The following is a 72,089-nucleotide window of genomic DNA, read 5'->3' on the forward strand; positions in this document are numbered from 1 at the left end:
TACGGTGGCGAGCTCGAGCATAGCTTGGCAATGGCGGTGAGAGGAGGAAGGAGAACGGAGGAAGAGAAGGGGAAATTGAGAGACGAGGAGATAAGGAAGAGAGGGGGGCTCGTGCTGATGCGGTGGAGGGAGGAGGAGGCTCCACGGCGAAGCACGAGGTGGCGAGGGGTTGTCGTTGTGCCTTCCTTCTCCTTTGCCTACTCGCGGGAGGAGGAAGACGACAGGGGAGCCTCTGGTGGGCTGGGCTGCAGGAGCGTCAGGTAAGCAGGTGAACTCCTTTCCTCTTTTCTGTTTTTCTTTTATTTCTTTTTCTGACATTTGTTTCTAGGTTTTAAATAAAATATTTAACCATTTTATAAAACCCTAAAATAATACTATGTGACAAAGATAAAAAATATCCAATGCCACATAATAGTTTCAGAATTTTTGAAACTTTAATTTTATATTAAGCAAAGATAATTCCATTCCAATTAATTGTTTGATCAATTCAAAAATCCATTTCAAAATGTTTCAGTGACCTAAAATAGTGGTTGACAAATTTATATCATGTCACTATTTTCTCAAAATATTTTGGAACATTTTCCTGATTCATTTTAAAGTAATATTTATATTGCCTTTTTATCAAATTTTAAATCCTTGGGGCTTGATCACCTCCCATTTCAAAAACATAAAAATTTAATATGCATGCATGAGTGCTTGGCAAGCAAGTAGAAACTAGGGTTGTGACAGTACTCAAACCGTCTAGCTGAGCTGGGGATTGAACTCCCACAAGAGGTTATCACTAACAGAATTCTTCAATCACTGCCACCAAGCTACAAGAGCTTTGTGTTGAACTATAACATGCAAGGGATGAACAAGTCACCCGACGAGTTATTCGCGATGCTGAAAGTCGCAGAGTCAGAACTCCGTAAAGAGCATCAACTGTTGATGGTGAATAAGACCACTAGTTTCAAGAGAAACGGCAAAGGCAAGAAGGGTAATTCCAAGAAGAGCGGCAAGCCTGTTGCCAATCCAACGAACAAACCCAAGGCTGGACCTAAGCGTGAAACAAAGTGTTATTATTGCAAGGGACTCGGTCATTGGAAGCGCAACTGCCCCAAGTAACCAACTCTTGTAGTAGTGCATGGGTATTCGATACCGGTTCTGTTGCTCATATTTGCAACTCGAAACAGGAACTACGGAATAAATGAAGGCTGGCGAAATATGAAGTGACGATGCGCGTGGGAAATGGTTCCAAGGTTGATGCAATCGCCGTCGGGACAGTTTCACTTCGGTTACCATCAGGATTAGTTATGAACTTAAATAATTGTTATTTAGTGACTGCGTTAAGCATGGACATTATATTTGGATCTTGTTTATTGCGAGACGGTTACTCATTTAAGTCAGAGAATAATGGTTGTTCTATTTCTATGAGTACTATCTTTTATGGTCATGCACTCAATGTGAGAGGATTGTTCATATTGAATCTTGATAGTGATGATACACATATACATAACGTTGAGACCAAAAGAGTTAGAGTTAACAATGATAGCGCCATGTTTTTATGGCACTGCCGCTTAGGTCATATTGGTATAAAGCGCATGAAGAAACTCCATTTCGATGAACTTTTGGAGTCACTTGACTTTGATTCACTTGACACGTGCGAACCATGCCTCATGGGCAAGATGACTAAGACTCCATTCTCCGGAACAATGGAGCGTGCAAGTGACTTGTTGGAGATCATACATACCGATGTGTGCGGTCCGGTGAGTGTGGAGGCGCGCGGCGGATATCGTTATTTTCTCACCTTCACTGACGATTTGAGTAGATATGGTTATGTCTACTTGATGAAGCACAAGTCTGAAACATTTGAGAAGTTCAAGCAATTTCAGAGTGAAGTTGAAAATCATCGTAACAAGAAGATCAAGTTCCTACGGTATGATCGTGGGGGTAAATATCTGAGTTTCGAGTTTGGTGCTCACTTAAGACAATGTGGAATTGTTTCACAGTTGACACCGTGTGGAACACCACAACGCAATGGCGTGTCCGAACGTCGTAATCGTATTTTGTTAGAAATGGTGCGATCTATGATGTCTCTTACCGATTTGCTGTTATCGTTTTGGGGTTATGCATTAGAGACAGATGCATTCACTTTAAATAGGGCACCATCAAAACCCGTTGACACGACACCATACGAATTGGGGTATGGCAAAAGACCAAAGTTGTCGTTTCATAAAGTTTGGGGATGTGATGCTTGTGTCAAAAAGCTTCAGCCTGAAAAGCTGGAACCCAAAGCGGGAAAGTGCGTCTTCATAGGTTACCCAAAGGAGACAGTTGGGTACACCTTCTATCTCAAATCCGAGGGCAAAGTGTTTGTTGCTAAAAACGGAGCTTTTCTTGAGAAGGAGTTTCTCTCGAAAGAATTGAGTGGGAGGAAGATAGAACTCGATGAGGTTATCGAACCTCTAATCCCTCTGGATGGTGGCGCAGGGCAGGGGGAAACCCCTGTCATTGCGACGCTAGTTGAGGAGGAAGTTGATGATGATGATCATGTAACTTCGGATCAAGTTCCTATCGGACCTCGCAGGTCGACAAGATCACGTACTGCTCCTGAGTGGTACGGTAATCCTGTCTTATCAATTATGTTGTTAGACAACAATGAACCTGCGAATTATGAAGAAGCAATGGTGGGCCCGGATTCCAACAAATGGCTGGAGGCCATGAAGTCTGAGATAGGATCCATGTACGAGAACAAAGTGTGGACTTTGGAAGTACTACCTGAAGGCCGCAAGGCTATTCAGAACAAATGGATCTTTAAGAAGAAGACGGACGGAGACGGTAATGTGACCGTTTATAAAGCTCGACTTGTGGCAAAGGGTTTTTCACAAGTTCAAGGAGTTGACTACGATGAGACGTTCTCACTGGTAGCGATGTTTAAGTCTGTCTGAATCATGTTAGCAATAGCTGCATTTTTCGATTATGAAATCTGGCATATGGATGTCAAAACGGCGTTCTTTAACGGTTTTCTTAAGGAATAATTGTATATGATGCAACCCGAAGATTTTGTCGATCCTAAGAATGCTAACAAAGTGTGCAAGCTCGAACGATCCATTTATGGACTGGTGCAAGTATCTCAGAGTTGGAATAAACGCTTTGATGAGGTGATCAAAGCATTTGGGTTCATACAAGTGGTTGGACAATCTTGTATTTACAAGAAAGTGAGTGGGAGCTCTGTGGCATTTCTAATATTATATGTGGATGACATATTGCTGATTGGAAACAACGTGGAGTTTTTGGAGAGCGTAAAGGATTACTTGAATAAAAGTTTCTCTATGAAGGATCTAAGAGAAGCTGCTTACATTCTAGGCATTAAGATCTATAGGGATAGGTCGAGACGCCTGATAGGACTTTCACAAAGCACATACCTTGATAAAGTTTTGAAGAAGTTCAAAATGGATTAGTCCAAGAAAGGGTTCTTGCCAGTGTTACAAGGTATAAAATTGAGTAAGACTCAGTGCCCAGCAACTACGGAAGATAGAGAACAAATGAGTTCCGTCCCCTATGCTTCAGCCATAGGTTCTATCATGTATGCAATGATGTGCACTAGACCAGACGTCAGCTTGCCCATAAGTATGGCAGGCAGGTTTCAGAGTAATCCAGGAGTGGATCACTGGACGGCGGTCAAGAATATTCTGAAGTACCTAAAAAGGACTAAGGAAATGTTTCTCGTTTATGGAGGTGACGAAGAGCTTGTCGTAAAAGGTTACGTCAACGCAAGCTTTGACACCGATCCGGATGACTTTACGTCACAAACCGGATACGTATTTATTCTTCATGGGGGTGCAATAAGCTGGTGCAGTTCCAAGCAAAGCGTCGTAGCAGATTCTACATGTGAAGCGGAGTACATGGCTGCCTCAGAGACTGCAAAGGAGGGTGTCTGGATGAAGCAGTTCATGACGGATCTTGGAGTTGTGCTGATCGCACTAAATCCAATAACTCCGTTCTATGACAACACTGGTGCCATTGCCTTAGCAAAGGAACCAAGGTTTCACAAGAAGACCAGACACATCAAATGACGCATCAACCTCATCCGCGACTACATCGAAGGAGAGGACGTGAATATTTGCAAAGTGCACACAGATCTGAATGTAGGAGACCCGTTGACTAAACCTCTTCCACGGGCAAAACATGATCAACACCAGAACTGTATGGGTGTTAGATTTATTACAATGTAAATCGCATGGCGATGTGAGGGCTAGATTATTGACTCTAGTGCAAGTGGAAGATTATTGGAAATATGTCCTAGAGGCAATGATAAATAGTTATTATTATTTTTCATGTTTAAAGATAATCGTTTATTATCCATGCTATAATTGTATTGAATGAAAACATAGATACATGTGTGGATACATAGACAAAACGATGTCCCTAGCAAGCCTCTAGTTGGCTAGCCAGTTGATCAATGATAGTCAAGGTTTTCTGACTATATGCAAGTGTTCTCACTTGATAACTAGATCACATCATTAGGAGAATCATGTGATGAACTAGACCCAAACTATGAACGTAGCATATTGATCGTGTCGTTTTATTGCTATTGTTTTCTGCATGTCAAGTATTTGTTCCTATGACCATGAGATCATATAACTCACTGGCACCGGAGGAATACCTTGTGTGCATCAAACGTCGCAACGTAACTGGGTGACTATAAAGGTGCTCTACAAGTATGTCCGAAGGTGTCCGTTGAGTTAGTATGGATCAAGACTGGGATTTGTCACTCCGTGTGACGGAGAGGTATCTCGGGGCCCACTCGGTAATACAACATCACACACAAGACTTGCAAGCAATGTGACTAAGTGTAAGTCACGGGATCTTGTATTACGGAACGAGTAGAGAGACTTGCCGGTAACGAGATTGAAATAGGTATGCGGATACCGACGATCAAATCCCGGGCAAGTAACATACCGAAGGACAAAGGGAATGACATACAGGATTATATGAATCCTTGACACTAAGGTTCAACCGATAAGATCTTCGGATAATATGTAGGATTCAATATGGGCATCCAGGTCCCGCTATTGGATATTGACCGAGGAGTGCCTCGGGTCATGTCTACATAGTTCTCGAACCCGTAGGGTGTGCACACTTAAGGTTCAATGATGTTTTAGTATAGTTGAGTTATATGTGTGGTTACCGAATGTTGTTCGGAGTCCCGAATGAGATCACGGATGTCGCGAGGGTTTCCGGAATGGTCCGGAAACGAAGATTGATATATAGGATGTTTTCATTTGGTCACTAGAAAGTTTCGGGCAATTCCGACAGTGTACCGGGAGTGACGAATGGGTTCCGGGAGTTCACCCGGAGGGGCCCACCCACCCGGGAGTGAGCCCAAGGCCCTAGGGTGGCACCACAAGTCCTTAGTGGGCTGGTGGAGTCAGCCCAAGGAGTCCATGGCGCCACATAAGAAAATACCAAAAAGAAAAGAAAAAGAAAAGGGAAAGAGGGAGGTGGGAAGGAAGAGGAGGACTCCTTCCCAACCCGAATTGGAGGAGTCCTCCTCCTCCCTGGTGGCCGGCGCACCCTTGTGGCCTTGTGCCTCAAGGCTAGCCCCTCCCCCTCCCTCCTATATATAGTGGTGGTTTAGGGATTTTTGAGAAACAACTTTGCCACATACAACTATAGCCTATACCATGCAGTTTCACCTCTAGATCGGATTTATGCGGAGCTCGGGCGGAGCCCTGCAGGAGTAGATCATCACCACTACCGGAGCGCCGTCACGCTACCGGAGAACTCATCTACTTCTCCGTCTTGCTTGCTAGGTCAAGAAGGCCGAGATCATCGTCGAGCTGTACGTGTGCTGAACGCGGAGGTGTCGTCCGGTCGGCACTAGATCGGAACGGATCATGGGACAGATCGCGGGACGGTTCGAGGGACGTGAAGACGTTCCACTACATCAATCGTGTTTCTTAACGCTTCCTGCTGTGTGATCTACAAGGGTACGTAGAACCAAATCTCCACTCGTAGATGGACATCACCATGATAGGTCTTCGTGTGCGTAGGAATTTTTTTGTTTCCATGCAATGTTCCCCAACATACAGTACATGTGTATTTTTGTGAATATTTCTCCACACTAAACCTTACACCACACAGACATTTTGTCAAGCAACCAACCAATCAATGAAAGGAAAAAACTAAAATGGTAGCAGGGCAAAAAACCATCCCTATTGCAGCCACAAAAGGGGGGTGGGAGCAGGCATGCCTAAGTGCAGAGAGAAGGCCATGCTCGGTGAATGGCTCCTAGCGCGAGGTAGGAGAAAGCCGAGGGGAAACCATGATCGATCCCGCCGTCGAAGGGATTGTTGCCGCATCTCTACGGTTGGCCCTTATCTGTTCTCCGTGTAAGAGAAAGAGGGGAGGCACGAGGAGCGGAAGCGGAGGAGGGGCAAGAGGAGGAGAGATGGCGAAGGGGGAGGGGAACTCGGCAGCGGCATGGGCCGCCGGCAACAGAGCAGCACAACTTCTTTTTCCCCATGTCCCTCTCTCATGCTCTCTCTCTATTTCTGGAAGGAAGAAGAAGGAAGCGCTGGAATCAGCAGGAGCTGTAAAAAAATAAGAGGCCAGCCACATAATTGTCAACACGACATTGGTAAAGGAAGTCAAAAAACAGGAAAAACCAAACGCTTGCCGCTTTAGTATAGTTACTTATATTCCCCAAACTAGGCACATCCATCTTCCTCCGTGTTTAAACTAGGGCTATGGATACCAAAGCTGTGATACCAATTGTTGGATCGATAGAAAGGGTGTCTAGAGGGGGCTGAATAGACTACTTGCATAAATTAAAATCCTAGCCTTTTCCCAATTTTAATGGTTGGCGGATTTTAGCAATTCTAACAAGTCTAGTGCATCCTACACATGCTAGTCAACAAATATGACAGCGGAAAGTAAAGACATTGCAGATGTAAGTAAGGAGTAGAGTTTAGGAAGATCAAACGCAAAGATGAATACAACAATTTTTGGCGTGGTTCCGATAGGTGGTGCTATCGTACGTCCACTTTAGTGGAGACTTCAACCCACGGAGGGTAATGGTGCGAGAGTCCACGGAGGGCTCCACCCATAAGGGGTCCACGAAGAAGCAGCCTTGTCTATTCCACCATGGCTTATGTCCACACAGGACTAGCCTCACTCACGGTAGATATTCACGAAGTAGGCGGTCTCCTTGCCCGTACAAACTTCTTGGTTCAACTCCACAACACGAAGTAGGAGGCTCCCAAGCGACACCTAACCAATCTAGAAGGCACCACTCTCCAAAAGGTAATAGATGCGGTAGAACGATGAACTCCTTGCTCTTGTGCTTCAAAATATAGTCTCCTCAACACTCAATCACTCTCTCACAGATTTGGCATGGACATGAGAGATTTATTTTGTGGAAAGCAACTTGGGGAGGCTAGGGATCAAGTTTCAAATGGTTGGATAGGAATCGATTCATCTCAACACATGAGTAGGTAGCTCTCTCTCGGAAAAATGGATCTGGCAAGTGGGTGTGTGTTCTGAGTGCTTCCTCTACAAATGGGAGGAGGTGGAGGGGTATATATAGGCATCCCCCAATATCCAACCGTTACAACATTATTTCCCAACTCGGTGACACCGAAATGAATCTCGGTTGTACCGAGTTGCAGTAAATGTGACAACTTTTGAATTCTCGGTGGTACCGATACGATGACCTAGAGCAGTTTCCAAATCTCAGTGAGACCGATTCCAATCTCGGAAATTCCGATTCTTGGAATTTGCTCAACAGAAAGTTGGTCACATGTTTTCCGTGGCACCGATGTGAAACTTGGTGGTACCGAGAGATTAAGGTTTGGCAAAGGATCTGTCACTTGGAAAATCGGTAGGGGCGAGTGGGAAAAGTTGGTGGCACCGATTTTGCTGGTTTGGCTCGGGACACAAATATTTCTCGGAGAATGAGTGAATATTTTTGGTGGCTATCTCTAAGCACTTGAGCAACCAATTCATCATAATACCTCCCCCTTTTAATAGTATTGGCTTTCCTATGGGCTCAAAAGTGATTTCTCACAAATGTAAAATATAGAGTCCTCTTGCCTGAAGCTTGAGCCAATCCTATTCTTTTCCTTGCATCAAGGGGCTTCTCCACACAATCCTTTAGCCAATGCTCTATGTGGACTATACCTGAAATATACTAGGTAAAAGAGTTAGTCCAAAAGACAATGTATGTTGTCATGAATTATCAAAACCACCAAGGGAGCATATGTGCTTTCACCTCTCCCCTCCTTCCCACATGCCCCGACCGTGGGCGCGACACCTTCCACCCAAATCACCGCCCCATCCTCCAAATAACTGCCACCAAAAGCCACGTTGCATGCAATATAGCTAGGATCTTGAGGAGCATTTGGTAGTGGAGAAGCAAATCATGGTTGGACGTGCGAATGAGGCCTCAATGGCTGCCATGCGTGCCGACCCCTATATCTTGGAGGAGCACCTCGTCGTCGAGGCCACCGTCGACGCCTTGCGCGCGAACGCCGCCACGCGGTTGGCTGCTTTAAACGACAGCTCATGGTCTTTTCTCAAAGGTACCGTCGGTGCCTTCGACGAAGACTATGAGGTGTTTTCTCAACGTGTCTGTGCTTACCTCAGCTCCAGAGTCGGCGGACTGGTGCCCGAACAGGCTCAGGACACTCACAACTACGAGGTGGGACCCCAGAGTGTGGAGGCCTCGCCCTCTTCCAAGTTTAAGGATCCCATCGTCATCGATATCTCCGGCGATGAGGAATAGCTTGTTTTTTGTAGCTTTATTACTAAGGACCTATATTCAACTAGCTACGTTGGTTAAGCATGTTTGCTTTACCTATTGCGTGCGCTGCTCCTGACATTCATTTAGAAATTTCAGTGAAATGTCCAGTGTAATGCTACTATGCAATCTAACCTTCTAATATGTTCTATTGTGCAATGTGATGCTCAGTTTACTGTTTGGTTCATTTGTTGTGGTGATCATTTAACTGTTTGGTTCAATTCTACAATGTGATGTTCAATTGTTGTGGGTAAATTTTTGTATTTTAATGCATGTGAGAAAAAAATCAATTTTGGATATAATAAATATATGTGAAACCTATACAATTGCTATATTTCCTAGTTCTTGGCACACTTGATTTAGATAACTAGCTTTTCCATGTGGCTCAAACTAATATGTTGGATCTCCAATGCGTTTATTTTTTACTAACATATTTTACTGATAGTGCGCCAAATCTCACTTATAACCTGATCAATATCTATCTTATATATGTTGGGGGGGGGGGCAACAGGAGAGGCTCAAGTTTATCATCGAGGTTTGCACATGCATGATCCTCTGGCTAATGGCATATTATTGTGCAATTGCAAGAACCATTCTAATATTTAGGTTTCTAATAATTTGACCTTGCACTTGTAGGTCCTGCTGTAAGAGGTTTAGACCCACTGTTCGATCCATTTTACATGTGGGGAAACACTACACCACGACACAACAATAAAGACAGGCATCTGTTGGTATAAGTGTACAACACCGACACTTTTTTGTCTCAATCTATACCGACACACGAATTATCACGGTTATGCAGTTTTATGACACATCATCTGTCGTCAAAGCTTCAACAGAGCACAAACGTAATTTCTGTCGGCACTTAGAACCTTTGTGGATAGAATGTGTGTCGGTGATTCATAGGGACAAAAAAAAGTGTCCGCAATGTTTTGGTTGGGCCCATGCAAAAATTATGACGCCGAAAGAGAGCGGTGGGTGCGCCATGTGAAAACTGAAAAGCCCAAATTCCTTACTAAAGGCCTATCATCTCACATCTCCCTCTCTCTCTCTCTCACGCGCTGCCCACACACAACGCACATGTAAAGCCCTGTTTGTTTCAGAAGTTCGAGGACTTTTTCTTAGTCCCAATTAAAAAGTCTCTAGTCCCTATCCGTTTGTTTTCATGGACTAAACAGGGACTAGAGGTCCTAAATGACATGCAAAAAGACCATGTTACCCCTAGTAATGTATTAGAAGTTATTAAATGACATGTTAAAAGTAGGGGCACTGTTGGAAAAAGTGCCAAAAAAATCTCCCATAAGGACTTTTTTCTTTAATCTCAAATACCCTCTTTTAGTCCCTAAAAGTCCCTCCTGTTTATTTCACGGTCCCTACACAAGTCTCTCGGAACAAACACCTCTAAACCTAACCCTGCTCTATGTTGCCTCTCGACCTGCGCGCCGCCACCCCCAACCTGCGTGCCGCCGGCACAACCCACCCGTCGGTACCCTCGCACCATCGCCGATCCCCGGTGTCCCTTCACTTAGCCCACAGTAGCAAAAGTGGCGTCTGCGATGGAGGAGCATCGTCCGCCATCGAGGAGCAGCAGCACCGTCCATCCCCCGCGACGGAAAGCAGCAGGGCTGTCCGTCCGAGGATCCGCCGCCCCAACTTATGTTGAGGAGCCGCCTGCCATTCTTCTTCCTCCATAGGTGACCCGTGTCTCGGTTGACTTCACTTACCTAGCCCCTCCTCCAGATCTTAACTGCTAAGATGCAAAAATTTCCATGTGTTGGCTACATATCCAGTTATATTTGTTCATGCCTGTGATTTTTCTTCACGAGCTTTTTATATTTAGAACTTCATATACCAGAGATGCAAATTTGTGAAAACTGTAATGTAGATGCGGTAGTCCAGAACATTGAGTCTATGAGAGTCGTGCACTTCGGTTTTATACTAGAGATGCAAATTTGGGAAAACTGTAATGTTTTTATCAAAGGTGAAACCGAAGCGTGTGGTACTCCTATAATTATTGGCAAAAAATACTTAAGGTTCTGTGAAATCCATTTTGGATTGAGAAACCAGAGTATGTGCACAAGAGAAGAGGAGGTGAAGAAAAATGTTGTTGTTCAGGAAGCTGTCTATGAGAGTCGTGCACTTCGGTTTTACTTCTAATACATTAAACTTTCCCATTTGTTAGTTTTTATTGCTAATGAGTGGTCTATTCTACTTTTCTCAGACCAAATTAACCATTTGCGATGGAGAAGATGGTACTGATTATTCTCTTGGAGACATGTTGATCTTTACTGATATGATCCGATAATGGTAGCAGGAAGCTGCAGAGAAATAAAGATGCAGTCTTTACCTTTCTACTACTCCCTCAGATCCATAATAAGTGATGTGGTTTTAGTTAAATATTTATTAGGTAATGGAGTACATCAGTCGAGTGATATTTTTCTTCAATATGTGGTGTTAGTTTGTAGAGGATTGAGCTACTTTTTTGTTGACAACTTTGTTGAGGAAGTACTCGTGAAAGATAGTGAATGGTTTCCTGGATCTCCCGAGGCTATATAACATTACTATATTTTTTGTCTGCTGCCATGGAAGCAGGGATAAAGGTGTGGTATTTGTGGTCTTGCCTTGATTACAAGGTGTTCAAGATTGAGGGAGAAGGTCTTGATGCATGGTCGTGTGACTTAGTGCCTGCTCACACGTGGGAGGTCATAAGGATGTGGGAAATGTCATTATATTTAGTTCAGATGCCAAGGGAGAAGTCACTGGTCATTGGTAAGTACCAGTAACTATCATAAAATCTACATTCTTGTACCCTAGGAATGTGAATACCTTCTTGTAATGCTCTTTATTTTAATTTTACTTTGTAAAAGGCCAATCATTGCTTATTGTATTTGTAATTCTTGGTATGGTTATCTAGCCCATGATGATGTGCATGAGTTACCGCACAAACATATTGGACAAGGAGGGATTGTGGACCGTCTATGGAGGTGTGCTTCCTATTTTAATTAAGTATCACAAATCATTTTGACTGAAGAGGGTATTTAGTTAGTGATTCACAAATCATGTGTATCCGTATTATAGTGCCATTAAGTACAATCAACATTTTCAGATCTGCGTCCTTTTCTCTTGTTGTTCTATCTGGACTCCGCTGTGCTTATACATCATAGATTCTGAGCCTAAATCAATAATCTGGTAATATTATATAAACTGTATGTTGTGTGTTCTAGTACATGTATGCCTATAAGACTGGTTAATCTATTTTCAGATGATATGATTACTTCAAGTAGCTTACTCTTGAGTTACGGAAGATACTGGGATCGAAGTTTGTCACTTATACATAATTGTGACTATAAGCATCTAGACACCACATTGTAGGTTGTTTGTACTGCGTACGTAGTTTTCATCAATTATGTATAAGAAATCGTTTGTATGAATTATTCTGCTCATGTCATGCCATGCAAGGATATTGTGTTTTATTTTCAATTAACTGAAGAAATTTTAAAATAACCTTTCTGTGGTCAATCTCATTGCAGCCAAACCAATAACCAAAAATGCAATCTTGTTTTGCGAATGTAGTATAAAGCCCTGATATTGCCTTGTTTGGGTTTAGTTGATCTTTTGTCCTATGTTTGCTCCATAGGAGGATAACCCTCTGTGAAGTGTGGTTCTTAGTTGGTAACTAGTCTATGCATATCTGTTTGTAGTACATCTTCTAATTTTTAGATCAACTCACATATCTGTTTGCGCTACAACGTATAAGTAGTTTTCCTTGTGTCGAAATTTGCCAAACCTTTTCTTGAAATTTGCCAAGCATGCATGATATTTTATTAGTTTTCTATGCAGGAGCGATATATGTAATTTTCTTTCCAATGTCGCCATGATTTTTTGATACACAAGTATCTTCTTTTAGAGATGGGCTCTCACTAATGCTAACATCAATATGCATGCCCTGCAAGAAAAGTGGATCGTCGTAACTGTTTAAGCGGAGTACTCCGATACATAGCCTCGCTCCCACGACCCAGGTAACGATCTCCGCACAAGAAATTATTTAACACAATATTTCTAGAAGATATTCTCATGTAATTTGCTATTGGCACTTACAGTGCATTTGGTTTTATAGTGGGTGATAATTGAACTTAAACAACAATATCTGGTTTCATAATGCATATATATCTGGTCTTTCCTACTAACTATATGCTAACAAAACTGTAGCTCTCCATTTTCTTTTTGCCAAAGCTTGAATGATTCTTTTTCAGTATTTGTTGCAACCATATCGTTCCTGCAGTTAGTTAACTGATTTCGGCTAGAAAACAAAATGCCCTTGTGCTACTAACTATATGCCTTTGCAATTGCTTTGTTTTCATCAAGTGCACTTCCTGCTACTAACTGGTACATGTATATTTGCCAGTGCATATCTGATTGTTTCCTGATTGAGGAATTTGAAATGCAAATCTCTCAAGTTACAATAAAAACCTGACTTTGGTTGATGTTCTTATAAGGATTGATATCTTTTGTAACCAAACTGTCTGCATTACGTTTTCAATTTTTAGATCTTTGGAATCAAGGGCAACTCAGAAGTTTGAACAAATTTCCATTTCTAAGACTACTCAAACATATGAGTTCTTTTGCAGGGACATATGGCAGAAAGTAGGAAGCCCACAAGTTGATCTAAGATGTTTCGGTGATCGCTTTTGTTCATAACATGGTCGACAATTTTGTTCATATGGAAGTTGATGCTCACTTGGTGATCCAAGACTGGTCGATTCCTTATTATTTTGTAGTAGTCAAGTGATCGAACAATTGTTCTCTTAGGTGCTTGACCATCATATTTTGCAACAAGACATGTCATGTAGTTTGACCTTTGTATTTTCTCAGTGCTTGTAGCTAACTTGAGTTATGACAACTAATGAATCTTCTATATGTGTTGAATAAATGTATCGATCAATGGCATTGTTGTGATGAATACACTACTGCAATTGTTTGTATATGTATTGTGTATTGAACATGAGTTGAATATTATGAATGTAATTTCATTCAAACTATGATGCATCTACAATTGTGCTGAAATGTAGTGCCCTATCAGCAAATGTGTTGGCAGAAGTGTTGACCATCGCACTATCTGTCGGCATAGTGCACTGACAGACAAATTGTCGGCGTAGCAATGGACGCTGCACTATCTGTCGCCATATCGCACTGTCAGATGATTTGTTGGCGTAGCATAGTCTGTCAGTGTAGAAATGTCTGTCGCCATAGATCTCACCAACGATGTCATATTGTTTGTCGCTATAGATTAATCTGTCGGTAAAGACCTTTCTCGGCAGGACTATAGGCGACAACTCCTTTCTGTCGTTAATGGTCTTTGTTGACACTAGATGTGTTGCCTTAGGTGACCTATGCCGACAGATTGTTCGACACTGTCGTGGTGTAGTGAAATGAGGTGTTCATGAATATCAGACAAATCAAAAAACTCAGAAAGATTGTTAAGATAGAGAAACTAGCAACGGAAAATAACAAGATGTTTGTCTCCAAAATGAAGACTTGTGTCAACTATAGGATGGTAATATCTCTTTTACCTTGTATTTTTTCCTTTGCGTCATTTCATTTTTTAGAAACAAAATTTATGCATATCTTTGTTTCCAGCCATTTCCAAAGCAGTTCATTGATGTCTCAAACCACATATATGATCAAGGGACGAGGAAGGTATTCATAAAGCACCCATGATATAATCTTGAAGTCTTCCTCAAGAGGATGAAGGATGGGCGGGCAACCATCCACATGCATTGGCCTAAAGTTGCAATGACCTTCAACGTCAATGAAGGTTCAATATTTGCTTCCGCTTCAACATTTTTCTAGACGAGATTCATCTGTCTATTTACACCGTTTATGATGCTAATTTCCAAAGGTTTTAGATGTTGCATGTGAAACTTGGTCCTGCCGTGTAATTGAGTAGCTAAGCTATATGATATTATAGTCCGATATATTTCAATTATGAAATCATGGTTTCCTTTATATGAATATGAAATATATTATGTGTTTGATATGAAATGTCAATTTGATTACTAAATGGATTATAAATAATAGGCCAATTAGTGGTGGAAGCTCAAGGGGGAGGCATCCCAGGCTTTCAGGGAGAGGGTCATTAAGGAGGGCCCTTGGGAGGAAGGAGGCGATGCAAACTTGATGTGTACGAGTATGGCGACCTTCTTGCGGAAGGTCGCTGTAGAGGAGTTTGGGGTGACCAAGGGCGGTAGAAGGGAAGCTAAGGACACCTGGTGGTGGAACGATGAGGTCCAGAAGGTTATTAGGGAGAAGACGGACTGTTTCAGATGCCTATATCTCGACAGGAGTGCAACTAACATGGAGAAGTATAAGGTGGCGAAGAAGGCTGCAAAGCGGGCGATGAGTGAAGCGAGAGGTCGGGCGTATGAGGACCTCTACCAACGTTTAAACACTAAGGAAGGCAAAAGGGACATCTATAAGATGGCCAAGATTAGGGAGAGGAAGACGAGGGATGTCGGTGAAGTCAAATGCATCTAGGACGGAGATGATCAACTTCTTGTGAAGGATGAGGCGATCAAACATAGATGGCAGGAGTACTTTGACAACCTTTACAATGGAGAGGTTGACAGCTCTACCATTGAGCTAGACGACTCCTTTGATGATACCAGCATGTGCTTTGTGCGACGTGTCCAGGAGTGTGAGGTTAAGGAGGCGTTAAAAAGGATGAAAATAGGCAAGGCGATGGGTCCTGATGGTATCCCCATCGAGGTGTGGAGAGGCCTTGTAGACACAGCGATGGTATGGCTAACTAAGCTTTTCAACCTCATTTTTCGGTCAAACAAGATGCCCGAAGAATGGAGACGGAGTATTTTAGTACCAATCTTTAAGAACAAGGGGGATGTTCAAAGTTGTACTGATTACCGCGGAATCAAGCTGATGAGCCATTCTATGAAGCTATGGGAGAGAGTCATTGAACACCGCTTAAGAAGGTTGACAAGCGTGACCAAAAACCAATTTGGTTTCATGCCTGGGAGGCCTACCATGGAAGCCATCTTCTTGGTACGACAGCTGATGGAGAAATACAGGGAGCAAAAGAAGGACCTTCATATGGTGTTCATTGATTTGGAGAAGGCCTATGATAAGATACCTCGGAATGTCATGTGGTGGGCGTTGGAGAAACACAAAGTCCCAATAAAGTACATTACCCTCATCAAGGATATGTATGATAATGTTGTGACAAGTGTTCGAACAAGTGATGGCGACACCGATGACTTTCCGATTAGAATAGGGCTACACCAAGGGTCAGCTTTGAGCCCTTATCTTTTTGATTTGGTGATGGATGAGGTCACAAGGGATATACAAGGGGATATCCCATGGTGTATGCTCTTTGCGGATGATGTGGTGCTAGTCGATGATAGCCGAACGGGGGTTAATAGAAAGTTAGAGTTATGGAGGCGGACTCTAGAATCGAAAGGTTTTAGGCTTAGTAGAACTAAAACTGAATACATGAGGTGCAGTTTTAGTGCTACTAGGCACGAGGATGGAGAAGTTAGCCTTGGTGGGCAGGTGGTACCGGAGAGTGACACGTTTCGATATTTGGGGTCCATGTTGCAGAAGGATGGCGATATCGATGAAGACGTGGGCCACCGAATCAAGGCTGGGTGGATGAAGTGGCGCCAAGCTTCTTGCGTACTCTGTGACAAGAGAGTGCCACAAAAGCTAAAAGGCAGGTTTTATAGGACAGCTATCCGACCTGCGATGTTGTATGGCGCGGAGTGTTGGCCAACCAAGAGACGACATATCCAACAGTTAGGTGTAGCAGAGATGCGCATGTTGAGATGGATATGTGGCCACACAAGGAAGGATCGGGTACGGAATGACGATATACGAGAGAGACTTGGGGTAGCACCGATTGAAGAGAAGCTGGTCCAACATCGTCTCAGATGGTTTGGACATATTCAACGGAGGCCACCGGAAGTGTGACGCCCCGGTAAATTAAGCTACAGTAAACCCCTGCTAATGATGCCACGTCACCGGGATTACTGTTGGTAGTCTCGTGTAGTTTCGAACCGATCCGAATTTAAATTAGAAATAAAATCAAAACAATAAAAGTTTTCGGATCTTAAGATAAACAAATGTCAGGAGAGATATAAAGATTCCCTAATGATTTATAAAGTGAACATGGCATTTATAAAATTATTGCAGTCTCTATATAATTAAAACAGCAAAGCTATTTAGAAAAGAAAAAAAAGAATAAACAAAAACAAAAGAAAAAACCCTGGCCCAACTGGGCCTAGTGGCCCAGCCGGCCACGCCACCAACCCCCACAGGCAACCCTAGTCCCCCCCCCCCCCCGTCGCCTCCCAGTTCCTCGGCCGCCGCCACCCTCCCCATCGAGCCCCACCCTCACCCATGAGAGCCCCCCCTTCGGCTCTCCTTCCCACCTACCGCAACCCACACCCCACCAACCACCACGCACCGACAGCCCCCACCTTCCCCACGAGAGCCCCCCTCTCTCTCGGCTCTCTCCCTCCCCACGATCTCCCTCTCCCCCCCCCCCATGGGCCTCCCCTGCGCCAGGCCCCCTCGCCGCCCGTACCCTTCCTCCCGCACGCTCCCCTCGCGGGGGCCTCCTACCCCTAGCGCCCCGCGCCACCGGCCCTCCCCATCTCCCGGCGCCCTCGCCCCGTACCCCCACATGCCTTCCTCCCCTGATAGCTACTCCGGCCGAAGCCCCCTGCGCCGGCGAGCCTCCTCCTTCGCCGCGCCTCTTCGCCTCTGCCCGGTTGCCTCGCGCGCCGCTGCACCACCGGCCGCGCCACTCTCCCTCAACCGAAGCCCCCTGCACCGAGCCCCTCCTCGCCCCAACCGCGGGCACCGGCCGCCGCTGGCCTCCGATGCCCTCCGGCGGGCCCCCCACTGCCCGGTCTCGTTCCTCACCACCGGCTTCGCCCCCGAGCCCGCTGCCACTCCCCTCCAAACGGGGGTGAGCTACTCCCCCTTTCCTTCCTTTTTTCTTTTCGGTCCCCTGCGCCGCCACCATCGGGCTGCATCGAGGACGCGTGCACCCGTGCCTACACTGTCGTTGCTCGGCTGAAGCCACTACTGCAGTACCCTCGAGTGGTACTGTAGCGGTAGCTATCTTATAATGCTACTGCTACTTGGACCATCTATTTTACAGGAGCAAAACACGGCCTAATATAGATGAAAACTATATGAACATAGAATAGACATAACAAACTTCATTTTATTCAATTGGACAAGCCTCAGATAATGCATGAATTAATTTCTATAAACATGACAAAAGTCTATGGTCTGTTAAGAGCGATAACAAAAAAGAAGAAGGATTTACTGTCTTAACTATTTCAGTGCTATAAATGGACCTGTTACACGAGTTGTCCATGCCATCTAATGGCATGGCCTTGTAGTACTGTTGAAGTAGAGTAAAACACTTATATGAAGTGTCTCCATTAGAACTACATAATAATAGTTATAGCCTTCGGAAATCAGCCAAGTGAAGTTTTAAATAAATAATTATTTAAATAGATAAATCAGTAATCTGTTGATATAAATAAATAATTAGAATAATTAGAGTATGACACGTGAGTCCCCCACTAAATTAATCTGATTAATTAATAATTAATCTTAATTAAAACTTGTGCCTATGACGTTCGGGACCCACTGGTCAGTTGACCAGTCAACTATTGATGTCAGCATGAGATCATGCTGATGTCATAATTGTTTTTATTTAAATTAATTAAATCTGTTTTAATTCCTAAATAATTAATAAAACTTTAAAAATTAATATAAAATAATCCGTAAGTCAGATCAAAATATTTTCAACATGAAAGTTGATCAGCAGAACGAGACGAACCCGTATACACGGTCTATTCGTCTGTCACGCGTCCCTAACATAGCAAACATGGAACATTTCCATCGTTTCCAGTCTGTCCGGTAGTAGCCCGAGACCCGGAAAATATCGTCAGATATTCTTTCGACCCGTCTATGACGGATGTTGCTGCGTTAGCTCATGTCTAGCCTGCATCTTGTCATGTCATGCTTTGTGTTGCACCGTTGCTATTATTTATTGTTTCTTCCCCCTCTTCTTACCGGTAGACCCCGAGACTGACGCTGCTGCCGGGTACATCTACGGCCCTGTCGATCAGTCCTATGCCGCAGAGCAGCAAGGCAAGCAAACCCCCCTTGATCATTCCTATATCGCCTATGTCTTTCTTCCTACTGCTTGCATTAGTATTTTGCTACTGTTGTAGTTAGCTCCTATATCTGATGCATAGCCTGTTTTTGATGAACTGCTACTTTCAGTCATGTACCTTTAATATGCTTAGTATAGGTGGAACAATCATCCCCTCTGACCCCGTAGTTCAGTTGCCCCGCTTGATTTCAAATCTCGATCTCTGATCGACGAGCCAGACCCGACACATCACATACACCCCCTTAGTTGTACGAGCTACAGGAATACTATCGGGTACCGAGGGTGACACCTCGCCAAGTACTCCTGATGATATCTCTATAGTATAGCTAGTCGGTCGTGGTTATCGAGGGTGATTCCTCTTTCACCATTCCCGACGATGCCTCTGTCGTACAATCCCTCAAGTGTGGGACCCCCGAGGGTGATTCCTCTAAGCCCACCTTGACGGATACATCGTTCGAAATCCAACGAGGGCGATACCTCGGATTTCCCCCGATATTACAACCACACAGTTACTCGACCATGTTACTGGGATCATTGGTGATTAGTTGTAAGACGGGTGGATTCCCGTGAGACTCTGTTGATGGCCTAATTAAAATGTTAATGGATTTGGGTATTTGATCTGGGTTGGTCGGAGACCTTTTCGCACTAACCGACTACGCGGGAAGAATTATGGGTACTCGGCGTCGCGGTATCAGCCGAAGCTTTTCAGATGTCAGCAATCGTAGTGGCGCACGCCCGAGTGGTCCCGAGATGCGTTGCGCTTGTGATTAAGGGATGCTAGGACTGACATCGGCCGCCCTCGCATCGTGCAGGAGCACGGAGGGGAACTGGGCCCATAAACCCTTTGCACTTAGGATTTAGACCGGCGGGCTGACCTCTCTGATTAGTCTTAGGTGGGGCTGTGACGTGTCGATATTCCGAGGCCGGGAAGGACCCAGAAAAGTATGTCCGGCCAGAGTGTTATCGAGCGTGACGGGACATGTGGTGCACCCCTGCACGGATGAAATTTAACTATTCGGATAGCCGTGTCCACGGTTACAGGACGACTTGGAGTTGTGCCCCGATCTTATACAACTACAATTGTTACTTAATTGGATCATTAGTTTGCCTCGGGATTGCTTCCTCGCAGGGAGTCGAGGGAGGATCTTTAGGCGTGACCTCACTTTAATATTGCTGCAACAATATGACTATTATTGTTTTACCCCATGTTCTACTCTCGTCTATTGCTGCAAGACCCTGAAGATGCTAGTCTTCGATAGGACTAGGCCTTCTCTCTCTATTCTCGCATTGCTGCAGTCAGTCCACATATAACACCCCCCCCCTTCTTTGATAATGATGCATAATTAGAATAGTTCTGATGTAAGACTTGCGAGTACTTTGGATGAGTACTCACCGCTGCTTTGCTTCACCCTTTGTCCCCTTGATCCGTTTGCTGCGACCAGATGATGGAGCCCAGGAGATGGAGTTTTCCTGCCGACGCCTGCTACCCCGACGGTGCCTACTACTACGTGGAGGCCGCTGATGATCAGGAGTAGTTAGGAGGTTCCCAGGCAGGAGGCCTCGCCTCGTTCGATCGTTGTATCTTTTGTGCTAGCCTTCTCTAAGGCACCCCATGGTTTATGTCTGTACTCAGATATTTTTGCTTCCGCTGACTCGTGTGTTTATCGAGCTTCCGTATTCTAGCCCTCGAGGCCCCTGGCTTGTAATATGAAGCTGATGTTATTTTATTTGTGTCTAGAGTTGTGTTGTGATATCTTTCCTTGAGTCCTTGGGTTTGATCGTACGTATTTACGTGTATGATTAGCGTACGATTAAACCGATGGCGTTACAGGAAGTGCCGGTGCATAGCGGACGGATTAAGCGTGCTGAGAATGTTAAGAGGGATCGTGGTAGACCAAACTTGACATGGGAGGAGTCCGTTAAGAGAGACCTGAAGATTTGGAATATCGACAAAGACTTAGCCATGGACAGGGGTGCGTGGAAGTTAGCTATCCACGTTCTAGAGCCATGACTTGGCTTCGAGATCTTATGGGTTTCAACTCTAGCCTACCCCAACTTGTTTGGGACTGAAAGGCTTGGTTGTTGTTGTTGTTGTTGTTATTGTTGGGTTTCCCTATTCCAGACGGTTTCTCACACAACACCATGGATGATGACCTCAACAAACCCTGCGGTTTCTATAAAGTTGGCGTGATGGATGAGTGAACAATCACACACGACTTGCGGCCGACAATTGTGTGTGTTAGGCCACCTATCACAAATGTTTCCACATAAAAGTGTGTGTAATGGACAACCATATGTCAAACAGTTCCTTCTAGATAATGTGTGTGATGTATATTTTTTTAGGAACTAGCAAGAGCTCTGCCTTTTCATACAACATGTGTGTGATATATTGAATAACGCAATCGATGGAATTATAGCTATCGTGTGTAATGGCCACCCCTATCGCAGGCGATGATATACGAAAAATTATTTGTGATATACAATACAAGTGAAACATATCTTTGGGATTTACCGTATGGGATGCTAACAATATCTCACACAACTTCTACAATATTCCTGTCTGTGATGGCCCTTCCAATCACACACGATCGTTTTTTGTCTGACGTGCGTAACAGACGAGGCATCACCGATGAATTATGTATATCGTGTAGGATAGGCTCCTTATCGGCCGCACAAGCAAGGTGACGATTTTTAAATACGTCAGGAAAGGGGGTAAAAATTGTTTCTATAGGAGCCACCTGCTATGATGGATAGAAAATGGAGGGCCCTATTATGGCGTACCAATAATTTGGAGGAACGCTCCTTTTTTCACTTTCAAGGGTGACAAGATGAGTAATTTACTTCAATTGCGATGACAAACTAAAAATTCAAAGAAACAATTAACAAAGGGGAGAGTTCTTTTTCACTTACAGATGACGAAATGAGTAATTTACTTCAACTTTAGAAGCAATTTCGATGACAAACGAAAAAAAAACATAGAAACGATTAACAAAGTTTTGTTTCACTTACTGATGTTAGGGTGGGCAATTTACTTAAATTTTATGGGCAGTTCTAATGACAGACGAAAAAAATCATAGAAACAATGAATGAAGAGTTTTTTTTCACTCACCAGTGACAGAATGGGCAATTTACTGGGCAGCTTTGGATAGATGATAGACCAAAAATATCAGAGAAAAAACACACCATCCTATATTATTGTTAGGTATAGATATGGGGACATAAATTTAACATATATTATTGAAATATGTCAAATATATATTGTCTTCATTTAGATGAATTTATTTGACATGTTTTTACTATGAATCTTAATGTTGGCTAGATCATTTTTATTTTTATTAGCAAAAAAAACATCGTTATTTCATTCTTTTTACATTACAAATGTGTTAATGTAGAGGGCGGTGTGTGTTGATTGTTTATTAATTATATAATTCAAAGTAGCAGCCAAACGACATATGAGATTCATTTCATTTCACAAATCCATGTGCAAGAAAACTAGAAAACTTCCCACCAAATGAAATATCTTTTGATGAATGTGTTTTCGTTTTTCAAATCGAATGAAAACCCAGGTGCCAAACGAGATATAACAGTTTGCCACAAGAACTACTCCCTCCATTCACTTTTATAAGTCATGCTGCTGTCTGAAATGTCTACAGGACCTTATAGAAGTGAACAGAGGGAGTACATCATTTAACTTTTTTATAGAAATACTACATCATTTAACTAAAACGAGGTGAGAATGGCAGGGGTCAATAGCCAGGCACAATTACATTCCGAAGACAGCAGGCTGCATAAGACTGTTTCATCAAAGAGGAATACCAGTAGCCAGGCTGCCATACCTGCGGGATTATCAGTTAGCAACGACAGGAGAGATGCTCCTGCGTATCATGCTACATAGGCTGCGGCAACCATGGCGGGAAGAGGTTTATCACGAGTTATAATATAACGGCAGTACAACACAAGAGACGTCCATCACAGATCAACATGATGTACCTCGCGGCCTTCTAGAACTGAAATTCGCGATGAATATATCTTTACACATCTGTAGAAGCAGAATGAATCGCCTCATGCTCGGCATCCAGGCCACTTAACCTCCTGCTATTGTGTGAATCAATAAAAGAACGGAGTTTTGGATTAAACAGAAGAGAACTTTAGAGAAGATGTATCAAACCACCTTGGTTTATCAGACTTGGAGAAGTGCTTAGACATGATGGACGCCTGTAAATTCAGTTCCCAAATGTAGGTTACTGAGCAGTTAGCAAGGATGAAAAGACATAGACACGACAAACTGAATCCATTTAATACAGTGTCCACAGTTACCATGTCATAAACGACTTTGATACCACCATATGTTTGGAGATATATTTGCTATTCCAATGCTATAGATAAGTGTCATTTATGAGTGGTTAAACACTACATACCTGCTCTTGGATGATGCTTCTGGCTTCAACTAACTGAGCTTCAAGCTCAAGTTCACGCTCGGTAACTTCCGAGGTCACTTCAGCAACTTTTTGAGCATCTTGAAGTTGTGTCATACGTGCCTGTGCAGTAATTTGTATTACAAAGTTAGAGAGGACAGTGAGAGGGAGAACAGTTGCATACTGAAACATCAAAAATAAGGAACCTGTAGCAATTCAGTGATTACTACCTTTACTGAAGCCATTTTAGTGCGCAAACTCTCCTCTATCTGGTCTCTGGCCATGTGAAAGGGCAAGTCAAAGACATCCTGTCAGGAGGAAGCGCAACAAAATCAAGGATGGATCTTGTGACTCCAACTGAGCAAATCATGTGAAAGGAAAGAAGGAAACACATGACGACCAAATAATCATTTCCCCCAATTTTACATTCTTTATGCTTCTGTTGTGGTATCATACATGGCAGAAACAACGTGGATTTTTACGAGAAAAAAATGAACCAACAAAAACCTCTGCAGAGAAGACTAGGCATGCATACCGTCTTGCCACCAAGTGGGGGCTGGGGAGACCCTGCCTCCTGTCTTCCATTACCAGCAACAACAGCCTGTGATGATCCAGTTGGAGCATTAAGGAACTTGCGCATATCCATCTGATATAGAACATTATTACTCGGATTAGCACACGGTGTATATACATCTATCATGAAAGGAATAATACAATGTGAATCCTATTAGCAACTTAGAATATTACACATCCATACATTAACAAACAACCAAGGAATGAAATGTGTAACATCACAGTATTTACCTCCATTGAACGTAACAGTGCCCGCAAATCAGCATTCTCCTGGACTAGTTCTTGCTTCTTCACTTCATATGCATCAACCTGAATGCATTCAACCTTCCTTAGAATATATTCAACCAGCTAAGTATCAATTTTACAGAAGTGGCTTAATACTTACAATCATTTTGTAGTAGTCATTGTCATTCTTTTTTCCAGTCCATGTTCCACGCTGCCGTCCCTCTTTCTGTTAAACAAAATAACAATGTCATCAAGCAAAGCAAAGCTTACACAACATCGTCAAGCAAAGCTTCGCTTACACAGTACCTGCAACAAGTTCATTATTTCCATTCCTGAACGTGATGATTCCTTTTTCTTCTCCATCAGTACTTGGTTTAGCTTCTCCTGCAATAGAAATAATTCCATCCAATAGCAACAATTCAGATTATATCTCCATGCTATGTATGCTACATATCTTACGAAAAAAATGCAACAGCTCACCTGCAATTTGATGTATTCCTTTTCTTTCTTCTTCGTTTCATGAATTTGTTGGGTGCGTACTTGCTGACAAAAGGAAGATAGAAAATCAGGACAGGGTCTCATCCATAAACAAACAAAACGAAAAGAATTTTTTTTAAGGAAAGGAATAGGATAAGACCATTTAACCTGATTTCCAATAACCATTTTTTGAAATTCGTCGCGTTCCTGCTGCAGCTTCTCAATATGAGCTTTCAGAGCTGCGGTGTTTTTGGCCTCCTGGTGATTGCGGTTGGATTAGGGCTTAGAGTTTCAGTTTCAAAAGTGATAAGAATCCAAACGAGGACAAACCGTTCGGGTCAAAGTGGCCAACTCTCGATCTTTTGCTGCCAATTGGGCATCCATTCTTTCGATCTTGGCTTCCAGTCTTGAAATATCAGACTGCATACTGCATATTGTATAACACAAGCCGCCGTTAGCCATCTATTACACAGTGATTTAACAATATTCTATAAAACCTTCGAAAGGCTGCAAACAATTGTGTTGATGTTGTTAGGAAATATGCAATTTGTATTTCCTGGGTGCCAATGGCCAGTATGTATGCACATGTACAGGTGGTAAATATGCAGGAAACCCCTCACACTACAGGGAAAATATAAAGGCTATACATGAAACATAATACAACTCTAATACCCCCCCCCCCCCTTGTCAGGACCCAAGGACTACCAACGATGATCAGCTCTGTTTCAAACATGAAGATTGGCGGGAAGCAACGGAAGCCGTCCATCCAGGATCCGACGCATGACAGGCCATCGTACCGATTCGCTTTAAGTGAAGCCTCGCCAGCCGTTGATCTCAGATCGTGCGGTGATAGTAACCTCGAGCGTCACTGTCGCGCTTCCGGCACGATCGCCCTCCTCTTCTTTCTTCTTTCTGCTTTACTCCCCCTCTCCTCTCTGTAGGCTATATAAAGCCATGATCGAGCTCGTGTAGGGCATCTTTATCTTTTCTAGGGTTTCCCCCTTGTGCGCCGCCAGTGTTCCTGGCTGGTTCTGTAATATAACTCGGCCTTCGGCCTTAAATCAGTGAGTAAAGAGGCTAGTTCGAGCGGAATTCCCCTGTTTTTCTTCTCGTCAGTAAGCAGAGCCTGACACCCCTCCCCCCCCCCTTCCCTTAAACTCAGGGTGGATCGACGACACCGAGTTTGGAGAGAGAAAATCCGAGCTCTAGTCTGCCCCTTCGTAAAAAATCTGCCAACTGTAACTTGGAAGGCAAATCCTGAAGAGCAATAACCAGATCCTGCACACCAGCCCGCACAAAAGAAGCATAGACACCAATATGTTTGGTGAGCTCATGCTTCACAAGGTCACGCGCAACAGTGATAGCACTTGTACTGTCAGACAAGAGTGTAGTAGGTGTAGTAACAGACACACCAAACTCCTGAAGTAACAAGTAACCACCATAACCAGGTCACATCTGCCGTCAGAAGAGCCATAGCTTGCAACTCAGCCTATGCACTCGAACGGGAAACTGCAGTCTGTTTCTTTGTCTTCTAGGCAATGAGTGAACAGCCAGGAAAAACACAGCAAACAGAAAGTGAACGGCGTTCCAAGAGATCACTAGCCCACATACCATCTGAATAGGCCTGAAGCTGTAACAAACTGGAGCGGGGAAAGAAAAGACGGCGAGATATGGAGAACACAAAGAAGGTGGCTATCGTGAACCGAAGTGGGAACAAAAACAAACTGACTCAAAATATGAACAGGATAGGAGATATCCGGACGAGTAACGGCTAGATAGACAAGACTCCCAACAAGATGGTGAAAACACATAATTATGTCTGTTTCTAAGCTATACGCATTTGTTTGGCTCACAAAAAAAAGGGTCTCGCACCGAGTACAAGAACTGGTTAAATTACACAAGATAAAAAATGGAAAATGGGTTATTGGAGCCAATAGCAGCAGAAAACGTAAGGGGTCAAAGGGGGCAAAAGGGCAGGAGCACACAGAAATATGAAAGATTGCGATTGAATTCTGTAGGACTGTCACACTCTAATAAAGAGTAAACTTCAGAAGGTGTTCACAAAGAATGGCATGCACAATTCGAAGTCACATTTTCAGGTTGCGTAACAGTGGCCTAATTCCATGATGCAAAACATTAATGTCAATTAACCAAAAAGAACCATACATCATGTACATTCATGACAAAGCTTAAGGAAGTAAAAAAAAATATGGTCACAATAATATCATCCCAAAGCGCGAGGCATCACAGACGACTATCAGTCTGTCCTCAAAAGCACGGACACGGCAAAACTAGCCGAATCCCTGTGCTGACACGGCCGGACACGGGGATACGGTGTGACATGGCCGGACACACGTATCCCGCCGTAATTCGTGAAATACGAATTAAAAAAAGAAAAAGGTGTGACACGGCTGGGACACGTAGGGACACGTGAGGCCCAACTTGGCCTCGACCCGACAGAAAAACATTGTGTTTTTTTTGCAGATTCGTCCACGGGCGACACAAAAGGAGCGCTCGAAACCTCCTCGACTAGCCCACGCCAGAAATAGGGTTCCCCCGCTCCTGGACTCGCCGCCGCCAGCTCCTGGACTCACCGCCGCCAGCTCCTATGGAGTCGCCGTCGCTGCCTGCACCCAACCGCCGCTGTTCCCCAAGAGCAGCCGCCTCTCCTCCCATTGGAAACCAAGCCGGAGCAGGTAACCTCTAGTCCTCGACCTCTTTCTTTCATCTATATGAATCGACTTGCTATGGATCTGCTGCTTGCTGTTGCTTTTGATGCTTGCCATGTCATTGTTGTAGTTCCTGCTCGCCATGCCCTTGCTGTTTCTTCCCCATGTTGTACCCTTGTTGATTGAATGTTTATTGCTGCTGCTACTTGGTTCATTTTAGGGAACATTGCATGTGGGAGTGGCGCCACTGGTGGAAGCCAATCATCCGTGGGTGAGAGCCAAGGAGGATAACATGTACCTGGTGTCGTGGATCCGAAACTTCTTTGTTGTTTGTCAAGTACCACTTCAGATTATTACAATTTATGTCTCAAATAGACTGATCCTAACACTATACTGCTGTTTGATGGTTAATCAAGCACTTGAACTGAAATAGGAGGCAACAGACAACAAATGGGACAGTATTTCTCTCATGTTTCTGTCTTAAACTCTATATTACATTGATATTTATTTTTATTTTTATATATACTTGTCGTGTCCCCGATGGGTTATTTTTTAGAAAAAGCCGTGTCCCGTGTCCCCGTATGCGTGTCGCCGTGTCTGTGCCGTCGTATCGGTCCTTTTTAGTCTGTCCTTAGAGGGCAGCATTGTGCAGTGTAATTTATTGCTAAACTGTACTACCCTGAAGATCTGGTGGGCAATGCATAATAAACACTGCATAGCACGTCCAAGCCATACCCCCAACACAGATCAAGGAAATGGAAAGCTCACCGTTGCCGCAGATCATTGGTCGATTCCCGGAATTCAATGTCTCTCTGGCGCTGCTGCAGCAGTGCATACATGCAGTTACATGTTCTTGCAATAGACACCTGCGCCACAGAGACAGAATACGGAAAATTTAGAAAAAGAAGTACCTCAAAGATAACATTCACCACCAACACCATAAACAAAGGGAAGTTTGTTCTACTTCGAAGAAGAAGAAGAAGAAGATCCAAACAGACACAGTTTAGGGCCTCTTTTTTTAGGGGTTTCCATAGGAATATTAGGATTTGAATCCTAAGGAATTTTTCCTATGAATACCCTTCGGATCCTAGGATTAGGACTGCAAAATTCCTATGAAATCCATTGCTATGGCCCTATTTTATAGGGATCTCATCATGAGCTCAAACCTCCTTTTCTTTTTCTTTTGAGAAACCAAATGCACCTTCACTCTCTCTCTCTCTCTCCCCTCAATCCTATAAAATTCCTGTGTTTATTTTAGAGTAAAATGCATCATAAGTCCTAAAACTATTGGAGGTGTGTCACTTTAGTCCTATAACTTTGAAACTGCAGTTTTGGGTCCTAAAACTATTGGAGGTGTGTAAATTTAGCCCTATAACTTCAAAACCGCATTTTTGGGTCCTAAAGCTATTCTAGGTGTGTCAGTTTAGTCCTATCACTTTGAAACAACAGTTTTGTATACCAAAAATATGTAAGTTTGTTCATCTTAGGTCCTAAGCTTGCATGGCCAGCATTCAATCGCCGACGTGTCGCTTGGAGATGCTTGGATTGTTGCCACGTTGACCCAATTGACCTACCAGGTTAACTTATGAAAGGTAAATGTGGAAGAAAACCCCTAGAGTGTTGTCTAGCCTCATTCTCACGCCCTTGTCTTCTCCCACAGACAAAATGTTCAGAGGCGACGGTACGGAGGCCATCAGTGGCATGATGGCTTGAGCTCCAGCGAGGAGGGTAGACGGGTCATCTCAGCCTCACGCAACAGTAGCAGAACGACACGTCGCACAATGTCCAATTGCTACCCACCTGTGGCCCCACCGAGGAGAGGGATGTCATCCTCCATGCCGACTAGCTCGGGGTTTCCCCAAAGGCCACGCTAGACCTCTGACTAAGGCTGCCCTACAGCTCATGGCTGCGCAGGTGGTGGGCCTACATGATGCAGCACACACTACCACATGGAAACGTATGAACCATTTTTGAGGAAGTGAACACATATAAGGGGCTCATTTGAAAAAATGCACCATGGATGCTGGTCATGGAAGGTATCTATAGAGGAGTTTGGGGTGACCAAGGGAAGTAGAAGGGAAGCTAAGGACACCTGGTGGTGGAACGATGAGGTCCAGAAGGTTATTAGGGAGAAGAAGGACTGTTTCAGATGCCTATATCTGGACAGGAGTGCAGCTAACATGGAGAAGTATAAGGTGGCGAAGAAGGCTGCAAAGCGGGCGGTGAGTGAAGCGAGAGGTCGGGCGTATGAGGACCTCTACCAACGTTTAAACACTAAGGAAGGCGAAAGGGACATCTATAAGATGGCCAAGATTAGGGAGAGGAAGACGAGGGATGTCGGCGAAGTCAAATGCATCAAGGACGGAGATGATCAGCTTCTTGTGAAGGATGAGGCGATCAAGCGTAGATGGCGGGAGTACTTTGACAACCTTTACAATGGAGAGGTTGAGAGCTCTACCATTGAGCTAGACGACTCCTTTGATGATACCAGCATGTGCTTTGTGCGACGTATCCAGGAGTGTGAGGTTAAGGAGGCGTTAAAAAGGATGAAAGTAGGCAAGGCGATGGGTCCTGATGGTATCCCCATCGAGGTATGGAGAGGCCTTGGAGACATAGCGATAGTATGGCTAACTAAGCTTTTCAACCTCATTTTTTGGTCAAACAAGATGCCCGAAGAATGGAGGCGGAGTATCTTAGTACCAATCGTTAAGAACAAGGGGGATGTTCAAAGTTGTACTAATTATCGCGGAATCAAGCTGATGAGCCATACTATGAAGCTATGGGAGAGAGTCATTGAACACCGCTTAAGAAGGTTGACAAGCGTGACCAAAAACCAATTTGGTTTCATGCCTGGGAGGTCTACCATGGAAGCCATCTTCTTGGTACGACAGCTGATGAAGAGATACAGGGAGCAAAAGAAGGACCTTCATATGGTGTTCATTGATTTGGAGAAGGCCTATGATAAGATACCTCGGAATGTCATGTGGTGGGCCTTGGAGAAACACAAAGTCCCATTAAAGTACATTACCCTCATCAAGGATATGTATGATAATGTTGTGACAAGTGTTCGAACAAGTGATGGCGACACCGATGACTTTCCGATTAGAATAGGGCTACACCAAGGGTCAGCTTTGAGCCCTTATCTTTTTGATTTGGTGATGGATGAGGTCACAAGGGATATACAAGGAGATATCCCATGGTGCATGCTCTTTGCGGATGATGTGGTGCTAGTCGATGATAGCCGAACGGGGGTTAATAGAAAGTTAAGAGTTATGGAGGCGGACTCTAGAATCGAAAGGTTTTAGGTTTAGTAGAACTAAAACTGAATACATGAGGTGCAGCTTTAGTGCTACTAGGCACGAGGATGGAGAGGTTAGCCTTGGTGGGCAGGTGGTACCGGAGAGAGACACGTTTCGATATTTGGGGTCCATGTTGCAGAAGGATGGCGATATCGATGAAGACGTGGGCCACCGAATCAAGGCTGGGTGGATGAAGTGGCGCCAAGCTTCTGGCGTACTCTGTGACAAGAGAGTGCCACAAAAGCTAAAAGGCTATCCAACAGTTAGGTGTAGCACAGATGCGCATGTTGAGATGGATATGTGGCCACACAAGGAAGGATCGGGTACGGAATGACGATATACGAGAGAGACTTGGGGTAGCACCGATGGAAGAGAAGCTGGTCCAACATCGTCTCAGATGGTTTGGACATATTCAACGGAGGCCACCGGAAGCGCCGGTGCATAGCGGACGGATAAAGCGTGCTGAGAATGTTAAGAGGGGTCGTGGTAGACCAAACTTGACATGGGAGGAGTCCATTAAGAGAGACCTGAAGGTTTGGAATATCGACAAAGACTTAGCCATGGTCAGGGGTGCGTGGAAGTTAGCTATCCACGTTCCAGAGCCATGACTTGGCTTCGAGATCTTATGGGTTTCAACTCTAGCCTACCCCAACTTGTTTGGGACTGAAAGGCTTGGTTGTTGTTGTTGTTGATGATGATGATGGTCATGGAAGCTTTGGACCTGAGATGAACAAACTTACGTAGCTTTGGGACCGGAAACTGCACTTCTGAAGTTATATGACTAAATTGACACACCTCCAATAGTTTTAGGACCCAAACTGAAGTTTCAAAGTAATAGGACTAAACTGACACACCTCTGATAGATTTAGGACCGAAAACTGCAGTTTCAAAGTTATAGGACTAAAATGACACACCCCCGATAGTTGTAGGACTTGTGATGCATTTTAATCTTTTTTATGTGCACCTCCAAAAGGCATCTCTCGCAAAATTCATGTGTTCTGAAATCCTGTAGGAATTCATAGTACATGGCATCTCAATCCAGCGTTTTTCATATTCTTACGTTTTAAAATTCCTGAAATCCAAATATGCCCTCAACAGGAAAACAAGCAGAAAGAGCACCCGAAACTGCCATAAAATTAACACAATAGCATGCAATGTGGTTTCCTGCAGCTCTGGCGGCCGCTTAGCCGCCCATCCGACCGAGACGCCATCACCAACACCATCGCCAACCTTCGTCTGATGGCTCTACGCATGGCGCCCCCGCTCCCACCTCCGCCTCTATGGCCAGATTAGCCTGTTGTGGCTTTCGCATCACATCACATGTCCCCGATGTTGGGTGTGGGTGTGCGTGTTTATGTTTCTTAGGGCTTGTTGAGTTGTGCCATCAGCGGAACCCTTTGGTGGTGTCCTGTGCCACTTTTGTGCGTTTGTGTGTGTGTGCGTGTTGAACTTGGGTGTGTTGAACCTATGTTGTTTGTATTGGTGTGGCGGTTTGCTTTATTTATAAAGCGGGGTGAAAGCCTTTTTAGGTAATGGCAAGTTACTACTCCCTCCGTTCCAAAATATAAGACCTTTTAGAGATTTCACTAGAAGACTACATACGAAGCAAAATGAGTGAATCTATACTCTAAAATATGTCTATGTACATCCGTATGTAGTACATAGTGCAATCTCTAAAAGGTCTTATATTTAGGAACGGAGGGAGTACATCCTAACCGAGAAGTCAGACACAAAGTTCACACCAACGCTTAGAGAAAAGGGGAGGCATTGTCTCGAAAGCCAGGAGACAAGTGACGGACCGGATCGGTGGCGAATAGGTCGAGCGAGGCCGGGAAACCGAAGGTAACGAGCGTCTGATTGAGGTACTTGGCACAGTGCTCGAGGTTCCCTGCGTCGGCGAATGTCCCCACATCGCCGCTGCAACAACAACACAGCAACGAGCCGGCCGTCACAGCCATCAGAAAGGGGTGAGCAACCACTCTGAAAAAAAAAAACATCCATCGCATGAGGACAATAACCTAGAAATCGTGGCGCTCACCTCATGCCGACGGGAGGCGGTGGCTGCTGGTGAAGGTTCGACGGGGCCTGCAATTGGAAGGAGAGAGGAAGTTAGGGGCGTCGGCGGCGACGGGGCTAGAGGGAGGGGGCGGGTCGATCTGCGGTGTAGCTAGGGTTTTACCCGGAGCTCGAAACGCGACGACACCGACATGGGCGGAGGGGGAGGCGATGTAGAGAGAGATCTGGCGAGCGGGATGGGTGGGGAAGAACAATGAGACGGAATCGGATGGAATGGATACGAGGACGAGGGCTTTGCGTTTTTCTTTTTTCGGCAATTCAGATAGCTTTATTATACGGAGTATTCAAATTCAAAAAAAGCCATTCCTAGGACAATAAGCAGAGAAGAATAAGCTCAAGTTTTTTTTATCCAACAAGCTCATACATGGGACGCGTTTTGTTCGCAAACCGAAGACAAAGGGTGTGTTTGATATCCTGCACGGAGGGTATACGAGGCCAAAAGTTTCCTATCGAACCCACTTTTCGCTGTTTAGTAGAGTGCATGAGCTCAAGTGGACTATGCTCAACCGATGCAAAAAACACCTCCCAGCTATGCTCAACCGAGCTCCTACATCGGGCCGAGCTGGGGTCAGCTAAGCCGGCCTCGACCCACCTCTCCCTCAAATCACCCGATGCAGCAGCAGCCGCCGCCCACGCCTCGAGTCTACCCCGCCGCCGTCGTCGCCCCACCCCGCTGCCGTCGTCGCCCCACCCCGTCGCCGCCGTCGCCCCACCCCGTCGTCGCCCCCACCCCGCCGCCGCCGCCGTCGTCGCCCCACCCCCCCGCCGCCGCCGTCGTCGCCCCACCCCGCTGCCGCCGTCGTCGCCCCACTCCGCTGCCGCCGCCGTCGCCCTGCCCCGGGTCTACCCCGACGCCGACGCCGATCTACCTGGCCCCTTCCCCCGCCCCTGATCTACCCCGTCGCCGCCGCATCGGTCTCTGTCCCGTCTCCCTTCCTTCACCCCCTTCTCCCTTCCCATTCCATGCTTCCTACCTAGATCTCTGGAGTATTCCTCCATTTGGAAAACATATGTTGTTGTTTGCGTGTCACATTGGATGAATTGTATGTGATAACTATTATTTTTTTTTGTTTTTTGATGGATGAATTGGCAAGAAAACAGAGAAAATTCGTTGTGAGAGGAGATTGGTCTAGCTGAAATAATGGTTGATGCATCCAACCTCAAATACACACTACCAAACACAGTCCGAGCACATCATGTCTCAACACATACATCACTACCAAACAACCACACATGCATGCATTCAACATGTCTTGACTTAGCATGTCTTAAAAGGGAACAACTATGCTAGAATGGAACAGCTACCAAACACACCCAAAGTGAAGGGCTTTATGGGGTCAGGACCACTGCCACGTCCACTCTTGATGGTCCACCTAGAACTCTTCATCCGCGCCCGCGCGTGTTCCTTTTCATCACCAATTGCCCGCATTCACGTCATTATAGAGCGGTCGCTCTGCATTGATGTCGGACTAAAGCGGAAGCGACCTCTCATTGTCGTCATTGAAGCGGCGCGTCGGTCGAGAGAGCAACGCGTGCGACGCTTCCCCGATGACCACGTTTGTTCAACCTTGGAGTAAAATTTACTAAATGGGATGGAACGGATGTCTACTACATCCGTTCAAAGCCCATCTGTTTGTATGATGTCATTAAACAGGCTCGTCGGTCGAGGAACCAACTCCAGTGGCACGCATTGACACACTCGGACGCTCGGCCTCATTGGAATCTCGTATTCAAAGACGGCCACACCACAACTGATCCACATCCACCTTCCTTGCACCGCATCCACCATGGCCGCCAGCTATAGCGGTTAGTAGGAGAGCTTGTCATCTCAGCAGAAGCACAAGATGGCCGCTCTTGCTGACGCGTGATGGATCAAGCACGACATGTCAGCTAGCTCACCCGAGGTCTTCGACGACGATCCCACGATGGATACTGGCTCCATCGATGACATCGCGCGGGACCCCCTTGTGACAGCCGAGACCGATGCTTCAGAAGATTCCCCTTTCATTCCACTGTCGTCGTGTTATTATTTTGTTTGTCGCATTCATCAACGCATCATTCGCATCATCTACATTGCATTGGCACTTCGTTGCCTCCATTTTTCAAAACTTGCATCCGTTATTAGTTGTCGGTTCTCTCCCTTTTGTCGTTGTCCGTTTTGAGACCAACCACACGCACGCGTCCGCGGCATCATTAAAATATTGTTTTTAAAAGTATGTATAAAATTTTCTCAGATTGAGTTGAGACTTGGTGTGCGGTCTTATATTAATGTAGGTAGGCCGCCTGTCAAATTTCGTCGCAATCGGAGTTCGTTTGATACCTGAAACGTTAAACTTATAGCGACACTATAGCCGGTCATTTCGTCAGACGTTTTCGGTTTATAAAACTCTGTCGCCGGGTGCCAGTTTTCCCTCTCATCTTCGCTTAGCCTCTCTGCATTGTGCACCGACCTGCCCGCAACCTCTTGGTACAGGGAATACGCGGTCGTAACCGTTGGGTCTGGATAAACCCCGTTATACCCTAAACCGTCATCGGTTTGTCCATTGGTCTCCCTAACCTATAACCTCGATTGTTCAATTTCAATCGAAGGGATGAGATAGCCCTAGCCTAATCCGAGAGTGGTATATAGCAGTCCAACCCTAGCCCTAGAAATCTGTCCCATCCATCCATCCCTAGTCCTATCGACCCGCCGCCGCCAACCTCTCCCACCTCGGGATCTTGTCATGATCCCCTCATAGCCAACCAACGCCCGACCCAACCCAGCACCGATCCCCTCACACCCACCTGGTCTCCTCCTCGCTCTGCCCGCCGAGCCAACCGCGGCGACCACCGGCGACCACGCCGCCCCTGCTGGTCACCGGCCAGCCGCGCCCAAGCCATGTCTCACGTGCAGCCTCGTTGTCCGGCCATCGGAGCGTAGCCGGAACCCCAACGTCGACGAGCCACAAGGTCGGCCCGTTCGCCGCGCCTTCCCTTTCCTCTTCCTCTCCAATTCCTCTCACCTCCATGCTCCTCTCTCCTTCGCATGATCAAGTCGAAGCTCGCTCGAGTGCCATGGTGACCACCTGCATAGGAGCCGCCGTCGACCAGTGCTAAGGCCACTGGCAGCTGCGCCGGTGAGCCCGCGAACTGGACCCCTTCGTAGCGAGCGCCCCCGGACGAGCTCGCCCCGAGCGCTCCGCCAGGCAGTCCCATGCCCGTGCCCTCTTACTCCTCTCCCCTTCCTGCTTTTCATCATGCTTCATCAACGTCTCTCTTCTCTGCTTCACAGGTGCAACCGATGCAGGCCATGGAGCTCGATCCGCCCTTGCCCGGACCCGACAGCTCCCCTACGGATCCCGCAGCCGCGACTGTCGCCCTTGTGCAGCTCGTGCGCGTTCCCGTCCTGCTTCGCTGCACTCAGACACGCGTTGACCTCACATTCATGGCCCTGGAGCATGCAACCTCTTTTGTTGTTTCTGATTTCATTCAGATAAGCTCGCCGGTAAGCTTCATAGTTAGATGAGCTCATAATGTGTTGCGAACCCATCGTAGCCTAGCTGGTCACGGCGTTGCACCTCCACCGAGTAGACCAGGGATCGAATCCCACCGGCTCATATATATTTTTCGAGCGAATTTGCGTTGTCATTTATTAGCTCGAAATGTTATGTTTACCAACCGAATGCACATATGTAGCACAAGGACACGGCTAGCCCACTGGTGACACACGCTAGGACACACCAAAGGGGTCTGGGCCCACTGGTCAACTTGTGGTGATGCACACGAAAGGTTTTGGGATCCGATCCCTATAGCATCTTTTTTTCCACCATATGTATTTATTTTTCTTTTGCATGCATGTTGCATCCAAGACATATGATTTTCTGTGGCCCGTTGCTACCTCTTGAGCTTGTGTTGGTTTTTCCCTTGAAGAGGAAAGGGTGATGCAGCAAAGTAGTGATAAGTATTTCCCTCAGTTTGAGAACCAATGTATCAATCCAGTAGGAGTATTAAGATGATGCACCAATGTATCTGCAAAAAACCAAACAAACTTGCACCCAACGCGATAAAAGGGGTTGTCAATCCCTTCACGATTATTTGCAAGGTGAGATCTGAAGGTGAAAAGTGCAACAAAGTAATTTTGTAGATCTGAATATAGGATGTGAAGTAGACCCGGGGGCCATAGTGTTCACTAGAGGCTTCTCTCATGATAGCAAGTATTACAATGGGTGAACGAATTACTGTCGAGCAATTAATAGAATCGCGCAAAGTCATGACGATATCTAAGGCAATGATCATACATATAGGCATCACGTCTGAGACAAGTAGACCGATACTTTCTGCATCTACTACTATTACTCCACACATCGACCGCTATCCAGCATGCATCTAGTGTATTGATTTCATAACAAACAGAGTAACGCTTTAAGCAAGATGACATGATGTAGAGGGATAAATTCATGCAATATGATATAAACCCCATCTTTTTACCCTTGATGGCAACAACATGATGCGTGCCTCGCTACCCTTTCTGTCACTGGGTGAGGACACCACACGGTATGAACCCAAAACCAAGCACTTCTCCCATTGCAAGAATTATAGATCAAGTTGGCCAAACGAAACCCATAACTCGAAGAGAATTACAAGGATACGAAATCATGCATATAAGAGATCAGAGGAGACTCAAATAATATTCATAGACAATCTGATCATAAATCCACAATTCATCGGATCTCGACAAACACACCGAAAAAAGAAAGTTACATCGGATAGATCTCCACGAAGATCATGGAGAACTTTGTATTGAAGATCCAAGAGAGAGAAGAAGCCATCTAGCTACTAGCTATGGACCCGAAGGTCTGTGGTGAACTACTCATGCATCATCGGAGAGGCAATGGTGTTGATGAAGAAGCCCTCCGTGTCGGAATCCCCCTCCGGCAGGGCACCAGAACGGTCCCCAGATGGGATCTTGCGGAGACAGAAGCTTGCGGCGACGGAAAAGTATTTTCATGGCTCTCTTCTTTAGTTTCAGGATTTTAGAGAATTTATAGGCGAAAGAGGTAGGGTAAAGGAGCCACGTGGGGCCCACAAGCCTGTCAGGCGCCCCCCGAGGCCGCGACTAGGGGGCTTGTGATCTCCCCCGAGGTCTCCTGCCTTGGTTCTCAAGTTCCCTGTGTATCTTGTGTTATGGACAAAATCACCCCGCATGTTTTATTCCGTTTGGACTCCGTTTAATATTCTTTTCTGAAAAAGGTCAAAAACATGGAAAAAACAGAAACTGGCACTTGGCACTGGGTTAATAGGTTAGTCCCAAAAAAGATATAAAATAGCATACTCATGCATATAAAACATCCAAAGTTGACATGATAATAGCATGGAACCATCAAAAATTATAGATACGTTGGAGATGTATCAAGCATCCCAAAGCTTAACTCATGCTCGTCCTCGAGTTGGGAAGTGATAAAGACCGAATTTTTGATGTGGAATGCTACCTAGCATATTTGTCCTTTGTAACTTCTTTCTTGTGGCATGAATGTTCAGATCCGTAAGATTCAAAACAATAGTTTACTATTGTCATGAAAACAATAATACTTCAAGCATACTAGCAAAGTAATCACGAACTTTTGAAATAACAAGGCCAAAGAAAGTTATCCCTACAAAATCATATAGTCTGGCTATGCTCCATCATCCCCACACAACAAATTTAAATCATGCACAACCCCGGTATTGGCCAAGTGATTGTTTTCGCACTCTTACTTTCTCAAACTTTTTCAACTCTCACGCAATACATGAGCGTGAGCCATGGATATAGCATATAGGTGGAATAGAGTGTGGTGGAGGTTGTGAGGCAAAAAGGAGGAGATGGTCACATTGACTTGGCGTATCAATGGGCTATGGAGATGCCCATCAATAGATATCAATGTGAATGAGTAGAGATTGCCATGCAACTGATGCACTAGAGCTATAAGTGTGTGAAAGCTCAAAAGAAAACTAGTGGGTGCACCCAACTTGCTTGCTCACGAAGACCTAGGGCAATTTTGAGGAAGCCCATCATTGGAATATACAAGCCAAGTTATATAATGAAAATTCCTACTAGTATATGAAGTGACAAAACAAGAGACTCTCTATCATGAAGAACATGGTGCTATTTTGAAGCACAAGTGTGGAAAAAGATAGTAGCATTGTCCCTTCTCTCTTTTTCTCTCTTTTTTTGTTTGGGATCCTTGACCTTTTTTTTGGTGGGCATCTCTGGCCTCTTTTTTTTTATTTCCTTACACGGGACAAGGATCTAATAATGATGATCATCACACTTTTATTTACTTGCAACTCAATACTTAGAACAATGATGACTCTATATGAAATGCCTCCGGCAGTGTACAGGATGTGCAACGATCTAGCTTAGCGTATGACACCGCCGTGGTCTACAAAGATTTAAGTGAAGCACTAAGCAAAATTATCTAGCTCAAAAGATATAAGTGAAGCACATGCGAGCTAAATTGCCTATCTCAAAAGATATAAGTGAAGCTCATTGAGTATTCTAGCAAATTCACTATGAGTGCATGTCCCTCTCTAAAAGGTGTGCAACAAGTATGATTATGACAAAACAAAAAGCAAAGACTCCTATAATACACGACGCTCCAAGCAAAACACATATCATGTGGTGAATAAAAATATAGCTCCAAGTAACATTATCGATGGATTGAAGACGAAAGAGGGGATGCCTTCCCGGGGCATCCCCAAGCTTAGGCTTTTGGTGTCCTTGAATTTGTCTTGGGATGTCTTGGGCATCACAAAGTTGAATCTCTTTCCACTCTTTATCCCATTGTCCATGAGAACATCACCCAAAACTTGAAAACTTCACAACACAAAACTTAAACAGAAACTCGTAATATCATTAGCATAAGAAAACAAAGCACCAACTCTTAAGGTACTGTAGTGAACTTGATTTCCATTTAGATTGATGTTATATTATTGTATTCTCACTTTTCCATGGCTAGAACCCCCCGATACTAACCATAGTTTCATCAAAATAAGCAATCAACACAACAAAAACAGAATCTGTCAAAAACAGACCAGTCTGTAGCAATCTGTATACTTCGTATACTTCGTATACCTCTGGTACCCCAACAATTCTGAAAACTTATGACAGTTAGGGCAATTTGCATATAAATCAGCATCAAAAAGAGTCAACTCAAAATCTCTTTCTGGATAGAAATTAAAAATAATTTCGTGAGCGCAAAGTTTCTGTCTTATTCAGCATGATCAAACAACTATCACCAAAACTAATCATAAAGGTTCTACTTGGCACAAACACTAAAAGAAACATAAAAAACACAATCATAACAGAATTATGATGGTGTGGACACAACAAAACATAAATCAAAAAGAAAAAATAAATTCATTGGGTTGCCTCACAACAAGCGCTATTGTTTAACGCCCTTAGCTATGCATAAGGCGATAGAATCAAGTATCGTCGTCTTTAGTGCTCAAACCATAAGTAGCCCTCATCATGGATTCATAAGGCAATCTTATTTTCTTTCTAGTAAAGTGGTCCATGCCCTTCTTTAATGGAAATTGAAATCTAATATTCCCTTCCTTCATATCGATAACAACACCAATAGTCCTAAGGAAAGGTCTACCGAGAATGATGGGACATGTCGGATTGCAATCAATATCAAGCACAATGAAATATATGAGCACATAGTTCCTATTTGCAATAATAAGAACATCATTGTCCCCTGCGATCTCCCCCGAGGTCTCCTGCCTTAGTTCTCAAGTCCCCTGCGTATCTTCTGTTATGGAAAAATCACCCCGCAAGTTTTATTCCGTTTGGACTCCGTTTAATATTCTTTTCTGAAAAAGGTCAAAAACACGGAAAAAACAGAAACTGGCACTTGGCACTGAGTTAATAGGTTAGTCCCAAAAAATATATAAAATAGCATATTCATGCATATAAAACATCTAAAGTTGACATGATAATAGCATGGGACCATAAAAAATTATAGATAGTTGGAGACGTATCACCCGTATCTCTTAGGCCGTAACTCCGTTGGAGACGAGCTATATATGTGTAACCGGCTAGTATGACGTGTAGAGTTACATGCTTCACCTCTTGCCATGTCTAAACAACATTTAATATTGTCGTGTACCTAAACGGGAGTGAACTAAATAATTCGTATGTGGAGTTTCGTCAATATGCAACTCATTGCATATTGAGCTTCACTTAATGTGTAGTGTTTGATTATTGTGAATTGCCATGCCATGCCTTGCATAATTGAAATGGACATGCATCATGTTAGGTTGTGCATCATATCATGCATGTGTCGTGGTGATTATTGCATGTTTATTCTTGTTTCCGGTTTGCTTCGTGTCGATAGAGTTCCGCAAGCGTGTCGAAATGTGAGGATCCGTTCGACTACGTCGGTTCGTCTACTTCACGGAGTCGATCTTCTTCCAAGCGGGGTCTCACGCAAGATGACCATTCCCTAGATACCATTACTATCAATGCCATGCTAGTTGTCTCGTTTCTTTTGTTATGTCTCGTTGCCTACCACCTGTTAAATGTCAGCCTCTCAACATTTCCATGAAACCTTCAACCTTTCTACAACCTAGCAAACCACTGATTGGCTATGTTACCGCTTGCTTAACCATGTGTTAGTGTTGCTAGTTGGAGGTGTCGTTGCTTCCATGTGACAACATGGCTTCCTTGTTATATCACCATATAATTGCTAATTAATTTAATGAACCTATATACTTGGTAAAAGGTGGAAGACTCGACTTTCTAGCCTGGTGTTTTGTTCCACCTTTGTCGCCTTAGTTTCGGCTACCGGTGTTATATTCCATAATTGAGAGCTCCTAACACGATCGGGGTTCTTAGTTAAAGCTTGTCTGGCAAGGCCCAACTTTGGTACTACATTTGCCTAATAACTAATAAACTTGCATAGGGACCAGTCGACCCCCGTGGATAATTAATCAACCCTCGGGCCAGTGCTCCGCATGAGTGTTGGTCCAAACTGGCAGACTATGGGGCCACCATGGGGCAACCCGAGGTTTGGTTTTACTCCTAGTGTGACCCATCCGTCGTGTCATGAGAACGAGATATGCGGCTCCTATCGGGTTCTTCGACGCGTGGGGCGGCCTTGCTGGACTTGTTTTACCTTTAACGAAATATCTTGTGCATCGGGATTCCGGTGATGCTTTGGATTATCTTAGAGTTGAGGCTTTCCATTAAGGGATCCGAGGAGATCACGAGTTTCGTGATCGAGGCTTTCTATGCGGCTTGTGGTAATTTGTGATGGATTAGTTGGAGCACCCCTACAAGGTTAAATCTTTCGGAAAAGTTGTGCCCACGGTTATGTGGCAAACTTGGAAACTTTGTTTAACATCATGTTCTAGATAACTTGAAGTAAGATTATTTATAATATGCCAACTGTGTGCGTAACCGTGACTGTCTCCCTCGTGAGTTCCTTTCTCCGACTTAAGATGCGGTGGGGTTATGTCTGACGTAAGTAGGTGTTCATGATCATTCATTTGATCATCATTAATTCACGTCCGTTATGCGTAGGCCCTCCCCCTCTTATTCTTGTACTCATAAGTTAGCGACCTCAAATAAATAATTAGTCGCTTGCTGCAGCCTCACCACTTAACCATACCTCACCCATTCAACTTTTCTAGTCTTGATACCTTTGGAAATGAGATTGCTGAGTCCGTGTGGCTCACAAATTACTAGAACACCAATTGCACGTACAGGTAAAGTGACAACACCAGGCTACGCTTGCTTAACCATGTGTTAGCGTTGCTAGTTGCAGGTGTTGTTGCTTCCATGTAACAACATGGCTTCCTTGTTATATCACCATATAATTGCTAATTAATTTAATGAACCTATATACCTGGTAAAAGGTGGAAGACTCGACTTTCTAGCTTGGTGTTTTGTTCCACCTTCGTTTCGGCTACCAGTGTTATATTCCATAATTGAGCACTCCTAGCACGACTGGGGTTCTTATGGGGACCCCCTTGATAATTCCACTTAGTTAAAGCTTGTCTGGCAAGGCCCAACTTTGGTACTACATTTGCCTAATAACTAATAAACTTACATAGGGACCAGTCGACCCCGTGGATAATTAATCAACCCTCGGGCCAGTGCTCCGCATGAGTGTTGGTCCAAACTGGAAGACTACGGGGCCACCACGGGGCAACCTGAGGTTTGGTTTTACTCCTAGTGTGACCCATCCATCGTGTCCTAAGAACGAGATATGCGGCTCCTATCAGGTTCGTCGACATGTGGGGCGGCCTTGCTCGACTTGTTTTACCTTTAACGAAATATCTTATGCATCGGGATTCCGGTGATGCTTTGGGTTATCTTAGAGTTGAGGCTTTCCATTAAGGAATCCGACGAGATCACGAGTTTCGTGATCGAGGCTTTCTATGCGGCTTGTGGTAATTTGTGATGGATTAGTTGGAGCACCCCTTCAAGGTTAAATCTTTCGGAAAGTCATGCCCGCGGTTATGTGGCAAACTGGGAAACTTTGTTTAACATCAGGGTCTAGATAACTTGAAGTAAGATTAATTAAAATATGCCAACTGTGCGTAACCCTGACTGTCTCCCTCATGAGTTCCTTTCTCCGACTAAGGATACGATGGTGTTATATCTGACATAAGCAGGTGTTCAAGATCATTCATTTGATCATCATTAATTCACGTCCATTATGCGTAGGCCCTCCCCCTCTTATTCTTGTACTCATAAGTTAGCCACCTCAAATAAATGCTAAGTCACTTGCTGCAGCCTCACCACTTAACCATACCTCACGCATTCAGCTTTGCTAGTCTTGATACCTTTGGAAATGAGATTGTTGAGTCCGTGTGGCTCACAATTACTAGAACACCAGCTGTAGGTACAGGTAAAGTGATATCATGACGTGAGCACGATGATTGTGCTTTTGGAGTTTCTTCTTCTTCTTCTTTGATCTAGGATGGGTTCCACGCCGATAGCCTAGGATAGCAAGGATGGACGTCGTTATTTTATCGTTTGTTTTCGTCTGTGGTCGGACCCTGCTTTTCTTCATGATGATTGATTGTGTTGTTGTATTGATGTGACTCTGATGTAGCTTGTGGCGGGTGTAAGCCAGTTTCATATACTCATCTATTATGTACATGTACTTGTAAAGATATCCATTCTTGCGAAATGACGAGATGCGCTTCTATCCCTGTTGAGGCCCTCGTGCCAAAATAAGGACAGGATCGCATCTTGGGCGTTACAAGTTGGTATGAGAGAAGTACCGACCTAGGAGCCCCCTTGATTGATCGAACTTGGTCGAGTCGAGTCTAGTGAAAATCTTCTTTGAGTCTAGTTATATATCAGAGAGTAGGATTCTTTTTTCTCCTCTTCTATGCTCTCACGAGCAATCTTGATGTAAGAATTTTAATTCTACATATCTTCTCACTCAAAAAAATTTAGGATCACGCGGATATTTTTGAAATCTATATGATGTCGATTTGACGGAGTTCTGACTTGGTGCCTCCTGTTGTGTTGATTTTATTCCAGGGAGTTGAGCTCCAGGGGATTCTTGAGCACATTGTTATCATTGAGATTTCTTAGTATGTCAGGACAAAGGATGTTCAAAATTGCTTCAATACTAGTAGTGGCGAGAGGAGTCTGACTTCCCCAGTACTTGTGCAAATAGGTCCGGATGTATCGACATATTTAGTATCGTTGTGATTACGAGGGTATGAGATAGATGAGTTTTTGATATCTCTAGTTATGTGTTGACAAATGTGATACACTGGACGGGTTAGTGTTATTGCTAGGACTTGAGTGATGGATTTTACTTCTTGTATCTATGGACCCGATTGCATGACCAGAAAATTTCGGGAGTTCTTAGGTGGGAATACAAGCAGTTACTTATAGGACAATCTTCTAACAGATGCATGATGTGAGGTTGGGGTTCGACATTGAGTGGATTTGTTTGTTCACGGTCGTTTTTACAAAGGACAATCTCGATATATGTCATCAGTATGATTCGACAAGCCCTGTAGTTTGCTACGCCTACGGAGCATATTCGAGCGTCCTTTCAATACGACAATCCAATGTATGATTGAGCCCGTGCGATCCTATCCACGAAAATATTGAGCAGAATCTCTGTCGTACCTTTGTTCTGGCTAATTCGCAAGCATCATCCTTTGTTTTGTTGGAATATGGTAATTCGAGTTGCTTCGATGTCAAGTGGTGAATTCATATCTTCCAAGAGGTGTTCTCATATTTCTGTGAGAGTACTAATTAATTCTTTTGCTCAATCAAGTTGTCTTATCAATTCTTTTTGAACTGGTGTGCTTCTCTTCGAATCAATTGAATCCTTTTCAATGTCTGCAAGATGAACCCCTCATCTCTTTCCGGAGTTCGTCTCATCTGTCCCAAGTTGTCTTTGTTTTTCCCCACCCTCCCGCCCTTTTTCTTGAAAGATTTAATTCTCATCTAAGTGCATTTCTTTCCATGATACTTCTGCTATCTTCTCTTCTATGTTGTATCCGGTGATTCATTGTGAAGATTCTCAGGAGTTCTAAGCTCATAATTTTTCATTCTTGTTCTCTTTTCCGGTAATTTCAATTCAAGTTGTCAGTGCTCATCATGTTCTTTCCATCCAGTAAATGGTTTTCTATGTTCAAATTCTCATCAAGCTTCTCTTGTTATTCATCCATCTCTGTTCTATCCGGAGTGTTGTAGATATCTCAGAAGTTTCTTGTTTTCAATCCTTTCAATTATTTCGAGGTTCTCACCTCATCAAGTTTTCATTTGTACCGGTGCAAGCAATTTTTCTTATCAATCCCTTCATTGGTGTTTCTTTTGAGTGGGCCCATAACCCATAGGTTTTTCCCACGATCTTTCGTGGCTCTTCTAATCTTTTCCGGAGATCACAAGTGCTTTTCAAGTGCGACATAAGTGGGCATTCCATCGGTCATATCCCTTCTTGAAGATCGTTCTCGAAAATTATTTTCATCTCTGGCTCAACCTTTCTTATTCATTATTCTGGAGTGTCTCAGTAATTCTTGATGGTGATTCTTGCCATCATTCTCAGTTTGGTAATTCGAAGGAGTGTTTCTCTCAAATATTGGTCCATTCGTTTGAGGATTGACATGTCAGCTTCGTGTTGTCCTCTCAATTGTTTCCAATCATGAGTAATTCCTTCCATATCTATCCGGTGCATTTCAGTGTTGCTTTTATTTCTTGATCCTCCGAAGGCCATCATTTCACAAGATTTCTTCGTTATCAACTTTCAGCTTTCATCCTCAAATTCTTCTCAATTGTTGTCTCTTCGTTCGTCTCTCAATTATTCTGTTGCCTTGTTCAAGTTTTTTCTCTCACGTGGATCATGATCTCTGCATTCTCATGTATCTCCATTCATTGTTGGTATCCCCTTCGCTTGAAATTCCTGCTGGTGTTTCTTCGAGGACTTCTTCAAGTTTGTGCTCATATCTCTTGCTCTCTCCAATCTTTTCAAGGAGAATAAGTTGTGTGCAAATTCGTTGATTGTCATCAATTTTACTTGATGAAAGATAAGCATACCATAATTCTTATTCTTGTTTTATCAAGTGATTTCAAGCTTTCTTTCGGAGTAGCTCATGATATCAAATCTTTTTCTCAAGGTGTTCTTATCTTTTCTTTTTCTGGAGTCTCAAGCTTTTCTCAAGTATCTCTTCGTGAAGCTTCATCTAAATCATTGCAAGGCCATTATCTTATTATTTTCATCATTCAATTATTTTCTATCATTCTTTCATCTCGGTGTTCTCCAAGTGGTCCTTCATGGTGATTCATCAAGGTTTCAATTCATTCTCAAGGTGTTCTTCAAGATTCTCGTTGGAGAACCTCAAGTATTCTTTCTCTTGCATTTCAAAGAGCAATTCTTCCTCCTTTATGCTTTGAGGTGGTGTTATGGCATTCTTGTTAGTGGAGGAGTCCCGAAGAGAATTTGTTTCAAGAATGAGATATTTAAACCCACCAATTCCATAATCATGAGTTATTTTCAACCCATGGTTTCTTCCATTGAGCTCTATTGGATTGGATCTCACCTAAAGCTTTTCCTAAGGATTGTTGCTATTATGGTGATTATCGTTGACCCAAGTTCTCAATATATCCTCTTGGTGTAAGAAGTTTTGCCTTTCTTGTTGCATCCAATCAATCCTTGTTTCTGTTTGTGGCTGGTTGTCAACTCATTATTTTGGGATGGTTTCCATAAGCCCACAACAAGCTTGCTCTTTTTGTTGTTTTTTTTTCGACAACTCTGTTCAATTCTTTTTGCAAGGATGCTTGCCAAATTCAATTGTGGTAGAAGTTTTCATTTTCTTCTCCATTCTCTTCCCTCCAAAGATCTAGTTTCTATTCTCTTGTTCCAGAGATGTTGTGATGTTGCTCTTTTTATATCAATCATCTTGGGTTGTCAAGATCATCTTCTTTCCTTGCTTATCAATTTAGTTGGTTTGTTGTGAATCTCGTCAAGATATTTCCACCTTATCAAAAAAATTGTCCTCAAATTCCCATCGAAGTGCTCTCGAAATTTCGTGTGAATTCTTTGCTTGTTTCTCATGTCATTCTTCAACCTCTTTGCAACCTTCAAGGATCGTTGGTTTCACTCGTTTGTCAAAGAAGCAACTAAGTTTTACCTCTTGCTTTATCTTCCTTCCCCCTTTTCATTCTTAGATCTTGGGGCGGGATCTCTTTTTAGTGTAGGAGAGTTGTGACAGCCCGAGACCGACGCTCCAAAAGATCCCCCTTTTATTCCGTTGTTGCCGTCTTATTATTTTGTTTGTCGCATTCATCATCACATCATTCACATCATCTGCATTGCATCGACACTCCATTGTCGCCAGTTTTCAAAACTTGCATCCATTATTAGTTGCGGTTCTCTCCGTTTTGTCGTTGTCCGTTTTGAGACCAACCACACGCACGCGTCCGCGACATAGTTAAAATATTATTTTTAAAAGTGTGTATGAAAATTTCTCGGAATGGGTTGAAACTTGGCGTGCGGTCTTATATTAATGTAGGTAGGCCGCCTGCCAAATTTCGTCGCAATCGGAATTCCTTAGATACCCGAAACGTTAAACCCATAGCGAGACTATAGCCGGTCATTTCGTCGGACGTTTTCGGTTTATAAAACCATGTCGTCGGGTGCCCGTTTTCCCTCTCATCTCCGCCTAGCCTCTGCGCATAGCGACCTGCCCGCGACCTCCCGGTACCAGAAACACACGGTTGTAACCGTTGGGTACGGATCAACCCCGTTATACCCTAAACCGTCATCGGTTTGTCAATTGTTATCCCTAACCTATAACCTCGATCGTTCGATTTCAATCGAAGGGATGAGATAGCCCTAGCCTAATCTGAGAGCGGTATATAGCAGTCCAACCCTAGTCCTATAAATTCGCCCCATCCATCCATCCCTAGTCCCATCGACCCGCCGCCGCCAGCCTCTCCCACCTCGGGATCTCGTCCCGATCCCCTCGTAACCAACCAGCGCCCGCCCCTACCCGAACGAGCCCACCACCGATCCCCTCGCACCCACCTGGTCTCCTGCTTGCTCTGCCCGCCGAGCCAACCACAGTGACCACCGACGACTGCGCCGCCCGTGTTGGTCATCGGCCAGCCGTGCCCGAGCCATGTCTCGCCTGCAGCCTCGTCGTTCGGCCATCGGAGCGCAGCCGGAGCCCCAACATCGACGAGCCGCAAGGCCAGCCCGTCCGCCGCGCCTTACCATTCCTCTTCCTCTCCAACTCCTCCCACCTCCATGCTCCTCTCTCCTTTATAGGATCAAGCCGAAGCTCGCTCGAGTGCCATGGCGACCACATGCACAGGAGCCGTCGCCGACCAATGCTAAGGCCAGTGGGAGCCGTGCCGATGAACCCGCGAGCTGGAACCCTTCGCAGCGAGCACCCCCGGACGAGCTTGCCCCGAGCGCTCCGCCAGGCAGTCTCATGCCTGTGCCCTCTTACTCCTCTCTCCTTCCTACTTTCCATCATGCTTCCTGATCCTCTCTCTTCTATGCTTCACAGGTGCAGCCGATGTAGTCCATGGAGCTCGAGCCGCCCTTGCCGGACCCGGTAGCTCCCCTACGAATCCCGCAGCCGTGAGCCTCACCCTTGTCGAGGCCATGCACGTTCCCGTCCTGCTTCGCTGCACTCGGACGCGCGTTGACCTCCCAGTCATGACCATGGAGGACGCATCATGTGTTGTTGTTTTTGATTTCATTCAGATAAGCTCGCCGGTAAGCTTCATAGTTAGTTGAGCTCATAATGTGTCGCGAACCCATCGTGGCCCAGCTGGTCATGGCGTTGCACCTCCACCCAGTAGATGAGGGATCGAATCCCACTGGCTCATATATATTTTTTCCAGTGAATTTGTGTTATCATTTATCAGCATATAATTGCTAATTAATTTAATGGACCTATATACTTGGTAAAAGGTGGAAGTCTTGGCTTTCTAGCCTGGTGTTTTGTTCCACCTTTGTCGCCTTAGTTTCGGCTATCGGTGTTATATTCCATAATTGAGCACTCCTAACACGATCGGGTTTGTTATGGGGACCCCCTTGATAATTAGTATTAGTTAAAGCTTGCCCGACATGGCCCAACTTTGGTACTACATTTGCCTAATAACTAATAAACTTGCATATGGACCAGTCGATCCCCGTGGATAATTAATCAACCCTCGGGCCAGTGCTCCGCATGAGTGTTGGTCCAAAATGGCAGACTACGGGGCCACCGCGGGGCAATCCGAGGTTCGGTTTTACTCCTAGTGTGACCCATCCATCATGTCTTGAGAACGAGATATGCGGCTCCTATCGGGTTCGTCAACACGTTAGGCGACCTTGTTTGACTTGTTTTACCTTTAGCGAAATATCTTGTGAATCGGGATTTTGGTGATGCTTTGGGTTATCTTAGAGTTGAGGCTTTCCATTAAGTAATCCGGGGAGATCATGAGTTTCGTGATCGAGGCTTTCTATGCGGCTTGTGGTAATTTGTGATGGATTAGTTGGAGCACCCGTGCAGGGTTAAATCTTTCAAGAAGCCGTGCCTACTGTTATGTGGGAAGCTTGGAAACTTTGTTTAACGTCCGGTTCTAGATAACTTGAAGTAAGATTAATTAAAATATGCCAACTGTGTGCGTAACAGTGAGTGTCTCCCTCGTGAGTTCCTTTCTTCGACTGAGGACACGATGGGGTTATGCCTGACGTAAGTAGGTGTTCAGGATTATTCATTTGATCATCATTAATTCACGTCCGTTATGCATAGGTCATCCCCCTCTTATTCTTGTACTCATAAGTTAGCCACCTCAAATAAATGCTTAGTCACTTGTTGCAGCGTCACCACTTAACCATACCTCACCCATTCATCTTTGCTAGTCTTGATACCTTTGGAAATGAGATTGTTGAGTCCCTGTGGCTCACAAATTACTACAACACCAGTTGCAGGTACATGTGAAGTGATATCATGACATGAGCGCGATGATTGTGCTTTTGTAGTTTCTTCTTTTTCGATCTAGGATGGGTTCGAGGCCAACATACTGGGATAGCAAGGATGGACGTCGTTCTTTTATCGTTTGTTTTCGTCCGTAGTCGGACCCTGCTCTTCTTCATGATGACCGATTATGTTATGGTATTGATGTGACTCTAATATAGCTTGTGGCGAGTGTAAGCCAATTCCATATACTCATCTATTCTGTACATGTATTTGTAACGATATCCATTCTTGCGAAACGACGAAATGCGCTTCTATCCCTGTCGAGGCCCTCGTGCCAAAATAAGGATAGGATCACATCTTGGGCGTTACACCCCTGCCTCTGCATGTCGGCTTGACCATGGAGCAGGAGCAGACACACTTTGACGCCACCATATCGGACGAGGAGCAGGAGCAGGTGCACTTCCATGCCGCCATGATGGAGTAGGAGCAGCCTGCATCGGCTCCTTTGTCGGCGTTCCGGCAAGCGCAGGAGGAGCAGAGATATGACCTATTCTTTCTCAAGAGTGGATGTTGTGGTTGCCATGGTCGCGGCGAACCCAAACTTTGTTGCAAAGGAATGTGCGATCTACAAGGACTCACGTGCTCAACTCGTCGCTAGTAACAAAGCGGTGGTGCACACGGACTTGGACGTGTCAGCACACACACACACACACACACACACACTCATGGCCGAGGACGAGAAAATTGTCATTTGTGTGTCCTACACGTCGTCGTCCAACTTCCGGGGCTGCATGTGGCAGGTGGACATAGATGGACTGTCCACATCCAGCATCGACCTCATGCCCACTAGCGATGGACAGGTCACAAACTCCTCTAAGGATGCGTAGGGCATTGGAGGCGGCAAGCCCTGGTGTCCCATGTGGGCCCGTCACATATCCAAATTTTCCTCATCGGAGACCGCACCTTCACTTCATGGGTCTTGAACTCCGTTGGTGTTCATGGAGACGATAGATGGAGGACGTGGTCACAGATGCATATGTTGGGGAACGTTGCATGGGAAACAAAAAAATCCTACGCGCACCCAAAATCTATCTATGGAGATCAACATCTACGAGAGGGGGAGTGCATCTACATACCCTTGTAGATCACTAAGCGGAAGCATATATAACGCTATTGATGTAGTCGTACTCTTCACGATCCAATCGCGATCCCATCCGATCTAGCACCAAATGGACGACACCTCCGCGTTCAACACATGTGCGGCTCGATGACGTCTCCTCCTTCCTGATCCAGAAAGATAGGAAGGAGAAGTAGATGGGATCTCAACCAGCACGACGACATGATGGAGATGGTGGTGGAGCAATCCCAGCAGGGCTTCGTCAAACGCCTCCGGAACTACGAAGGAGGAAGAATGGGGGAGAGGGGAGGCCGCATGGTGTGAGAATTGTTGTGTCGAGCTGTAACAGCCCGAAACCAACGCTCCAGAAGATTTCCCATTTTATTCCATTGTCGTCGTGACCATTTGATACCCAAGCCGTTAGGTGTATAGCGACACTATAGCCAGCCAAATGTCGGACATTTTCGGTGTATAAAAATTTGTCGGGCTGCAAACTGATACGTCTCCAACGTCTCTATAATTTTTGATGGTTTCATGCTATTATCTTGTCCAACTTTGGATGTTTTGCATGCCTTTTATATATTTTTGTGACTAACTTATTAACTCAGTGCCAAGTGCCAGTTCCTATCTTTTCCATGTTTTTGACCCCTTTCAGAGGAGATTTTGAAGCGGAGTCCAAACGGAATAAAATCCCCGAAAAGAATTTTTTCGTAACGGAAGAAGATCACGAGACTTGAGAGCCAAGGCAGGGAGGCCTGAGGGGCCCCACCAGCCCTCACCCCGCGGCCAGGGGGGAGGCCGCGGCCCACAGACTTGTGGGCCCCCTGGACGCCCTCTGCCCTAGGGGTTGCGCCTATATATTCCCTAAAAATCCCAAAAAAATCAGAAGATCATCGAAAGTACTTTTCCATCGCCGCAAGCTTCTGTCTCCGCAAGAACCCATCTCGGGCATGTTCTGGTGCCGTGCCGGAGGGGGTACTAGCCATGGAAAAGTGAGAATACAGCAGCCCAACACCAATATAGATAGAATTCAAGTTTTCTATAGTACCAAAAGAAGTGGTAGTTTGTTTTCTTGTGCTAATGTTATCACGAGTTTCTGTTTAAGTTTTGTGTTGTGAAGTTTTCAAGTTTTGGGTGATGTTCTCATGGACAAAGAGATAAGGAGTGGAAAGAGCTCAAGCTTGGGGATGACCAAGGCATCCCAATCCAAATTCAAGGACACCAAAAAGCCTAAGCTTGGGGATGCCCCGGGAAGGCATCCCCTCTTTCGTCTTCAATCCATCGGTAACATTACTTGGAGCTATATTTTTATTCACCACATGATATGTGTTTTGCTTGGAGCGTCTTGTATCTTAGGAGTCTTTTCTTTTTGTTGTGTCACAATCATCCTTGCTGCACACCTTTTTGAGAGAGAGAGACATGCACTCATCGTGATTTTGCTAGAATGCTCATAGTGCTTCACTTATATCTTTTGAGCTAGATACTTTTGCTCTATGTGCTTCACTTATATCTTTTAGAGCACGACGGTGCGTGATTTGGTAGTTGGCTTATGCTATGAAAGTAGTCACAAATGTGATAGGTACCCAAAGAGGATGCAAAAACCTCCATCTTCATGTGCATTGAATAGAAAGAGAAGTCTTGATTCCTCTCAATTAGTTTTGAGACGTGGATTTGGTAATATTAATAGCTATGTTAGTAGGGTGTTGTGAATCTAGAAATACTTGTGTTGCAGTTAGTGATTCCTGTAGCATGCACGTATGGTGAACCGCTATGTTAGGAAGTCGGAGCATAATTGATCTATTGATTGTCATCCTTTGTGTTGAGGTCGGGATCGCGCAATGGTTAACACCTACCAACCCTTCCCCTAGGAGTATGCGTTTAGCACTTTATTTTGATTACTAATAAAAACTTTCGCAACAACTATGTGAGTTCTTCATGACTAATGTGAGTCCATGGTATGGATGCACTTTCACCTTCCACCATTGCTAGCCTCTCTAGTGCCGCGCAATTCTCGCCGGTGCACAAACCCACCATATGCCTTCCTCAAAACAGCCACCATACCTACCTACTATGGCATTTTCATACCATTCCGAGATATATTGCCATACAACTCCCACCGTTCCGTCTCATGACTTGTGCCATCACTCTCATATTGCCATTGCATGATCGTAAGATAGCTAGCGACATGTTTTCAACGTCATACGCCATGCTAGATCGTTGCATATCCCGGTACACTGCCGGAGGCATTTCCTATGGAGTCATCATCATTGTGAGCTTTGAGCTGTGAGTAAATAAAAGTGTGATGATCGTCATTATTAGAGCATTGTCCCATGTGAGGAAATAAAAAAAAAGAGGCCAAAGAGCCCAAAAACAAAAAAAAGAGAAAAAAAGAGAGGCCTAAGAGCCCAAATGAAAAAAATAAAAGAGAGAAAAAGAGAGAAGGGACAATGCTACTATCTTTTTCCACACTTGTGCTTCAAAATAGCACCATGTTCTTCATGATAGAGAGTCTCTTGTTTTGTCACTTCATATACTAGTAGGAATTTTCATTATATAACTTGGCTTGTATATTCCAATGATGGGCTTCCTCAAAATTGCCCTAGGTCTTCGTGAGCAAGCAAGTTGGGTGCACCCACTAGTTTTCTTTTGAGCTTTCACACACTTATAGCTCTAGTGCATCAGTTGCATGGCAATCTCTACTCATTCACATTGATATCTATTGATGGGCATCTCCATAGCCCTTTGATACGCCGAGTCAATGTGACCATCTCCTCCTTTTTGTCTCACAACCACCACCACACTCTATTCCACCTATAGTGCTATATCCATGGCTCGCGCTCATGTATTGCGTGATAGTTATAAAAAGTTTGAGAAAGTAAGAGTGTGAAAACAATTACTTGGCCAATACCGGGGTTGTGCATGATTTACATTAGTTGTGTGAGGATGATGAAGCATAGCCAGACTATATGATTTTGTAGGGATAACATTCCTTGGCCTTGTTATTTTGAAAGTTCATGATTACCTTGCTAGTTTGCTTGAAGTATTATTGTTTTCATGTCAATAGCAAACTATTGTTTCGAATCCTACAGATCTGAACATTCATGTCACGTGAAAGAAGTTGCAAAGGACAACTATGCTAGGTAGCATTCCACATCAAAAATTCATTCTTTATCACTTCCCTACTCGAGGACGAGCAGGAGTTAAGCTTGGGGATGCTTGATACGTCTCCAACGTATCTATAATTTTTGATGGTTTCATGCTATTATCTTGTCAAACTTTGGATGTTTTGCATGCCTTTTATATATTTTTTGGGACTAACTTATTAACTCAGTGCCAAGTGCTAGTTCCTGTTTTTTCCATGTTTTTAACCCCTTTCCGAGGAGATTTTGAAACAGAGTCCAAACGGAATAAAATCCCCGAAAAGAATTTTTCCGTAACGGAAGAAGATCAGGAGACTTGAGAGCCAAGGCAGGGGGCCCTAGGGGCCCCACAATCCCTCACCCCGCGGCCAGGGGGGAGGCCGCGACCCACAGGCTTGTGGGCCCCCTGGACGCCCTCTGCCCTAGGGGTTGCGCCTATATATTCCCTAAAAATCCCAAAAAAATCAGGAGATCATCCAAAGTACTTTTTTGCCGCCGCAAGCTTCTGTCTCCGCAAGATCCCATGTGGGGCACATTCTGGTGCCCTGCCGGAGGGGGGATTCGGATACGGAGGGCTTCTTCATCAACACCATGACCTCTCCGATGATGCGTGAGTAGTTCACCATAGACCTACGGGTCCATAGTTAGTATCTAGATGGCTTCTTCTCTCTCTTGGATCTTCAATACAAAGTTCTCCATGATCTACATGGAGATCTATCCGATGTAATCTTCTTTTGCGATGTGTTTGTCGAGATCCGATGAATTGTGGATTTATGATCAGATTATCTATGAATCTTATTTGAGTTTCTTCTGATCTCTCTTATGCATGATTTCATATCCTTGTAATTCTCTTCGAGTTGTGGGTTTTGTCTGGCCAACTAGATCTATGATTCTTGCAATGGGAGAAGTGCTTGGTTTTGGGTTCATACCGTGCGGTGACCTCACCCAGTGACAGAAGGGGTAGCGAGCCACGCATCGTGTTGTTGCCATCAAGGGTAAAAAGATGGGGGTTTCATCATTGGTTTGAGATTATCCCTCTACATCATGTCATCTTGCTTAAGGGGTTACTCTGTTCATCATGAACTCAATACACTCGATGCATGCTGGATAGCGGTCGATGTGTGGAGTAATAGTAGTAGATGCAGAAAGTATCGGTCTACTTGTCTCGGACGTGATGCCTATATGTATGATCATTGCCTTAGATATCGTCATGACTTTGCGCGGTTCTATCAATTGCTCGACAGTAATTTGTTCACCCATCGTGATATTTGCTATTTTGAGAGAAGCCTCTAGTGAACACTATGCCCCCCGGGTCTACTCCACACCATATTTTCAGCCTTACACTTTTTACTTCGTTGCACTTTCCGCCTTCAGATCTCACTTTGCAAACAATCGTGAAGGGATTGACAACCCCTTTGAAGTGTTGGGTGCAAGCTTGTTTGTGTTTGCGCAAGTACTCTGGACTTGACGAGACCCTCCTTCTAGATTGATACCTTGGTTCTCAAACTAAGAGAAATACTTACTGCTCCTGTGCTGCATCACCCTTTCCTCTTCAAGGGAAAAACCAACGCAAGCCCATTCTCTTTCAACGTGTCAATTTCTGGCGCTATTGTTTGAGAAGTAGCACAAACCTCCCTCTCTTCTTAGCCCAACCCCTCGTATAGAGCCCACTAGACCGACCTAGCCCCTCCCTCCATTATGGCCTTCGGATCATGATCAAATGGACGAGATCAAACCCACCCTAGTCCATTCCCTATATAAAGACCACCCATGGAGAGACCCCTCTCACTCCACTTGGGTTTCCCCCTTGCCAAAATTGCAGCCACCCCCTAGAAATCCCCACCTTCAAGCCACACCTCCACTAATACCGAAATCCCCTCTCCCCTCCAATTGCAGCCCTCACATCAGAAATGAGAGGGTCCAGATTCGTCCTACAACCCCACCGAACATGTCTGCGGCCAACCTAGACATGTCGAGGCGACCTCAATCGACCACACGAGTCACAACCAGCCCGCGAGCCGCGCACGAGACTTCCATGGCGTCGCCCCCGGCCACGTGCGCCATCGTCGCGCCTCCGCAGCCGCACCACGGCACCGTCGCCTCCACCCCACCTGCCCCACCACGAGAAGGTCACCGTCGGCCGCCTCGCCCCGCACGGATCCAGCCACCGACTGCCGCCCGACCTCCTCCCCGCTGGATACGGTCGCCCTAGGAACCGCCGATGTCGCCATCCCGGGCCTTGCCCCGTCGCTGCCCCGGAGGCCCGTCGTCAGCAACCACCTCTCGTCGCTAGTTTGAGGATGGGGACGACGCCCTCGACCTCCTATGTGGGGCATGCTGGAGTGCCCCATGGGCTGGCCTCGCCCCTGTCGGCCCCTCCGCGAATAGGCCGAGTGCCCCTCGGCCTCCGGCGCCTCCAGCTGGCCCGCGAGCCATCCGAGGCCCAGTCACAGCCTCGCCTCGCCCCAAGGCCCAACCCAACTCCATCAACCTGTCTGATGGGCCATAAGGTGAGCACCCCGCCTAACCCTCGCCCATGGCGCGTTATACTATGTTGTGCTCATCACATTCGGCCGCGTTCTAGATTTTTTTCTATTGCGAATTTGTCCAATTTCTAGGGATTTCGTAATTACAGAAAAATACCATGTTTTTAAGTAAAATGCTGAGAATTTTGTGTAGATTAATAATTTCTAACTTTCATGCATGTTTAAAATATTTAACTTGTTGTTTTCATTTAATTTTCTTTAATGCCATATTAAAACAGTTTAATTCATAGATATTAAACCGTAACTCCGATTAAAATGTTTTATATATGTAACTTGACTAGAAAAATGTGTATAATAACATGGTGGCATTTATTTTGCTGTTGAACAACTCTCAAGTTGTGTTATAGGCAGAACAATACCAAAATCTTAATTTGCATATGGAGACTTTCCGGAATTGTTATTCGTTGTTCCTGTCTCATTTAAACTTGCCTAGAGTTTTATGTAGTTTCATAATATCTTGTTGCATCCATCTTTTAACATGATTGTGGTTGTCATTTACATACATTTTGCATCCATGTCATATTATCTTCTGTTGCTCATATCTTTTAGACCGTAACACCGTTTTAGATGATCTATATATGTAAACCGATTAGAATGACGTGCAGATTCACATGACCCACTTTATTTTGTTGTTTAACAAATATAAAACATGTTTAGTTCATATCTGGACCAATTTTGAAATTAACATATGAGGTCATTTCAGAATTGTTATATGTTGTTTCCGACCTCATTTAAAAGGCCTGAATAGTGTGGTTTATTTATGCTTCATCTCTTGCCTTGTTTAACAACATTTAACATTATTTTGTACCTAAACGGGAGTGAACTAAGTAATTCAAATATAGAATTTCATCAATATGCAACTCGTTGCATATTGAGCTTCATTTAATGTGTAGGAGTTGATTGTTGTGCTTCGCCATACCATACATAATTGATTGAACATGCATCATATTTGTTTGCGCATCATGTCATGCAAATGTTGTGGTGTTTATCGTGTGTTGATTGTCAATTCTGGATTGTTTCTTCTCGATAGAGTTCTGAACCGCTTCAGAGTGTGAGGATTCGTTCAACTACGTTGGCTCGTCTCCTTCATTGATTCATTCTTCTTCCAAGCGGTATCACAGGCAAGATGATCATTTCCCTCGATACCAGTACTATCATTGCTATGCTAGTTGTATCATTTCTATCGCTATGTCTCGCTACCTACTACCTATTACGTCAAGCCTCCCAACATTGCCATGAAAAGCCTCCCAACATTGTTTGGCTATGTTACTGCTTGCTCAACCCTTCTTATAGTGTTGCTAGTTGCACGTGCAGTTGCTTTCCATGTGGCAACATGGATTATTTTGAATATCACCATATTATTGCTATTTAATTTAATGCACATATACACTTGGTAAAAGGTGGAAGGCTTGGCCTTCTAGCTCGGTGTTTTGTTCCATATTCGCCGCACTAGTTACTTGTGTACCGGTGTTGTGTTCCATATTGAGCACTCCTAACATCCTTGGGGTTGTTATGGGGACCCCCATGATTTTTGTTTTGAGATAAAACTCTTCTGGCAAGGCCCAACATTGGTACTACATTTCCCTAATAACTAATGAACCGCATAGGGAGTAACTAACCCATGGACAATTAATCAACCCTTGGGCCTGTGCACCTCATTAGTGTTAGCACAAACTAGAGCATCGTGTGGGGCCAACCCGGGGCAACTCGGGAGATCTCTATCAGGCCACCGTACGCTTCGCTTATCCGACGTGTCTCGAGAACGAGATACGCGACTCTTATCGGGGTCGTCACCACGTCGAGCGGTCTTGCTAGATTTGTTTTACCCTTCTCGAACGTCTTGTGTAAGGAATTCCGAGGATACTTTGGGCTATCTCGAGGTTGAGGTTTTTCCACCAGGAATACAAGGAGATCACGGGTTTTCCGTGGTCGATGTTTCCGACACAACTTCTGATAGTTTGTGATGGACTAGTTGGAGCACTCGTGCAGAGTTAAATATTTCGGAAAGCCGTGCTTGTGATTATGTGGCAACTTGGAAAGTTTGTTTAACACCCGGTCATAGCAAACTTGAAGTAAACCTAATTAAAATATGCTAACTATGTCCATAACCATGATTGTCTCTTCTCGTGAGTTCTAAATCTGAAAGAGGACACTATGGGGTTATGTTTGACTCGTAAGTAGGTGTTCAGGATCACTTTGTGATCATTCTAGTTCACGCCCGTTTATGCATAGATCATCCCCCTTCTTATTCTTGTACTCGTAAGTTAGCCACACAAATAAATGCTTAGTGCTTCTTGCAGCCTCACCACTTAACCATACCTCACCCACTAATCTTTGCTAGTCTTGATACCTTTGGGAATGAGATTTCCAAGTCCTTTTGGCTCATAGATTACTACAACAACAGTTGTAGGTACATGTAAAGCGATACTTAGACGTGAGCGCGATGATTGTTCTATTTGGACTTTTATTCTTCTTCTTCGTTATCGATCTAGGATGGGTTCCAGCCCGACAGCCTGGGATAGCAAGGATGGACGTCATTCTTTTATCATTTGATTTTGTCCATAGTCGGACCCTGCTCTTCTATATAATGTTTGAATGTATTTGTTATATTGAGATGCTCATGTTGTAGCTTGTGGCGAGTGTAAGCCAATTCCATATACTCACCACTTATGTACATGTACTTGTAACGATATCCATTCTTACAAAACAATGAGATGCACTTTTATCCCCATTGAGGCCTTCAAGCCAAAATGAGGATAAGATCGCATCTTGGGCATTACAAGTTGGTACCACAATAGTACCGATCTAGGAGCCCCCTTAACTGATCGAACTTGGCCGAGTCGAGTCTAGTGAAAAACTACTTTGAGTCTAGTTATATATTGTAGAGTAGGATTATTTTTACTCCTCTTTTATGCTCTCGTGAGGAATTACGACTTGGGAATTTTAATTCTACACCTCTTCTCGCTGAATTTTTTAGGATCACGCGGGTATTTTGGAATCTATATGATACCGATGTGATGGGGTTATGACTTGGTGCCTCCTATTATCGAGGAGTAGAGCTCCAAGGGGTTCTCGACACATCGTTATCATTCTGCTTCCTTAGTATCTCAGGACGCAGACATCGAAACGCTTCAATACTTTGCTTGGTGGCAAATTGTGCCGTGAGTTTTCCCCAGTACTGGTGGAGATAGCTCGGATGATCTACCAGGTCTAGTATCATTGTTTTTTTGAAGGCCTGAGGTAGATGAATTTGCGGAACTTCTCGGATATGTGTTAATAGTTGCGGGAAAGGTTTCTAGCTAATTACACTGAGTAGGTTTCCGGACCCACAACCTGATAGCATAACCAAGAAAGATTTCGGAAGTTCTTAGGTGGGAATTCAAGTAGTTGCCTGGGATTATCTTCCAACAGATGCATGATGTGAGGTTGGGGTTCGACATCTAGTGGATTTGTTTGTTCACAATCTTTCTCACAGAGGACAGTCTTGGTATGCTTCGTCAAGCCTTATAGTTCGCTACGCCTAGGGAGCATATTCGACCATCGTTTCAATATGACAATCCAATGTACGATCGAGCCCGTGCGAACCTTACGACCAATTTTTTGAGCGAAATCTGTGTCATGAATTTGTTTCCGGCTTGTATCGTAAGCCCCATCCTTTGTTTTGTTGTAGTATGGTTATTCGAGTTGCTTCGATGTCAAGTGGTGATTTTATATCTGTCCTAGGCTGTGTTCTCATATTCCTATGGGTATGCTAGACCTTTGATCAACCGGAGTTGTCATGAAATTCTTTCCATCCGGAGTGCTTCTCTTCAAGTTAATTCAATCCTCTCCAATTTTTGCAAGATATACCCTCTTATTTATTTTCGCAATTTGTCTAATCTGCGTCTTTGTTTTTCCCCACCCTCTTGCCCTTTTTCTTCAATCATTAATTATCATCCAAGTGCCTTTCTTTTTTATTTATGCTTCCTCTATCTTCTCTTTTGTGTTGTATCTGATGATTCATTGTGAAGATTCTTAGTGCTAAGTTCATCATTTCTTCGCCTCTGTGTTCTTCTCCGGTGGATCCAATTGAAGCTTTCAGTGTTCATCATATCCTTTTGATTTGTTAAATGCTTCCCCGTGTTGGAAATTCTTATTCAAGCCTCTCTCTATTCTAGCCGGAGTGCTAAAGACATCTCAGAAGATTCATGTTTCTGTTCAAATCCTTTCAATTAGTTTGAGGGTCTCACCTCATCAAGTTTTTAATCTATACCAGTGCAATCTCTATCTTCTTAAGCAATCTTTTCAACAATGTTTTATTTGATTGGGCCCATAACCCACAGATTTTCCGAGGATCTTACCTGGCTCTTCTAATCTTTTCCGGAGATCTCTAATTCTTTTCAATTGTTACGTAAGTATGCATTCCATCAGTCATATTCCTTCTCAAGATCGTTTTCAAATTATTTTCATCACTGGCTCAACCTTTCCTCCATCATTGTTCCGGAGTGTCTCAGTAATTCATGGTGGTGTTCCTCATCATCATTCTTAGCGTTGAATACCGAAGGCGCGTGTCTCTTAAATCTTGGTCCATTCTTTTGAAGATTCATGGGTTAAGCTTTGTGCTATCGTCTTGAATTGTTTCCAATCACGAGGAATTTCTTCCATATCTATTGAGTGCATTTCAGAGTTGTTTTCGTTTCTCCATCCTTAGAAGGCCATCATCTCAGAAGATTTCCTCGTTCTCAGCTTTCATCTTTCGTTCTCAAATTCTTCTCAATTGTTGTCTCTTCGTTTGTATCTCAATAATTCCGGGGCCTTTTTGAAGTTTTCTATTAGGCGAATCATAGTATCTTCGTTCTCATGTATCTCCATTCATTCTTGGTATCCTCATTCATTTGTGAATTCTTACTGATGTTTCGTCGAAGACTTCTTCAACATGTGCAATATCTCTCTTCAGTCCTGTTCAAGAAGAATAAGTGGTATGCCTAATACGTTGCTTGTCATGAATTTAACTTGATGAAGGATAAGGATAACATAATTCATATTCTTGTTCTTGTTTCATCAAGGTGATTTCATTCTTTTCCAGAGTTGTTCATGATATAAAATTCTCGATTCTAAGTTGTTCATCTTTTCTTTTCTGGAGTTCCAAGTTTTCTCAAGTATCTCTTCATGAAGCTTCATCTAAATCATTACAAGGCCTTAAATATTATTCTTTTGCAACCTTCAATTCCTTGATGTCATCCTTTGATTCTGGAGTCCTTCCCGGTGGTTCTTCATGGTAGTTCTTCAAGGTTTCAATTCTCTCTCGAAGTATTCTTCAAGACTTTGTTGGAGAACCTCAAGTGTTCTTTCTATTGAATTTCAAGTGCAATTCTTCCTCCATTAACTTTTGAGATGGTCTTATAGCATTAGATTCATGAGGAGTCTCGAAGGAAATTTGTTTCAAGAATGAGATAATTAAACCCATCTTTTTTTCCATTGAGCTATCTTGGTTTATATTTCACCTAAAGCATTTTCTAAGGATTGTTGCTATTATGGTGATTATAGTTGATCCAAGTTCTCAATGTATTCTCTTCGTGAAAGAAGTTTTGCATATCCTATTGCTCCTAAGCAATCAATTGTTTCTCTTAGTGGTCGGTTGTCACCTCATAATTCGAGATGGTTTCCATAAGCCCACAACAAGCTTGTTCTTTTCGTTGTTGATTTTCCAACAACTCCGTTCAATTCTTCTTGTAAGGATGCTCTTCAATTTGTGGTAGAAGTTATCATTTTTTCTCCGTCAAATGATCTAGTTCATATTCTTTCTTCCCGAGGCTTTGTTTTGTTGCTCTCTTTCATCCATTATCTCGTCTTATCAAGATCACATTCTTTCCTTGCTTATCAATTTAGTCGGAATGTCGTGAAATATACTCAATTTCCTTCCATCATATCAAGTTTTGCTTCTATTTCCTACTGAAGTGTTGCCCAGATTTCTTTTGATTTATTGCTTTTTCCTCATGTCACTCTTCATCCCTTTGCAACTATCAAGGTTTGTTGGTTTAATTCATTTGTCAAATAAGTGACTAAGTTTTACCTCTTTCTATCCTCGTCCTCTTCCTCTTCTCATTCTAAGATCTCGCATCGAGATCTCTTGCTAGTGGAGGAGAGTTGCAATAGCTCAGAACTGACGCTCCAGAATATTTCCCTTTCTATTCCGTTGTCGTCGTGTGTCTCATTTGTTTTTCGCATTCATCATCGCATATCCGCATTGCATTGGCACCCCGCCGTCGTCATTTAAAAAAACTTGCATCCGTTGTTAGTTGTCGATTCTTCCCGTTCTTGTCGTCGACCTTTCGGGACCAACCACACACGCATGCACCCGTGACATCGTAAAAAATATTTGTTTTTCAAAGTGCACATAAAACTTTCTCGCATTGGGTTGAAACTTGTCGTGCGGTCTTGTTATATTGTAGGTAGACCGACTACCAAATTTCATCACAATCGGAGCCCGTATGATACCCGTATCGTTAAGTGTATAACGACACTATAGCCGGTAAAACGTGGGACATTTTTGGTGTTTAAAAATTTGTGTCACGCCGCAAAACTTCCTCTCTTCTCAGCCCAACCCCTCCTATACAGCCCACTAGACCCACCTAGCCCCTCCCTCCATTCGTGGCCTTCGGATCGTGATCGGATGGACGAGATCTAACCCATCATAGTCCATTCCCTATATAATGACCACCCATGGAGAGACCTCTCTCACTCCACTAGGGTTTCCCCCTTGCTAAAATTGCAGCCACCCCCTAGAAAACCCCAGCTTCAAGCCACACCTTCTCTAATCCCGAAATCCCCTCTCCCCCTCCAATTTCAGCCCTCAGATCTGAAATTACACGGTTCAGATTCGTCCTACAGCCTCGCCAGACATGTCTGCGGCCAACCCGGACATGTCCGCGCGACCTCAGGCGACGACAGTAGCCGCACCCAGCCCGCGAGCCTTACATGGCATCGTCCTCGGCCATGTGCTCCACAGTCGCTCCTCTGTAGCCGCACTAGAGCACCGTTGCGTCCACCTCACGTGCCCCGTCGCTAGCAAGTCGCCGCCCGCTGCCTTGCACCATGCGGATCTAGGCGCCACCCCGACCTCCTCCCCGCCGGATACGGCCACCTGAGGAACCAACGCTATCACCATCCCGGGCCTTGCCCCGTCGCCGCCCTGGAGACCCGCCGATGGCGGCCACCTCCTCTCGACCTCCCACGTGGGCCACGACGTAGCTCCCCGTGGGCCGGCCTCATCGCTGTTGGCCCCTCTCGCGCGTAGGTCCGGCGCTCCTCGGCCTTTGAGTGCCCCTAGTCGGCCCGACAGCGAGTCGAGTCCCAACGATGGCCTAGCCTCGCCCCAAGGCCCAACCCAGCTCCATCGGCCTGTGTGATGGGCGAGAAGGTGAGCGCCCCGCCTCACCCTCGCCCGTGGAGCGTTATACTATGTCGCGCTCATCAGATTCGGCCCGCGTTGTAGATGTTTTTGTTGCGAATTTGTCCAATTTCCAGGGATTTTGTAATTACAAAAAATGCCATATTTTTAAATTTCTAATAACTAATTAAGCATGCATCAGATTAAAATAAATTAAACATGTAAAATGCTCAAAAATTTATGTAGATTAATAATTTCCAACTTTGATGCATTTTAAAAATATTTAACTTGTTGTTTTCATTTAATTTGTTTTAATGCCATATTAAAAAGATTTAATTCATAGATATTAAAACTTAACTCCGATTAAAATGTTTTATATATGTAACTTGACTAGAAAAATGTGTAGAATAGCATGGTGACATTTATTTTTGTGTTTAACAACTCTAAAATTGTGTTATAGGCAGAACAATACCGAAATCTTAATTTGCATATGAAGACTTTCCGAAATTGTTACTCGTTGTTCCAGCCTCATTTAAACTTGCCTAGAATTTTATGTTGTTTCATAATATCTTTTTGCATCCATCTTTTAACATGCTTGTGACTGTCATTTGCATACATTTTGCATCCATGTCATATTATTTTGTGTTGGTCATATCTTTTAGATCGTAACTCCGTTTTAGATGATCTATGCATGTAAACTAACTAGAATGACTTGTAGATTCACATGGTCCACTTTATTTTGGTGTTTAACAAATATAAAACATGTTTAGTTCAGATCTGGACCAATTTCGAAATTAACATATGGGGTCATTTCAGAAATGCTATATGTTGTTTCCGACCTCATTTAGAATGCCTAGATAGTGTGGTTTATTTATGCTTCACCTCTTGCCATGTTTAATAACATTTAACATTGTCGTGTACCTAAACGGGAGTGAACTAAGTAATTCAAATATGGAGTTTCGTCAACATGCAACTCGTTGCATATTGAGCTTCATTTAATGTGTAGGGTTGATTGTTGTGCTTTGACATACCATGCATAATTTATTGAACATGCATCATACTCCCTCCGTACCTAAATATAAGTCTTTTAAGATATTTCACTAGGTGTCTATATATGGAGCAAAATGAATGAATCTATACTCTAAAGTATGTCTATATACATCCGTATGTAGTCCATTAGTTGAACCTCTAGAAAGACTTATATTTAGGAACGGAGGGAGTATTTGTTTGTGCATCATGTCATGCATATGTTGTGGTGTTTATCATGTGTTGATTGTTATCTTTGGATTATTGCTTCTCGATAGAGTTTTGAACCGCTTCGGAGCGTGATGATTCGTTCGACTACATTGGCTCATCTACTTCATGGCTTCGTTCTTATTCCAAACGGGATCACAAGCAAGATGATCATTTCCCTGTGTACCACTACTATCATATCTATGATATTTATCTCATTTCTATCGCTATGTATCCCTGCCTACCACCTGTTATGTCAAGCCTCCCAACATTGCCATGAAAAGCCTCTAACTCCCCACATCCAACAAACCTTTGTTTGGCTATGTTACTACTTCCTCAGCCCTTCTTATAGCGTTGTTATGTGTAGGTGCAGTTGCTTTCCATGTGGCAACATGTATTCTTTTGAATATCACCATATTATACTATTTAATTTAATGCACCTATACACTTGGTAAAACGTGGAAGGCTTGGCCTTCTAGCTTGATGTTTTGTTCCATCTTTGCCGCCCTAGTTACTTGTGTAGCGGTATTATGCTCCATATTGAGCGTTGCTAACATGCTTGGGGTTGTTATGGGGCCCCCTTGATTTTTGTTTTGGGAAAAAACTCTTCTCGCAAGTCCCAACATTGGTACTACATTTGCCTAATAACTAATGAACCGCATAGGGAGTAATTAACCCATGGATAATTAATAAACCTCCGGGCGAGTGCTCCTCATGAGTGTTGGTACAAACTAGAGCAGTGTGCGGGGCCCATCCGGGGCAACTCGGGAGATCTCTATCAAGCCACCGTACGCTTCGCTTATCCGACGCGTCCTCGGAACGAGATACCCGACTCTTATCAGGGTCGTCACCAAGTTGGGTAGTCTTGCTCGATTTGTTTTACCCTTCTCGAACGTCTTGTGCGAGGAATTCCGACGATACTTTGGGCTATCTCAAGGTTGAGGTTTTTCCACCAGGATTCCGAGGATATCACGGGTTTTCCGTGGTCGAGGTATTCAACGCAGCGTGTGATAGTTTGTGATGAACTAGTTGGAGCACCCGTGCAGGGTTAAATCTTTCGGAAAGCCGTTCCCACAGTTATGTGGCAAGTTGGAAACTTTGTTTAACACCCAGTCCTAGAAAACTTGAAGTGAACTTAATTAAAATATGCGAACTATGTGCGTAACCATGAGTGTCTCTTCTTGTGAGTTCTAAATTCGAAAGACGACACGACTGGGTTATGTTTGACTCGTAAGTAGGTGTCCAGGATCACTTTGTGATCATTCTAGTTCACAACCATTTTTGCGTAGATGATTCCGGCTTCTTATTCTTGTACTCGTAAGTTAGCCACTCAAATAAATGCTTAGTGCTTGCTGCAGCCTCAACACTTAACCATACCTCACCAAGTAAGCTTTGCTAGTCTTGATACCTTTGGGAATGAGATTGTTGATTCCCTGTGGCTCACAGATTACTACAACAATAGTTGCAGGTACAAGTAAAGAGGTACACTGACGTGAGTGTCATGATTGTTCTGTTTGGAGTTTTCATCATCTTCTTCTTCGATCTAGGATGGGTTCTAGGCGGCAGCCTGGGATAGCAAGGATGGACGTCGTTGTTTTATCGTCTGATTTCGTCCGCAGTCGGACCCTGCTCTTCTACATGATGTTTGAATGTATTGTTGTATTGACATTCTCATGTTGCAGCTTGTGGCGAGTGTAAGCCAATTCCATATACTCACCTCTTCTGTACATGTACTTGTAACGATATCCATTCTTGCAAAACGCCAAGATGCGCTTCTATCCCTCTCGAGGTCCTCGAGCCAAAATGAGGATAGGATCGCATCTTGGGCGTTACACCAGCCCCCCTCTCCTTTACTATATATAGGAGGCAAGGAGCAGGTTCAGGTCCCAACTCTTGGCCCCTCCTCCATTGAGGGCTGTGGACTAGGGTGGAGTCCTCCCTCCATAAGGAAGGGAGCAGTCCCCCTCCTCCAAGGCACCTCCTGGGTGTCTTGTCCCTTTGGGACTCTTGCCCCTAAGCCAACTTCGCCTCTAGGGGCTGGTGCCCCTGGCCTAGGGTAGCTAGGGTGCCACCCCTACAGCCGATGTGGGCCCACGAGGCAGGTGGACCCCCCGAACCCTTTCTCCACCCCGGTACACTACCGATAATGCGTGAAACTTTTCTGGTACGCAAAATAGGACTTACCATATATAAATATTTACTTCCGGACCATTCCGGAACTCCTCGTGATGCCCGGGATCTCATCTAGGACTCCGAACAACATTCGATCACCAACGTGCATATCCCAATACTACTCTAGCGTCAATCGAGCATTAAGCGTGTGGACCCTTCGGGTTCGAGAATCATGTGGAGATGACCGATACACCTCTCCAGTCAATAACCAATAGCGGGACCTGGATGCCCATATTAGTTCCCACATATTCCACGAAGATCATTATCGGTCGAACCACTATGTCAAGGATCCAGTCAATCCTGTATGCAATTCCCTTTGTCGAGCGGTATGTGTCACGCCCAAGATGCGATCCTATCCTTATTTTGGCACGAAGGCCTCGACACGGATAGAAGCGCATGTCATCATTTCGCAAGAATGGATATCGTTACAAGTACATGTACTAAAGAGAAGAGTATATGAAATTGGCCTACACTCGCCACAAGCTACATCAGAGTCACATCAGAACAATACATAAATATCACGAAGAAGAGCAGGGTCCTACTACGGACGAAAACAAACGAGAAAAGAACGACGTCCATCCGTGCTATCCTAGGCTGCTGGCTTGGAACCCATCCTAGATCGATGAAGAAGAAGAAGTAGAAACTCCAAATGAACAATCATCGCGCTCACGTCAAGTAACCTTTACCTGTACCCGCAACTGTTGTCGTAGTAATCTATGAGCCACAGGGGACTCAGCAATCTCATTTCCAAAGGTATCAAGACTAGCAAAGCTTAATGGGCGAGGTATGGTTAAGTGGTGAGGCTACAGCAAGCGACTAAGCATTTATTTAGTGGCTAACTTACGAGTACAAGAATAAAGAGGGGGAAGATCTACGCATAGCAGACGTGAACTACTGATGATCAAATGAATGATCCTGAACACCTACTTACGTCAGACATAACCCCACCATGTCCTCGACCGGAGAAGGAACTCGCGAAAGAGACAGTCACGGTTACGCACTCAGTTGGCTTATTTTAATTAAGTTAACTTCAAGTTATCTAGAACCAGTGTTAAACAAAGTTTCCACGTTGCCACGTAACCGCGAGCATGACTTTCCGAAAGATTTAACCCTGCAGGGATGATCCAACTAGTCCATCACAAACTACCACACGCTGCGACGGAATGACCTCGATCAGGGAAACCCATGATCTCCTCGGATCCCTATTGGAAAACCTCAACCTCGAGTTTAGCTCAAAGCATCCTCAGAATCCCTCGCACAAGATGCTCAATAAAGGTAAAACAAGTCCAGCAAGGCTGCCCGACGTGCCGACAGTCCCGATAGGAGCCACGTATCTCGTTATCAGGGCACAATCGGATGAGCGCAGCGTACAGTGGCCTGATAGAAATCACCCGAGTTGCCCGGGTTGGCCCCGCACACGACTCTATTTTGGACCATCACCATCAGCACTGGCCCTCCCTGTATTATGTAGAATTACTCCTCGGGTTCATGACGCCCTATGCTTTTCAGTATTAACAGAATTATTATGTTGGGCAAATATAGTACCAATGTTGGGCCTTGCCAGACGAGCTTTATCCTAAAACGAGAATCTAGGGGGTCCCCATAACAACCGCAAGCATGTTAGGAGCGCTCATTTATGGAACATAACACCGGTAGCCGAAACTAAGAGGGCAAAGGTGGAACAAAACACCAGCCTATAAAGGTCGAGCCTTCCACCTTTTACCAAGTATATAGGTGCATTAATTTAAATAGCATTTAATATGGTGGTATATCAAGGAACCCAAGTTATCACATGGAAACAACTGCAACTGCAACTAGCAACGCTAACACATGGTTAAGCAAGCGGTAACATAGCTAATCAGTGGTTTGCAAGGTTGTGAAGAGGTTGAAGGTTTTCATGGCAATGTCGGGAGGCTGATATTTAACATGTGGTAGGCAACAAGACATAGCGACCGAAAACGATAAAACTAGCATGGCAATGATAGTAGTGGTATGTGGGGAAATGGTCATCTTGCCTGAGATCCCGCTTGGAAGAAGAATGTCTCCGTGAAGCACACGAACCGGTGTAGTCGAACGGGTCCTCACTTTCCGACACGTTTGCGGAACTCTATCGAGACGAAGGAAACCGGAAACAAGAATCAACACATGATATTCACCACGGCACATGCACGACAAGATGCAATCCACATATGATGCATGATCAACTGAATGTATGCAAGACAAGGCATGTCAATTCACAACAATCAAATACTACACATTAAGTGAAGTTCAATATGCAATGAGTTGCATATTGACGATGCTCCACGTACGAATTATTTAGTTCTATCCCGATTAGGTACACAGAAATATTAATTGTTGGTTAAACATGACAAGAGGTGAAGCGTAATTAATCTACCTATCTAGGCATTTTAAATGAGGTCGGAAACGACATATAGCATCTCTGAGATGACCTCATGCGTTAATTTATAATTCTGACCAGATCTGAACTAACACGTTTAAATGTTTGTTACACAGCAAAATAAATAGGTTCACGTGATTCTACGCGTCGTTTCAATCAATTTACACATAGAGAACATCTCCAACGGAACTACGGTTCAAAAGATATGCGCACCGCAAGATATGATGCCATGAATGCAATATGTATGCAAATGGCAGCCACAACATCCCAAAACATACAAACAGCAAAGTAATATGAACCTACACGAGTTTGTAAGCAAGTTTCATATAGGACACGATCAAAACGGAGCAACGGTTCAACAACTACAAGCTAAACAAGAAATAGACATAACCTGCCAAAATCAGCCACGTAGCATTTTCTACACCCCAAAACAATGAGCTACATCAATCCAAAATGCTCAAACAAGTCATGATACAGTAGAGGAAATATACACTTCAACACCCTACTAATAACATCTAGCATGAAAGCATGGATCACTAGGAAAAGAACTGACAAAATGGCATCTCACACACATTTTCAAACTTAGTGAAAATATCAGTTTTGACAGTGCAGTTCTCGATCTGAAGGCATATTGACAGCAGCGAAACTATATGCTAGAGGGCACCAAATGGCATGACAATTCACAACATGCCAGAGAATCTTAAGGACTACAACTAACTCCATTGCACACACCCCAAAGGAGCTGTAGATCACGAGATAATCACATGGCAAGACAACAACAAAATATAACAGATTTCAGACTTGGAAATATTTCAGCATCTCCAAATCAACACTATTTTCTAGCATGTTGAGAGCAAGCAAACAACACCTAAACATGGATTTCTATTGCAACCAAAATTACCAGAGCCTAGCCTACACATCCAAGGGCATATCTCTAGTTGAAAACTCATTCATATCATGCACGGAATAAATCCCACAAAATAAACAAAAGTGCAACATGGCAAAATATCACGCGCACTAACTTTCTCAAAAGCTAAAACTAAATGCACAGTTAAATTCTATGGATTTTTCTACCTCGAAAACATATAATATGTGGGGTTGCAAAATAAAAATATCGCCACACGTATATGCGAGAATATGTCCTAAACATGACATAGCAAACTAGCGACGGAACCTACATGAGAAATATGCAAACAACTACTCTAAAATTCATGGAAAAGGGCCCCGACCAATATGAACATATTATCTACGGAATTTTAACAACCCGGACACGCACAAAAATAGCTACGGAATAATAATCTATTAGGACAGCATGCAAATCTAGGCATACGGCAGGTCAAACTACTCCAAACATGTATGCAAGTTGTAAAATCATAATCTACGCGAAATTCTACCTGAGTTACATATATAAAACGTCGCGATCCGACACACGGTTTGAATTCTACATGCATTTTTAAAATACGACATTTTCCTGAAATAATAAATCCGAATAAACCTAAAATAATACTACCGGGCCGAAATCCCTAACGGGTCTAAACATGCAACGAGCGCATCTTAGCTAAATGTTGCCTAGGGCGGGGAATAGGCGGGGCTGGAGGGTAGCTCACCTTGCGGGCTCGACTCATGCAGGGAGAGGAGCCTGCTGGAGAGGTGGGCCAGCTGGGGCGCTGGAGATGGGCCTGGTCTGGCGAGGCTGGGCTGAGGCTGGCTTGGGCTGTCAGGCCGAGAGGCACGAGGCCCATGGGAGCCGGCTTGTAAACGTCCGGGCGAGGCGGCGGTGGATCTCGATCCAGATCGAGGAAGACCGCGGTGGCGCGGTTCGACGTGGACCGGCGGTGGCGGCAACCGTGGCGTGGCAGCGAGATCGGCACACAGAGGAGCTAGAGCGGCGGCTGCTTGCAGGATGGCGTCGCGGCACGAGGCAGGAGCGCGCTCGGGCTCCGACAGTGAGCTACCTTGGCGGCCCGGGTCCT

The 72,089-nt window shown here is 44.3% G+C and overlaps 1 protein-coding gene and 1 long non-coding RNA gene across 7 annotated transcripts; one reads left to right on the forward strand and one right to left on the reverse strand.

Annotated features, from left to right (window-relative positions):
• Positions 1 to 10,170: 10,170 nt before the first annotated feature.
• LOC123409768 lies at positions 10,171 to 13,742 on the forward strand. Of its 5 annotated transcripts, XR_006612897.1 has the most exons (7): positions 10,171 to 10,476; positions 11,004 to 11,189; positions 11,375 to 11,551; positions 11,697 to 11,766; positions 11,889 to 11,971; positions 12,690 to 12,801; positions 13,411 to 13,742. It is a non-coding gene; the product is annotated as an uncharacterized LOC123409768 (long non-coding RNA). The 5 variants fall into 5 exon arrangements; XR_006612898.1 differs by lacking the exon at positions 11,889 to 11,971 and having other exon boundaries at positions 10,174 to 10,476; positions 12,611 to 12,801; XR_006612896.1 differs by lacking the exon at positions 11,889 to 11,971 and having other exon boundaries at positions 10,174 to 10,476; positions 12,623 to 12,801.
• An 8,837-nt stretch (positions 13,743 to 22,579) lies between these two features.
• On the reverse strand, positions 22,580 to 32,976 carry LOC123407237 (afadin- and alpha-actinin-binding protein-like). Of its 2 annotated transcripts, none has more exons than XM_045100324.1 (15): positions 32,830 to 32,976; positions 32,689 to 32,735; positions 32,450 to 32,567; positions 28,120 to 28,217; positions 25,013 to 25,109; positions 24,851 to 24,940; positions 24,686 to 24,748; positions 24,512 to 24,589; positions 24,366 to 24,431; positions 24,212 to 24,289; positions 23,943 to 24,053; positions 23,638 to 23,715; positions 23,411 to 23,530; positions 23,164 to 23,207; positions 22,580 to 23,087 (listed from the first exon to the last, which is right to left on the reverse strand). In XM_045100324.1, exons 1-15 carry the CDS (start codon positions 32,857 to 32,859, stop codon positions 23,024 to 23,026), a joined length of 1,182 nt encoding a protein of 393 aa, XP_044956259.1. In that variant the 5' UTR covers positions 32,860 to 32,976; the 3' UTR covers positions 22,580 to 23,023. The 2 variants fall into 2 exon arrangements, with proteins under 2 accessions (XP_044956259.1, XP_044956260.1); XM_045100325.1 differs by having other exon boundaries at positions 22,580 to 23,084; positions 32,830 to 32,975.
• Between the last annotated feature and the right edge of the window lie 39,113 nt (positions 32,977 to 72,089).

Source organism: Hordeum vulgare, chromosome 7H, assembly GCF_904849725.1.
Source record: "Hordeum vulgare subsp. vulgare chromosome 7H, MorexV3_pseudomolecules_assembly, whole genome shotgun sequence".
Classification (NCBI taxonomy): Eukaryota; Viridiplantae; Streptophyta; class Magnoliopsida; order Poales; family Poaceae; genus Hordeum; species Hordeum vulgare.

Bases quoted from the DNA above. Each gene is read 5' to 3' on its own strand.
- LOC123407237 (XM_045100324.1), bottom strand. From the start codon at position 32,859: ATGTCGGTGTCGTCGCGTTTCGAGCTCCGG. The intron at 24,590-24,685 runs GTGAGCTGTTGC...TTTCTATTGCAG, and splicing joins AGGAATACATCAAATTGCAG to GAGAAGCTAAACCAAGTACT. The intron at 24,054-24,211 runs GTAAATACTGTG...GTTCTATATCAG, and splicing joins CACTGTTACGTTCAATGGAG to ATGGATATGCGCAAGTTCCT.